Source organism: Rhinatrema bivittatum, chromosome 1 (genome assembly GCF_901001135.1).
Source record: "Rhinatrema bivittatum chromosome 1, aRhiBiv1.1, whole genome shotgun sequence".
In the NCBI taxonomy this organism is placed as follows: Eukaryota; Metazoa; Chordata; class Amphibia; order Gymnophiona; family Rhinatrematidae; genus Rhinatrema; species Rhinatrema bivittatum.
The window spans coordinates 353,182,281-353,254,369 of record NC_042615.1 but is presented as its reverse complement, the minus strand read 5'-3'; the positions used below and the strand labels follow the sequence as shown (position 1 = coordinate 353,254,369).

Here is a 72,089-nt window from a genome sequence, read left to right as displayed (position 1 = left end):
ACAATTATTATATTTGATGATTAAAGGTAGCCAATCACTGGGACAAAGCAGTAGGAAAAAGATAATAGTATACTCACATGTTTAAGGTGAGTTATCACTAATAGGAAGAAAGTGGTAGCATTATTGCCCTGTGCAGATTCCTAGTGAAACTCCAGCTTGTGTCCAGTTCCATTCAACATATCTAAGGAAGGACATTGAGAAGGTGAAGGTGATGTAAAGGAAAGCCACCAAAATGGCACCTGATCTGCACTGTAAGCCTTTAGTAAAGAGACTTAGGGGTTTATTTATCAAAGTGAATTGGTATTTATTTTATTTAAAAGGATTTATAAATCTCATTTTAATAACGAGCATGACAATTAAAAAAAAAAAATCAAACCAACATAATCATCCACTAATCAAATACTGACATAGATGAATAGACAACCAAAGACCTAAAACATAAATGTCTGCTCACAAATAGTGGTTTACATTTATAATGAGGAAGACGAGCATGGAAAAGATATGTAGCACTATTTTTCAATTTCAAACACCAGCCTGAACAAATACGTCTTTAGCTTTTCCCAGAAAGTCTGTGTGCATGTAAGAGAATGCACAGAATTAAAACCACGGGTTAATCCGCAATTTTAAGAACATAAGAACATAAGAAATTGCCATGCTGGGTCAGACCAAGGGTCCATCAAGCCCAGCATCCTGTTTCCAACAGAGGCCAAAACCAGGCCACAAGAACCTGGCAATTACCCAACACTAAGAAGATCCCATGCTACTGATGCAATTAATAGCAGTGGCTATTCCCTAAGTAAAATTGATTAATAGCCATTAATGGACTTCTCCTCCAAGAACTTATCCAAACCTTTTTTGAACCCAGCTACACTAACTGCACTAACCACATCCTCTGGCAACAAATTCCAGAGCTTTATTGTGCGTTGAGTGAAAAAGAATTTTCTCCGATTAGTCTTAAATGTGCTTCTCGCCAACTTCATGGAATGCCCCCTAGTCCTTCTATTATTCGAAAGTGAAAATAACCGAGTCACATCTACTCGTTCAAGACCTCTCATGATCTTAAAGACCTCTAACATATCCCCCCTCAGCCGTCTCTTCTCCAAGCTGAACAGCCCTAACCTCTTCAACCTTTCCTCATAGGGAAGCTGTTCCATCCCCTTTATCATTTTGGTTGCCCTTCTCTGTACCTTCTCCATCGCAACTATATCTTTTTAGAGATGCAGTGACCAGAATTGTACACAGTATTCAAGGTGTGGTCTCACCATGGAGCAATATAGAGGCATTATGACATTTTCCGTTCTATTAACCATTCCCTTCTTAATAATTCCTAACATTCTATTTGCTTTTTGACTGCTGCAGCACACTGAGCCGACGATTTTAAAGTATTATCCACTATGATGCCTAGATCTTTTTCCTGGGTGGTAGCTCCTAATATGGAACCTAACATCGTATAACTACAGCAATGGTTATTTTTCCCTATATGCAACACCTTGCACTTGTCCACATTAAATTTCATCTGCCATTTGGATCCAATCTTCAAGTCTTGCAAGGTCCTCCTGTAATGTATCACAGTCTGCTTGTGATTTAACTACTCTGAATAATTTTGTATCATCTGCAAATTTGATAACCTCACTCGTTATATTCATTTCCAGATCATTTATATATATATTGAAAAGCACCGGTCCAAGTACAGATCCCTGAGGCACTCCACTGTTTACCCTTTTCCACTGAGAAAATTGACCATTTAATCCTACTCTCTGTTTCCTGTCTTTTAACCAGCTTGTAATCCACGAAAGGACATCGCCTCCTATCCCATGACTTTTTAGTTTTCGTAGAAGCCTCTCATGAGGGACTTTGTCAAACGTCTTCTGAAAATCCAAATACACTACATCTACCGGTTCACCTTTATCCACATGTTTATCAACCCCTTCAAAAAAATGAAGCAGATTTGTTAGGCAAGACTTCCCTTGGGTAAATCCATGTTGACTGTGTTCCATTAAACCATGTCTTTCTATATGCTCTATGATTTTGATCTTGAGAATAGTTTCCACTATTTTCCCGGCACTGAAGTCAGACTCACTGGTCTATAGTTACCGAAATCGCCCCTGGAGCCTTTTTTAAATATTGGGGTTACATTGGCCACCCTCCAGTCTTCAGGTACAATGGATGATTTTAATGATAGATTACAAATTTTAACTAATAGATCAGAAATTTCATTTTTGAGTTCCTTCAGAACCCTAGGATGCATACCATCCGGTCCAGGTGATTTGCTACTCTTTAGTTTGTCAATCTGGCCTACTACATCTTCCAGGTTCACAGTGATTTTGTTCAGTCCGTTTGACTCATCACCCCTGAAAACCATCTCCGGAACTGGTATCTCCCCAACATCCTCATTAGTAAACACGGAGGCAAAGAATTAATTTAGTCTTTCTGCAATGGCCTTATCTTCCCTAAGAGCCCCTTTAAACCCTCTATCATCTAATGTTCCAACCAACTCCCTCACAGGTTTCTTGCTTTGGATATATTTAAAAAAGTTTTTATTATGAGTTTTTGCCTCTATGGCTAATTTCATTTCAAATTCTCTCTTCGCCTGTCTTATCATTTCAAATTCTCTCTTCGCCTGTCTTATCAAAGGTGCGTGATGGCAACAATTCTAACGCACAATATTCTAGAGAGCATAAAGCTTTTAGTGAATTGTGCTTTGAAAGTGGCACTTCGCATTGACTAATGTGTCTGTGTTAATGCACTTGTCTTAACCCAAACACTTAACTATACCTCCAGCACTATAAAGATTTTGCATTAACATGGTGTTAATGTGAATGCATTAGTTAACAAAAGCAAAGCATGCTACATTTAAATGAGCTGATTTGCATACTTTTAGATTTTTGCAGCTCCTTTAAATTCCTAATATGATAATCCATCTTAATGTTTATAAAAACAAGTGGGAGGGAAGGGGGAATGGATGTTCAGGTTGGTTATATACTGTTTTATGAGGTTTGAACATGTATACTGTTTATACAAAGCTCTGGATATAATTCATGTTCTCTACCATGTTGGAAGCAAATTGATGTATATGTTCATGTTTTATTAACATATATCATAACACACACTGTCTATATGCTCGCCGAGCTAAGATGACCTTGTTCTGTATGTATCACACTATTTGCTTTAATAAAAACAGATTAAAAAAAAACAAAAAACAACACATTACCATTAATGTAAGTGAGCGAACGGCAATTTAATGCACATCAAACACATTCAATGTGCCATAAGCAAGTCAACAATTGCTTTAGTGTTAACATAGGGGGTCATTTTCTATGCCATGGTACTTTTCCACTGAGGGGGAAAAAATACCATGGGCTGCAGAAAAATATCACGGGAGCCTCCTTGTAGTGTTTTTTCCACAGCCTGCAGTATTTTCCCCCCTCTACGGAAAAATACAGCGAGAAAAAATATCAGGGGAAATGGGGAAAAGAAATCATGCCATGGCAGCCCCCTTTGCCCAGGGCCTGTATTGGGGGTAGCTGAGAAGAACAGCCTAGTGAGGCCCAAGCACAGCTCTAGTTTCTCGTCACCTTGCACATCACCACGGACCAGAATTCCCTCCACATGCTATGAGTTCCACCAGAAACCTGCAGGCCTCTTTAATTCAATTGGCAGCAGCAGTCTGGATTTGGTTCCAGAGCTGAATCTGAAGTACCTATTCAGTGGTTCTGAAGTGTTCTCCAAAAGGTTGTTGGAAATCTATGGTGCTGGACAGAATGAATTGCTACATTATGAGGACTGAAATTTAGCTTCCCAGGTTTTCTCTCTCATCTACATTTGGAATATGTCCTGATAGTGATAAATGATGTGTCATGGAATGATGTCATTGACTAGGCATCCCCGCAGCTGCAGAATCTTAAGATGCTCCTGCTATGCTAGACAATATTGAATACATTTTCAAAGGGTTCTATGTGGAAAAATAGCACATATGCCTGTAAGTAGCTTGTATTTGTATATATGCTATTTTATAAACATCAAAAGTATGCGCATATTTTCAATTTCACGCACACATTTTACAGATGCAAAAAAGGGACATTCTGTGGCAGGGTCAAGAAATGCGTGTGGTGGTTGCTATTTTATAAGAGATATACACATATACATTATCATATTTAGCAATTTTTCGCCTGCTAATTAACTCAGGCAAATGAAATTGACCGCAGTTTTTGGATGGTAGGCCTGGGTGAAGTGGTGGGGGTTCAGGGTAAAGTGCTGGAGGGTGTAGATGGACTGGATGAACTGGTGGAGGTATTGCCAAACTGGTGATTCCAAATTCGCACACAAGTATTTCTAAAACAATAGACGCATACACTTTAAAATATACCTGTCTACGGGGGAGGAGTCAAGATGGCGGCTTGATCCTTGCACAGCTCAGCCCGTTCACTGATTACCTTTGAAATTTCCTTGGCTTTTCTTTCTAACAATGTCTGTGAAGAGGAAGGGGAGAGTTAGATCGTACCCCTCACTCCCCTCAGCCCTATCTGGGCAGAAAACGATCTTGCAATGCACAGGTACGACATTGCAAACTGGGGCCAGCATTCTGGCTGCCGTGCCGGGTGGAGGAGAGCCCGCCCCGGCTTCGGAGGAGGCGTTGCTTAGCCCCTTGGATGAACGACCACCGCCGGTAACAAGGGTAGTCATGTCGCCGTGCTCTGCCTGGAACTCAGAAGAGGGATTCCAAGCAGCGGAGGATGAGGGAGCAGCGTCGTGTTTAGTTCCTCTAGAATTAATGGGGACGATGCTGGTATCTTTGAGCCGGCTGGAGTGACCATCCAGAAGGCAAATTGAGGTGAGAAGTTTGCCGCTGAACCCCCTTTTACTAGCGGTTTACTAGTTGCATCTCAGAAACCTGCGGTGGTTACCCTCGAGTCTTTATGGGACCTAACGTCTTCGTTGGCTAAAGTGTTTTCTTACTGTTCGCTAAAAATTAATTCACTTTCTCAGCAAATGGACACTATTTGTAAGAATAATGATCTTCACCGACAGGAAACCCTGGAAAAGTTAAAAAATGTGGAAGTGGAATTAAAACATGTTAAAGGAGCCCAGTCTATGATCATTCAAGACTGTGAAGTTCTAAATAGGAAGGTGGAATTTGTAGAGAATGCTTTAAGGCACCTAAATCTGCGAGTTTTACATTTTCCCAGGGTTGTGGGAGAAATTCCTCGAATTACCTTGAGAAGATATTTCCTTGAAGTTTTGGAGTTTACAACAGAATCTGCTCCCCCCCTGGATAAAGTGTATTTTTTGCCTACTCCCTCTAATGTTCAATCTCAGGCCCTCCCTGTTGATTTAGATAATCTTAACTGCTTTGTTAGAGTCATCTAATAACGAAGTATCTGAAAGAGCTACCTTGTTGATATCTTTTTTTTACTGAAAAAGATCTGAGTAATGTAATGAAAAGTTATTTCAAGAAATCTAGCGCTCTTTTTATGGGCCAAAAAATCAGGATTTTTCCAGACCTGACAAAGTCCACCCAGGAGAGAAGGAAGGGATTTTTTGGCATTACGTCAAGAAACCTTAGCTATTGGTGCAACCTTTTTTCTACGGTTTCCTTGTAAGTGCATTGTTAAGTACAACAGAGATAATTATGTCTTTTTTTTCACCGGAACAGCTTAAGAGCTTTATAGATTCCAAGAAGATTATGCTACAAGTTAGCAATATCCAGGTTAATTCATCTTTTGGAATTAATGCATGCCGTATCGAGCTATGTCATTTCATTTTTTTTTGTGATTGCTTACTGTTTTTCTCCTTTTTTTGCTGTGCCTCTCCCCTAAGTATTGTGGTCTAACGGATATTGAATTGAATATTTTCTATATATAATTTCTTCCTTTTGTTTTCTGTATTTCCTTCTGTGAATACCATATTTCTGTTCAAAGTGGATGCTTTCTTTGAAAATTGTAAAATCAATAAATAATAAAATATAAATAAAATAAAATAAAATATACCTGCCTCTGTATAAATCGGGGTTATTATGCATATATGTCATATTTTTTTTCATCCCTAAATTATACTCATGTATGTTTATAAAATAGGTAGAGAAAGTGAGCACTTTCTTGCATTGAAAATATTCACGTGTACTGAAACATATGCACATGCTTTCAGAGCATAACTATTTGGTGTCTTATAAACTGTGCAGGATAAACGTCCACATGTCCACTTATGAGTGCAAATGAAGTATCGAGAACAGATTTGAAAGTTAGGCTCCTTGAGCCTGAAGAAGCTGTCCCTTTTATGTGTATAGTCCCATAGCAGGTGAGCTCAGGCGCTGTGTGTAAGATAAAAAAAGACAGGTTCGATTAAGGAGTCAAGTATGTGGGGCTGTGCTATGTGGGGTGAGACGGAAAGCAAACTTTTGTGTGATAGATTCCTTAGAAAAGGATGGAGGTGACCCTAGAAAGCAGAATGCAGAAACTTATCAGGAATGTTTCGCTGCCTTCTGATTCTCTTTGTAAAAAGTAGGCTTGAATGCCTATGTCAGAGAACATCCGCGGAGTGTCATTAGCATTCAGGGCTACCTTTCCTTAAAAAAAAATAAATAAAAAGAAAGGGCTGTGTATGAGAGAGAGAAGCATTAGAATTTTGAACTCTCTGTAGTCACTCCAACGTTTTGACAGAAATTTAGCGGTAACACTAAAAAACCCCCCAAAAAACCCTGGAACCTCAGCTAGTAGCTTGGATAGTGGTATAGGTCATACTTACCCTAAGGATATGTCTAGAGATTTAGTTAGTGCCTCAGCTACTGGCAAGGGTGGTACTTTAAAAGGTGTGTGTTTTGACTCAGTTGGCCTGAGGTGCATTGCCAACTTAACTAGCAATTTAGTTAGCTGTGCTAAGGGTTGGGCTGTTTGGGCTCAGCTTTCATCAAGTGACAGCTTGTATTCTTTCTGAAGCTGGGCTGCAGAAGGGAAGTGGTGATTGCTTCAGCCTCTGGCTTTGCTGAGTTGGGGGGGAGTGGTGTGATTAGGGAACTGTCATCCTATGAGCTAACAAGGGTCTGGAGACTGTAGGAAGGAATTTCAAATGGAATTGTTTTGACCTTCTCTATGGAGAAAAAGTGTTCTAAGTGATTTTATGCAATACTGGTTTTGGGGATTAACTGCTCTTTGGGGGTCAGGGAAGGACTGACTTTTTGATAGGGCTGTAATTGTCCTTTATCTCACATTGCTGTTTTGTCCTGTAAAGCTGCATACTGTAGCAGCTCTATGACAAGGATATTGTGTTTTATGTTTAGCAGTCTATTCGGAACACGAGCCCACATCGACATTCAGCACCTTATACCATGACTGATGCCCTTTGCTCCACATACTGTAGATGCTGAGCACCATCCGCTGTGTAATTTTCAGTCTGTGTCTTGCAGGCCCGTCTTTGAACTTTGTCCTATTTATTTTGCACATTCCTGTTTTCCGTGTTCCTCCTCTTGCTCAATGCTCCCTTACTGCTGATTGCATTGTGACTACACTGCTTTCTGAAATATCAAATGGAGCGTGTTGCAATTGGAAATGTAAATTTCTCATGTTCAAACTCCTCATTGTGAATGTTTACATAAGAGCATAAGATATGCCATACTGGGTCAGACCAAGGGTCCATCAACCCCAATATCCTGTTTCCAACAGTGGCCAATCCAAGTCACAAGTACCTGGCAAGTACCCAAACATTAAATAAATCTCAAGCTACTATAGATTATTAATGAACAGCAATTTATGGAACTTATCCAAACCTTTTTTAAACCCAGTTACAATAACTGTTGTAACCACATCCTCTGCAATGAATTCCAGAGCTTAACTATGTTCTGAGTGAAAAATAATTTTATTCAATTTGTTTTAAATGAGCTACTTGATAACATCATGGAGTGCCCTCTAGTCCTCTATCATATCCCTCTTCATTCTTCTGCTCTCCAAACTGAACAGCCTTAACTTTCTTAGCCTTTCCTCATAGGTCAGCCATTTCATGCCCCTTATCAATTTGATCACCCTTCTCTGCACTTTCTCCAGTGCAGCTATACTGTATCTTTTTTGAGTTGCGTTGACCAGAATTGCACACAGTATTCAAGATGCGGTCTATCCATGGAGTGATACAGAGGCATTATGACATCCATCATTTTATTAGCCATTCCCTTCATAATTATTCCTAACATTCTGTTTGCTTTTTTGATGACCACATCACACTGTGGTGATAATTTCAATGTATTATCCACTATGACACCTAGATCTCTTTCCTGGGTGGTTCTTCATAAGATAAAAACTAACATTATGTAACAACAAGGGTTATTTTTCCCTATATGCATCACTTTGCACTTGTCCATGCTAAATTTCATCTGCCATTTGGAAGCCTACTCTTCCAGTCCGCAACGTCCTCCTGAAATTTATCACAATCTACTTGAGATTTAACTACTCTGCATAATTTTGTGTCATCTGCAAATTTGAATACTTCACTTGTTGTACCCCTTTTCAGATCATTTATAAATATATTAAAAAGCACCAAAAAGGTCCAAGTATAGATCCCTGAGGCACTCCACTATTTACCTTTTTCCACTGTGAAAACACACCATTTAATCCTACTCTCTGTTTCCTGTCTTTTAACCAGTTTGCAATCCACAAAAGGACATCGCCTCCTATCCCATGACTTTTTAGTTTTCTTAGAAGCCTCTTATGCAGGACTTTGTCAAACGCCTTCTGAAAATCCAAATACACCACATCTTCTGGTTCAGCTTTGTCCACATGTTTATTGAACCCTGCAAAAAAATGAAGGAGATTTATGAGGCAAGACTTCCCTTGGGTAAATCCATCTGGCTATGTCCCATTAAACCATGTCTATCTAAATGTTTTGTGATTTTATTCTTTATAACAGTTTCCACAATTTTTCCTGGCACTGAAATCGAGCTCACCGGTCTATAGTTTCCCGGATCACACCTGGAGCCCTTTTTAAACATCGGGGTTACATTGGCCATCTTCCAATCTTCAGGTACAACGGATGATTTTAATGATAGGTTACAAATTAATTTAAATAGGCCTGAAATTTCATTGTTTAGTTCTTTCAGAGCCCTGGGGTTACTCCTGGGGGAATTCTGCGCTACTGCGGAATGCAGAATTTCTGCAGAATTCCCTCTCTGCACAAAATTGCCAAATTCTACGCAGAAAATAGCAGAGGAGACCCTGGCATGCTGCGAATGGAGCATATCCTGCAGCACACGCTCCGTTTGTGGCGAAGATGAAGGCCAGGTGCGCCATTCACGGCGAAAAGGGAAGACCCCCATGTGCCGCAGGACGGGCTCCGTTCGTGGCGAAGATGAAGGCCCGGCACGCTGTTTGCGGCAATGGGGGTGCTCCGTTTGCAGCGAAGATGAAGGCCCGGCGCGCCATTCGCGGCACACGGGGGTCTTCCCTTTATAAAACAAAATATTACCTAGGAAAGTAAACAGCATTTATATACACATTTTCCCAATTCAAGTAATAAACTAGAAGGAGGGACTGATTACAGGGAGATAAAGGTAAACTTAAACAAGAAAACAGGCATTTAACGTGATCACTGCTTGACCTACTTAAAGATCTTCTGACCTAGTTGTTATCTAGAGACAAGATAGTTATGTTCCTAGAATTAATAAATGACTTCAGCTGTTCAGGTAAAAAAATAAAAATAAAGGAATCATTCTGTGAACGGATAACACATTTGCATGGGTATCTTAAATAAAAGGAGAAACCGAGAGATGTTATCTGAGATTTTAACAAAAGAAATTCCTGTCTCCTTTCCTGAGTTGCACGCGCAAAGTCCGGGTATATACAGACTTCTTGGGTATAGAAGCAAGCAGAGATGTTCTTAAAATATCTCCACATTACTTCACTAAGTTCTTGCTCAGTTAGGAATGTAACCAGGAGAGTAGCTCGGTCATACACCTCTGCAGAAGAATTTTCCAAAAATTGGGTTAGATTTTCTAATGCCTCAGGATGATTTTGAGGACACCTCTCTTTACTCGAAGCAGGCAAAAAGAAAAATTTGCTTACAGAAGTTCATTTCCCATCTTCAAACTCAAGCATATCCTTAAAATAACTTTTTAAAGTGTAATAAGGTTCTTCCCCCAACACTTTAGGAAAATTTAAGAAACGTAAGTTTAGGTGCCTATTATAATTCTCCAAATATTCCAATCTACGTGAGGTATTATTAAAGTCCTTAATCAACTTAATAATACAATCTTGGATTTTTGAAGTAAAGGATTCAACCTTCTCTAATTGAGATGTAACATTAGTAATCTGACCATCCACTTTATCTTCCAAAGAATCTATTCTTTTGTTAAGATCCTCCAGCCTTTTCCCTTGGTCTCTTAATGAGCAGCCAAACCCGGCCACTAGGTCCCAGAGCGCATCAAGCTTTACCACCGCTGGTTTCGTTGCTATTCAAGAAGACTCACCCTCTCTTCCAAGAGGGGAAACATCTGCCTCCACTGCTAGTCTCCTTAATGCAGTCTCAGTCCCTCCACAGGCTCCAAGGCTCCCACTCGGCATCCAAGTCGAGACAAAATCCCCAGCACCGGCACCAGCAACCTCTGGCAGCTGGGGAGAGGAGAAGGACTGCACAAGTAAACCTCCTCTCTGGCCCCACCTTCCGCAGCTTCCACAGCGATGTCATCGCCCGGCGCTGCAGGCAACAGAGGAGCTCCAGTACTCATCTGGGCTGACGGTGGATGAAGTTTGGCTTCCGGTTGAATTTAGAATTAAACATAAAATGCTATGTATCATCCATAAAATTTTATATGATGAAAGGACTGACTGGTTGAATTCCATGATCAGACTTCACGTGCCCCAAAGGGAATTGAGATCTGCGAACAAAGGTCTGCTTACAGTCCCTACAGTGAAATCCGCCCACTTAAGTGAGGTGAGAGACCGAGCCATCTCATTCGCAGGTCCTAAACTCTGGAGCACCCTGCCTCAAAATCTGAGATTACAACCTGATTTGAAAAAATTTAGGAAAGAGTTAAAAACATGGTGTTTCCAGCAGGCGTTTAAGGCTGATCCATAAGACACTGACTGAGAGTTGTTGAGTTTTTACTTAATATGAATATTATCTTTAATGTTTTATCTTATTTTTACTGATTCTTTTAGTAATGATCGTAGCTTTCTTTTAGTTTTATTTATTTTTATTATGATGGTTTATGTAATTTTATTCAATTTATTTTCTTATGTTTTTATTTGTTTTTTAGTGATTATGTACACCGTAGTGATAGAAACTTGTTTCTGTACAATGGTATAGAAAAATTGTTCAAATAAATAAATAAGTAAATAAACAAACAAACAAATAAATAAATAAATAAATAAGATCGGGGGGGGGGGGGAAGGGGGGCTCAGGCTGACCTCCCCAAACAGCTCCGCCGCTCCCTTGGCAGGAACCGCAGTGAGAAAATTGCCCCCCATTTCTGAAGCAGGACCAGGTTTGAATGAAGTTATTAAGCGCGGGTCCTTATGGGAGAGTTGCTTCGGTGGGGTAAGTGTGAACTTTCCCCTTCCTTTTAGCCGGCATCTTTGCAGAAATCAGTCTTTCATGAAGGGAGCGCTTTAACAAACCTGGCTCTCGCCGCCATCTTGTCCCTCCCCACCTTTTCAATGCTCCATGTTTATGACCTAGTTTAAAATTTACTTCTGATGATAAAAGTTTCTTTATATTAAAAGCTGGCAAATATCAACTGGTGGCTTGCACTAGTGGACGTAGTAACATGGAGAAATTAATTCTTCCCTGATAATTTCCTTTCCTTGTGTCCAGCCAGACCAATCCAAATGCATGGGTTATGCCCACCAATCAGTAGATGGATGCAGAGATTAACAGGCTTTCTGATGTCACCATTCATAGGCTCCCATGCTGCCCCCAATCTGCCAGTATCCTGTAATAAGCTAAGAATAACATACTAAAAACAAACTTCCCCCTCCCCAAACCAGGAGATTTCCAAGGGAGAACGACAAACAAGCATACCAATCAAACAACACAATTAGGATAAACCTTATCCACTGAAGCTTTGATTAAAATTACATATACACATTCTGAAAGAAAATAGCCATAGAATACCACATGTTTTGTAGATAAGGGAGGGTCCTGGACTGGTCTGGCTGTACTTAAGGAAAGAAAATTATCAGGTAAAAACCAATTTCTCTCTCCACTTTATCCAGCCAAACCAGTCCAAATGCAAGCAATGTACCTAAGCTATACCTCAAGCGGGCAGGACACTGCCAAATCCGTTCTCAAGACCTCTGAACCAAAGGATGCTTCCTCCCTTGTTCGAATATTGAGATGATAAAGTAGCAGAAAAGACTGTAAGAAAGACCAGGTCATCACTTTGTAACTCTTCAGTGATGAAACCAACCAAAGCCTGACCTAAGAAACTGCTTGCATCCTGTTTGGGAGTGGTAGTCCTCTAACTACATAAACTGCACTTATGACTTCTTTAAATCAGCAGGCCAATGAAGCTTTTATAGCCACATCCCTATTAAATAACCCTGCATGATCCAATCCTCTAGAAACATTTATGACCATAACTGGACACATCCAAGGAATGGCACAGCAAATACCCTTCCCCACACAAGTCTCTCTGGAAGGAAAGAAGACGCACTACCCAACTAAGGTGAAAAAGCAAATCACCATTGCAAGGAATGCAAATTTTTGTTTCCATTTAGACTTTATTTACACATTTTCACAATATGGTTCCAGCAGAAACATATCATAAAGATGCACAATTACCATACATTACCTACAGAAACGATTGTTTATCTAATGAAGCAAAATAAACATCAAATATATATCATAAACCCTCCAGTGTGTGTGTTATTAATACTTTATCTTCCCTCCTCCTCCCCTCCCCACCCTCTCCCTAACCCACCCCCTTTTCCCTCATGCTGCACAATATTGGAAGAAATATCATATGGCCAACAAATACCTGGAAGCCTATGCCCAGTTCCTTATGCTTGATTTCCCAGCCGTTCGATTATAGGGACCCCACATTTTTTCAAATTTGAATACCAAACCCAACCGATTGGCTGTTAATCTTTCCAAAATGAACACTCAGTGTAGTCTTTGTTGTATGGCTCCTAAACTAGGTACTTTCGATGAGCGCCTTTGATACGCAATTTCACCTTTGATAACAAGTAACACTTGCATGAACAGTTTATATTCCAATGTACTCTGGGGCTCCCCCGGTATACCTAGTAAAAATAACTTCGGCTCTCATGATACCAGACTCCCCCTTCCTATTCTTGAATAGCAAAATCATAGCCTCCCACAATTATCGTAGTCTTAAGCATTCCCACCACATATGGAAAAAAAATTCCTGCTTTCCCGCATCCCTGCCAACAACCTTCAGGGACCTTGGAGAACATTTAATGACGTTTTGCTGAGGTAAGATACCATCTAAAAAGAGTTTTATACCCTAACTCTTGTAGGGCCACAGGAACGGAGCCCTTCTTCGTAGCTATAAAGCACTGCTCCCACTCCACATCATTGAATGGAGGGCCCAAATCCCTCTCTCATGCACAAGTACGAGCAGGCTTTTCCTTCAGGTCCCCATTCAGCAACCCACAGAATTTAGAAATATGTTTATCCAATTGGTCTGCACGCTCACGAAACCCCTCAAAAAGCATTCTCCCCTTACTGAGGTCCCAAGAGATACATTTTTGATGCATGAAATATAATGGGCCAGATTTTAGTAGCTACGTGCGGGCATAGATTTGTGCGCGCAACCCGGCGAGCAGAAATCTACGCTTGATTTTATAACATGTGCGTGGAGCCGCGCCCATGTTATAAAATCCGGGGTCGGCGCGCGCAAGGGGGTGCACACTTGTGCACCATGAACGCGCCAAGACCTAGGGGAGCCCCAATGGCTTGGAGGGAACTTTCCTTCCGCCCCCCCCCCCCACCTTCCCCTCCCTTCCCCTACCTAACTTGCCCCCCAGCCCTATCTAAACCCCCCCTGACCTTTGTTTAATAAGTTGTGCCTGCCTCTGGACAGGCATAGGTTGCGCGTGCTGGCCAAGTGCTGGCGCGATCCCCCGGCACAGCCTCTGTGTCGGAGGTCTAGGTCTCACCCCGCCCCACCCCAGGACCACCCCTCCCACTCCCCGCCCCTTTTTTTCAAGCCCGGGGGACATACACATGTTCTGGGGCTTGCATGCGTCGCCAGGCCAATGCAAAATAGGCTCGGCACACACAGGAGCGGGTTTTCACGGATTTTAAAAGGGTTACGCGCCTATATTACGCGTGTAACCCTTTTAAAATCCGCCCCAATATCTGTAACAGAGCAAATCTGTCCCTACTTTACGGAGCATATTTTTCCATAAGAATTGCTGAGAGCAGAGTTTGCCCTCTTTCCCCCATTTGCCCCAGCCACGTCACCCCCCAAGGCCGCCCATCTGTTGCAAAATGCTGCCTTGTTACCCGGGGGGAATTCCTTCAAATATAAAAATGAAGTAGAGTAGAAGAATTCCCTATTACTACCAGAGCTACTCTCTATCTTTGCCAGATCTGCAGAGTGGTGCACGAATAGGGCAGAGAGATCTTGTATCTGAGGGGTTCCCCTATACCACGTTCACATTGCTAGGGTGAAGCTCCTCACCCAGTGCCCCTCAGTTGTAACCCAAGGCTTTATGTCCCGCACTCTATGCCACTCAAGAAGTGCCCTAAACTGGGAAGCTACAAAATACCATCTCAGGTTTGGGACCCCTAGCCCCCTCTTACTTTTGTAAGATAAACTACTTTTTTTTTACACCCTTGGGGGGCTCCTTTACCATAAAAAGCTAAAAATATTTTTCTGCCAGGTCCGCAATAAATGATTTGGTATCTCTAACAGGAGCATTTGAAAGTAATAGCTGAACCTCGGCAGGATATTCATTTTAACTGTGTTAATCCTGCCCATCCAAGATAGACCCAGGTGATCCCACTTTTCCATATCTTTAAAGATATTTTGGGCTAATTCATCATAATTAATATGAAATAAACTATCCCCTTCTGGCCCTATATAGACCCCCAGATATTTAACCTAGGCTGCCACAATCTTAAAGGGGAAGCGCGAACCCAATGCTTGCATGTAATCTGCCAGCGCAGAAATATTCAGAATCTCTGATTTGCCTTCCTTCACCTTAAAGCCAGCAACTTTTCCAAATCCCCGCATCTCCCGTAACATGCCACTTAAAGCGTCTACAGGGCTTGCCAAAGTAAATAGAACATCATTGGTGAAAAGGGGCATTTTATAATCTGTCCCCCTTATGTGTATCCCCTTAATTTGGTCCCCCCCTTCTAATATGTTCTGCTAGGGGTTCTAACGAGAGAGCAAAAAGTAAAGACGACAGGGGGCAACCTTGGCGAGTACCACACCGGACTTCAAAGTTTTTTTGTATACCCTCCATTAATTTTAATATAGGCCTGGGGCCTAGAATATAAAGCCTGAAGCCATGAGATAAACTTAGTTCCCATCTGACATTTTTCTAAGACCTGGAATAAATAGGACCAATTAAGACGGTGGAAAGCTTTTCTGCGTCCACGGTTAATAATATTGCCTGAATCTCTTTTTTCCTTGTTAAAATTGAGGAAGTGGCAAAAAGGAGATATCCCCAAGAGAAATTTTTTGTGTTGCCCTTGGACTACCATAAAATCTGAAAAAAGCTTACACCAGTTCAGCCAGAGAAAGTGCACAGGTTCAGATGCCTTTTGTCTGCCAGCACTGCAGTAGCTCCTGCGAAGGAAATGCCTTGCAAATGTAAATGTTTGACAAGTGTGCAAGTTACCCTTTTGCTTGTGTTTAGATAGGGATCCTGAACTGTTATTTTTTCTTTTGATAGCTAGATCGCTAATATCCCTGGGACTGCATAGAGAGACAGTTGGAGCCCCATTAAACTTGAAGACTGGAGGTGGTACAGAGATTTTGTTCCCTTTTATTTTATTAGGTTAGTAGGTACCCGGTGAGAGTCAAGAGCCCTACAGAGAGTTACAACATGGGCGCAATGCCCCCGGCTGGCTCAACACTAACAGCAACCACTAGAGAAAAATGTGAGCTCACCCACTTACACCACATATTAGACACTGATACTTTAAAGAGCTCTTAATCATTAGGGGTGAACAGAGTCAAAAAATGTGTTTCAGCTCGTTCATTCGTTTCATAGGTCATAGTCATTTGTCAGGTTTGTCTCAAACAAAAAAAAATGTTTGCCTCATTTGTTTTACACTGAAGTCAATGGAGAAGCAATCAATAGGCCCCATTGACTTCACTGTAAAAGAAAAAACAAGCCTAGGCCTAATGCTGGGCCCAGCCTGAGGCTGGGTCTTGTCACCAAGGCCAAGGCTTAGGCCTAGCCTTGATGCCAGGGCCTGGCCCAACGCTGGGTCCTGTCATTGACGGCCCGAGAATAGGCCTAGGCCTGAGGCAAGGTTCCATCATCAAGCCAAGACTTAGGCTCAAGCCTGAAGCTGGGGCCCAGTACCATCACTGAGGTCTGGGCCTAGGCCTAGACTCACACCAAACTGAAAATAGTCTTATTTGTCCCACTTTGCACATTGGTTTGAAATAAATGCACATCCCTCTGAGTCATTTTGAGAAGCCTCCAAAGTTGAAACTCCAGTAACCGAGTTATAGTTGTACTTATTTGGTGAAATACTTTCCTTCCAGGAAAGTCTGCAAAATTCAAATAGGTAAAAGATTTTAAGAAAAGAATTGTGATTCTTCAAAACTTTAAGAAGTACCAAGTGTTAGAGCCAAACCCAGAGACTGATGTGATAGTGAAGCTTGTTGTTGAAATTTGTTAAAAAAAAATGGGAAATTTAGATTCATACCAGTAATTGTAACAGAATGGGTTCATACATTGTACAACTGAATTCAGTACTCCTATTACTATAAAGGAATAGAAGTTCTTTACTGGTTGAGTATTATTTGTTTAGAAAACTGTTACATTACTTGTTATCTTGATTTGACTTGTATCTAAATACCATTCTCCAACTTGTTGGAAGGAGAAAAATAAATTTATTTCAATTATTCCTCTGGGTCTATGTCTTGAACAGGTACCAAAATCCATGTAACCTTTTCTTTTCTGTCTTAGTCCCTTTTCCCTGCCTCCAAAAGATGCCATAACACGGTGGGATTACCTATCATGTAAGTAACCGTAGAGGGGTAGGATTGTGGGGAAGAGTGGTAGGTCTTTCGCATGAGTTTATGTGCACTCCAGGTGCCATGGGAACAACTTGGAACATCTAAGCCCCAACTAATACCTTTGGGACTGTGCAGTGAGAGCTTCCTACATCCTTGGGGTGTTACATTAGTTAGTTTGCAAGGAACGGGAAAACATTTTTAACTGCCAAGCTCTACCAGTTGGGCCTCAGAAGCACATTTCATATATCAAGAATCAGAAGAGGACACCATAATAGAGCTGGGCTACCAAGCTTAAGGAGGTTTTTTTTTTTTTATAATTTTAACTTTCCTTTGGTGTCTTTATTAGGGGAAGTTAAAATTGTTACGTGGGTGTGGAGAAAACCCCACCCCCCAATTCATTTTTCTTGAATTATTTTTAACCGGCTGGGAGGGCTAGCAGGGGGTGGCATCTTTTACTTTCTACAGCAGTACGGTCTTCATTTTAATTTTCTCCACAAAGAATTTGAAAGCAATGTCGACACTGTATACAGCGGCCTTCAAATGGAATAAAGTCAGTTTATTTAGTAGTTTTAAGCATAGTGACAAGATGCATGCTGTGGTAGGATATTAGTGCTTTTGCAGGTAGTAGAAGATACCAGATCTGCAGCTTCCTTTCTCACAGGTCAGAATCCCACAGCACCATTCGTTCCTGTCATGCCTTATTTGATTTATCTCTACGAACTATTATACAAATTTTGTCTTAACAAGAGACTGCTGTGCAGGGTATGCATATCATACATTGATGACTAGTGGGAGGGAGAGAAGTAAGAGAATGATGGGAAGATAGGGAAGAGAATTGTGTGGAGAGGGTGAGCGAGTCAGGGAGAAGGAGAGGGCAAAAACTGGAGGAAAAGGAGGGCACCTGTCGTAGGCTCAATGTAAATATTAGAGCGACCTCAGCCCTGGCTGATACAATGCACTACCTCTCTCTGGACAACAGATGTCATTGAATAACAGCAATTCCTTTTAATTATGCAATCTGCAGAATTCCATATAAAATCTTGTTTTGCTGTATAAGGAAGACCGTGGGCCTGAAGTACTAATCACTTCTCCCAGAGACAAGAAATAAGAAAAACCCTTTAGTACGTAGGCCCCATATGAATGTATAATTTTTTTTATTCATTCTAGGAAGACTGCAGCTGGTGATAACCTTAAACTGAAAGAAGTATTAATATAGGAAGCAATGACACCAGGCACTGTACCACACCCCTTGGGAGCAGATAAATCATTCCTGCTCTCACAGCTCATGAAGTTTGAAAAGTGCATGCACTATAAAATCTCTGCCCAATTTTTATGTTCTTAAAATAAAAGGTATCAGAACATGTAAAGAATCCAGCTTTCTCCAGGATCTATAAAGCAGCTCGTATTCTGCATGCATAAAAAGGGGCCAGTGTAATGAAGCGTGCTAAACTTAGCACACTTGTTGAATAAAGCTTTTAGTCACAAGAATGTGGCAGTAAAAAAACGTATACTAATAATAGCGCACTTTCCATGCACATAACATGATAGTGTAGAACTTAAGCATTACTTTCCAATGCAGAGAATTACCTTAAAAATTCAGCATTAAATAACTATCGATGTTAATGCTGCATTTTTAATTCAATCTGAGATTAAGTAGAGTTTTATCTTCCATTCACTTACCTATTGGAAGTAAATTGAGTTTTAAATATCACCCACCCACAGACCTGGGATCTCCAAGTTGGGCACCCCTTTGAGTTTAGGAACCCCTGGCCCAAGAGTCCAGTCAGGGCCCCCAGGGCCTGAAATCTTTGGGTCCTGGATCCCCTGAGTAAGGAACCCCAGGCTTGGAGATACTGGTTACAGGCATGCAAAGTCTGGATATCTTAGTTACACGTTCTCTGGCCTGGGAGTATTTGTTCCAGTGTTTCCTAACTCTAGAAACTTTAGAACTCTGTAAGCAGGTCACCCAGGCCTGGGAGCTCGGGAACCGGTCCTCCAGGTCTGGAGGTGTTGGCTCCAGGGCTGATTGTCCTTGTTACAGAATTTCCAGGGATGGGATGTTGGTTCTGCAACTCCCAGGCCTGAGAAATCTGCAACCAAGGACATTCAAACCTAGGAGCTTTGTAACCAACACCGCCAGACTGGAAAGCCTCTCTCCTAGGATCTTTGAGTCAGAGAGTATCTGACCCAAGACCCCAAGCCACAGAACCTCTAACCTGGGACTCCTGAGCTAGAGAGACTCTTCCCCAAAACCCAGAGGCCACAAACCCTTGAGCCAAAGACTGTTTAACTTTGGGCCCACTGATTGACTCTGAACTGTCTGAGACCCATGGGTCAAAGATATTGCAGCCTGGGTCACCTGACTCAGGGACCCTTTGATCTGCTTCCCCCTCCCCCCCCCCACAAGACCTGAGCTAATCTAATATTATGCTATACATTTCATAGTATTGGGTTAGCTTAGTTGAACCAGCCTTTCTGGTGCAGGTTTATCTGAGCTCATTGACCTCAGCTGTTTGGGTGACCATTTAACACTGGTGCTGGTACATCAATATTCAGTGAACGCAGATGCACTGCTGACATTTTTAAAAGACCAGTTCTGTGGGGCTAACCCAGTACTATGAAATGTATAGTACAGTATCAGGTTAGCTCATGCTCAGGCGTTCCAGACCGAGGATCTCTTTGACCTAGGGGTTCTAGGTCAGAGTCTTTCTTGTCAGGGGTCTTGGAGGGGGGAGGTCCCATGGCAGAAGGTCCCAATCCCAGTGGTGCCAGGTTGGAGGCTGTCTAGCCCAGGTCAGAGGGTCTCTAGCCTGGGGATCCTGTCACATGGTAGGTGCACTGGATGGCCCGTGCCATTTTTAAAAATGGCGCGGGCTCTCCATTACTTCTACCATGTGACAGGGGCCGGCCAATGGCACGGATACCCTGTCACATGGTAAAGGCAAAGGCTCCCGCGACCTCCAAGGGACCACTAGGTACTTTTAAAAAGTTTTGGGGGGGAGTTGGGAGGGTGGGGGAAGCTAAGGGATCTGTTTTAAAGGGTCGGGGTGGGTTTTTTGTTTATCGGCTCGGGCGCAGCCGATAAAAAAAAACCGGATCGGACCGCACGAAAAAAATTTCACATCTCTAGTGTGCACCACCTTGTGCGCTCCGACCCTGGATTTTATAACATGCGTGCGGCAGCGTGCTCATGTTATAAAATCGGGTGTAGATTTGTTCGCGCTGGGTTGCGCGAACAAATCTACGCCCGCACATAAGTTTTAAAATCTGGCCCATAGTGAACACCTCCCGCAGCTCCAATATCCATAATAATGCTGATCAGAAGGAGCTGGTAACATAATCTATAATGATCCTTCCTTTAGTGAAGGCAATAATAGGTATTTCTTGAAAGACAGAGTGTAATTGCAACATTGACCAGTATTTAAAAATTAGAGACACCACAAGCTGGTGCTTTTGTAGTTTTTGTGTGCCGTTTTTCCCGCCCTCCCCCAAAACGATAAGAGAACCCCACGAACAATTTTGTGGGGTTTTCCTATCGGTTTCGGGGAGCCCCCGATTTCTGACGACTTTGAAAATATCGTATGATATTTTCAGTTGTCAGAAAAACGATTCACATCCCTAGTGCACACATGTGCACCTTGCGTGCGCCGAGCCCGAGGGGAGCCTCGATGGCTTTCCCCGTTCCCTCCAAGGCCGCTCCGAAATCGGAGCGGCCTTGGAAGGAACTTTTTTTTCGGTCTCCCCCACCTTCCCCTCCCTTCCCCTATCTAACCCACCCCCCAGCCCTAACTAAATCCCCCCCTCCCACCTTATTTTATTTTTTACGCCTGCCCAAAGCAGGCATATCTTGTGTGAGCCGGCTGGCTGCCGGTGCGCGAACCTCTGGCACGGCTGCACAAAGGAGGCCTCGGGACCACCCCGGACCCACCCCCGGACCCGCCCCGGACAGCCCCCTGACCCCCGGATCCACCCCAGACCACTGCCATGCCCCCAGACCCCTATCCTTCCCGCCCCTTTTTCGAAGCCCCGGGACATACGCGTGTCCCGGGGCTTTCATGCGCCGCCGAGCCTATGCAAAATAAGCTCAGCGTGCGCAGGGGCAGATTTTCTCAGGTTATGCGCATATGTTACGCGCGTAGCCTTTGAAAATCTGCCCCCTATGTGTTCATGCAATCACTGGCATATATTGGTTTGAGGTGAACCATGGGAGAAGTTATGCATCCAAGTCGATCTGCTTTTGTTGTTTACATGATAATGTGTCCTTGTGAAAAGATTTACATAGGAAGAACATGATGAAAAATTCATATTCGTTTAATTGAACATCGCAGTTTTCTAAATACGAATAAATTATAGGGACCAACTATACAGCCTTGTACAGAATTTTCTCATATTTCTTCACAACTCAGGTGGAGGATTTTGGAGTGGGTTAAAGAAGCACCATGCAAAGAAGATCGTGAAGGATGATTAAATTTGTGTGAGCGACATTGCATTTATAGTTTGAACACTATCTCCCCACATGGTCTAAACAAGGAAATTGATTGGTACTCCTTGATTTTATTATTTGTGTATATATATAGAGGCAAAATAGATAATGTGATATAAAGATGAAATCACTTCCTGCCATCGCCATTTTGAAATTGTGAGAGACGTAGCCAACAACACAATGAGTAAGACTTGTTTTTTGTTAGCTCAGTGTGGTAGATTATATATTGATTGTGTATTGTACGACTGTCGCTGCCCGATGTCTCCACTCCGCCCACCTTACCTTTTTTGCGACTCCTCCCGCGGTTGATGGACGCCTGGCTGCTGCGGCGTCTGCCTGCCATCCTCTCCAGTGTCCCCGGTCTGGCTTGGGCATTGCATCCCGCCATGTTGTCCAGGTACCATAAGGCGCACACGCCGCACGGCCCTGCTTCTTATTCTCTGTTTGGCGTGAACCTCAGGGGTGTCCCCCTGTGATGACATCACGCATCCCGGATACAAAAGCCTACACGTTTTGCTAGCTAATTGAGTTAGCAAGGGACTCCTTACGGATGGGATTCACTCTCCGTACCTAGCTACTCTGCCTCTCCAACTCTTGGACTTTATCCTAACGGGGTACCCGCTTCTCGGGGGCCTCTCTCATTTCTTGCAGGATGCTATCAGGAACCGGTACTCGCTCCTCGAGGGCCCATGTTCCCTGACTCGCTGCCTGAACCTATCTCTTCTGCTTGGAAGAAACTGCTGCCTACATCATCAGTGAGTTACCAAATTTATTTCCTCAGAGCTGTTCCCTGGAACCAGGTACTCGCTCCTCGAGGGCCTGCCTCTATTCCAGCTTCTGTGTCACCTTACGGGAGAAATCGCTGTGTGAGTAACTTTACCAACAAGGCTCTATAGCAGAACTCTGTGTATGCTCCACTGTACTCACTATCTCACATCGTCACTCTTTGTACAATATTTATTTATTTTATTTAGCACTTTTTTCTATACCGACATTCATGACTGGACATATCACATCAGTTTACATCGAACCATAGTTAAACAAATTATTATTATTACATCGAACAAGGGGTACATCGAACAAGGATAACTTTAACAAGGATAACATCGAACAAGGGTAAAAACAACATTGATAAGGGGGCGAGTAGGATCACTAGAGTACGAGATTAGCTGCAATCAGTAAAGGCATAATTATGAGAGTAAGGTTAGCAATACATAAATTAAGAGAATGATTCTGGGAAAAAGGTTAGCAACACTAGAATATGAGGTTAGCCGACTGTTTCTTTAGGGGAACGCTTGTTTGAATAACCAAGTCTTTAGCTTTTTTCTGAAGGTCCGTGGGCAGGGTTCCTGTCGGATGTCTGACAGAATGGCGTTCCATTGGGAGGGACCGGCTGAGGAGAAGGCACGTTTCTTTAGTGAGGACTTGGCAGGCGGAGCATACAGAGTGCCTTTGTAAGCTGATCTGATGGGTCTAGAGGAGGTGTGGTGGCGTAGGGGGATATTGAGCTGGAGAGAGGACTGGTTGTGAATGTTCTTGTGTATCATGGTAAGGACTTTGTGGAGGATTCTAAATTTAATGGGGAGCCAGTGTAGCGACTTAAGAGTGGGCGTGATGTGCTCTCCTCTGCTAGTGTTGGTTAGGATCCTTGCAGCGGAGTTCTGAAGCATCTGTAAAGGTCTAGTGGTGACAGCAGAGAGTCCTAGGAGGAGTGAGTTGCAGTAATCCATTTTGGAGAAAATGGTGGCTTGGAGCACCGTCCGGTGGTCATGTAGGTGTAGTAGGGGTTTCAACTTTTTTAGGACTTGAAGTTTATAGAAACATTCTTTTGTGGTGGTGTTGACAAATTTTTTTAGGTTCAGTCGGTTGTCTAGAATTACGCCAAGGTCTCTCGCGTGGGTAATGGGGGTCATTGAGATTGCAGGGAGGTGGTGGATAGCAAGGTCTTTGTCATCCTGTGTGATGAGAAGGAGCTTGGTTTTAGAAGTGTTGAGAATTAAGCTGAGACTGGCAAGAAGGAGGTTGATGGATTTGAGACAATAGTTCCAGAAAGTGAGGGTTTTGGAGATCGATTCTGTGATTGGAATGAGAATCTGCACATCGTCAGCATAGATGAAATGGGTAACCTTTAGATTTATGAGGAGTTGGCAGAGAGGGAGGAGATAAATGTTGAATAGTGTAGGGGAGAGAGATGATCCTTGCGGGACGCGGCATGATGATCTGAAAGGGTGAGATTCTTTATTGTTAATTTTTACCTTGGAGTTCCTGTTGTTTAGGAAAGACTTGAACCAACTGAGGGCGATTCCAGAGATGCCGATGTCAGATAACCGGTTGATTAGAATATCATGATTGACGGTGTCAAACGCTGCTGAGATATCCAGGAGAGCCAGAAGATATGATCAATATCAACATCAATATGAACAATATCAACATACACTGGTTTTTCTGAATTACCCACTAAAGTATATATTTATAAATGATCTGGAAAGGAATACAAGAGTGAGGTTATCAAATTTGCAGATGATTCAAAATTATTCAGAGTAGTTAAATTGATTGTGTTAAATTGCAGGAGAACTTTGCGAGACTGGAAGATTGGGCATCCAAATGGCAGATGAAATTTAATGTGGACAAGTGCAAATTGTTGCATATAGGGAAAAATAACCCATGCAGGTGTTACATGATGTTAAAGTTCCATAATTAGGAACTACCACCCAGGAAAAAGATCTAGGCATCATAGTGGATAATACATTGAAATCATCAGCTCAGTGTCCTGCAGCAGTCAAAAAAGTATATAGAATTTTAGGAATTATTAGTAAGGGAATGGTGAATAAAACAGAAAATGTCATAATGCCTCTGTATCACTCCATGGTGAGACCATATCTTGAGTATGGTGTACAGTTCTGGTCACTGCATCTCAAAAAAGATATAGTTGCACTGGAGAAGGTACAGAGAAGGGCGACCAAAATGACAAAGGGGATGGAATAGCTCCCCTATGAGGAAAGGCTAGAGGTTAGGGCTATTCAGCTTGGAGAAGAGATGGCTGAGGGGGGATTTGATAGAGGTCTTTAAAATCCCAAGAGGTCTAGAACAGGTAGATGTGACTCGGTTATTTACACTTTCAGATAACAGAAGGACTAGAGGGCAATCCATGAAGTTAGCAAGTAGCACATTTAAAACTAATCAGAGAAAATTCTTTTTCACTCAATGCACAATTAAGCTCTGGTATTTGTTGCCAGAGAATGTGGTTAGTGCAGTTAGTGTAGCTGGGTTTAAAAAAGGTTTGGATAAATTCTTGGAGAAGTCCATTAACTGCTATTAATCAAGTTGACTTAGGGAATGGCCTCTGCTACTACTGGCATCAGTAGCATGGGATCTTCTTTGTGTTTGGGTACTTGCCAGGTTCTTGTAGCCTGGTTTGGCCACTGTTGGAAACAGGATACTGGCTTGATGGACTCTTGGTCTGACCGAGTATAGCAATTTCTTATGTTGCTGTGTTTTCCTAATTAATGTTTTGATCATGCAGATAACTTGCCAACTTGTCCCTGATGCCTTGGTGATGATGTCCTCATGGACTCCGCAAGGAAAACAACAACACCTGGACTCATGGTTTGAGCAAGGGGTTGTCCCAGTGATTTCAGGCAATGGGGACAGATCTAGCCACTCCCCCACCCTCCTAAGAAATGTACAGATATTGGCAGAATTTTCTCAGATACCCTTGTTGATCTCTTGATAGCAGTGATTGATGTTTATAATGGTTCTGTAGGTTGCCCTGAGGCTGCTGACTTTAAAGGCTATTATTTGCATAATGTGTTCTTTGGATGTTAGACATTTCTGAAATAGCACAGTAGAGTTTTGATGTATCAGCTTTAGAATTCTGTTTTTCTTTTGCTGCATGAAGTGAAATATCCAATGGTGTGGTCATGATTCAGGCTTTGGCTCTGATTTCTTTGTCATCTTATTATCAGTTTCCTCATGCTCCTTCTCTGTTACTCGCTCCTTCTCCAGCTGTGGAGACATCTGAAGCATATATATTTGATCTGATTTTTTTCTTCTGTGCTCTCTTTTCACCTTCAGTCCTGAAGTCAAGATGCTCTCCTGCTTTTTTACACACAAGCCGTTAAGCCCGTAACAATGGGCTACATTAAAAATTTTGTTTTCGGTTCGGTTTTCGGAAACGGCACTCTTCTATACTTCTTCTCCCTCACTCCCTCTTCCTCTCGCTCATTCTCCTCGGTCACTCATCCTCTTCCCCCCTTGGTCACTCACCCCCTTCCTCCACTCTCCTCCCTTCCCTCCCCTGCCCCCACTCAAACTCCCTTCCCTCAGTCTTACTCACCCTCTTTCTCCCACTGCCTCCCTGCCCTCTCACTGAAACCCCCTTCCCTCACTCTCACCTCCCCCCCTCATTCTCACTCCCACTCCCTCCTCAGTCATTGCTATGTGACTCAAGAATGTCAGTCTTCTACACTTCTTCTCCCTCACTCCCCCTCATCCTTTTCCCCCTCAGTCACTCACACCCCTGCCCTCACTCAAACTCCCTTCCCTCAGTCTTACTCACCCTCTTTCTCCCACTGCCTCCCTCCCCTCTCACTGAAACCCCCTTCCCCTCACTCTCACCTCCCCCACTCATTCTCACTCCCACTCCCTCCTCTTCCCTCCTCAGTCACTCCCCACCCTCTCCCAATCCCATCCCTCACTCTCATTCCCTCCCATCCCCTCTCAGTCACTCTGCTATGTGACTTACTCCTTCCCCTACGGCACAGAATGTCTGAGTTCTCGACGTTCCTGCCGTCCCAACTCCCTCCCCCCTTCCCCCGATACTCCTTGTCCGCAAGCTGAACTCGCGCCGGTTCTCGTTTCTCTGTCCGCGCATGCGCGGTAGAGTTGCTCTCTTCTGCGCATTTGCGGGCCATCGGTCAGAGCCCATTTATATTGTAGATAATTAACACCAACCCCATGAGCCAGACTTACTTCTATACAGTTTTGAAAGAAAGAAGCAGAGCCGTGAGGAAATGTGAACTGAACATGTTCAGTTTAGCACATATACACTATTTTGTCAAGTAGGTGACAAGCAAGTTATTTAGTGTGCATGTGCAATTTAATGCATCCATGTTCTACTTTAAATGTTGATGTGCAAGATAAAAGCCTATGCATACTATTAAGGTCACATTTTAGTGCATGAGCTAAAATAGTAAGGGGTATCATCATCATCAAATATTTTTCTCATGCTTTTCCAGCAAAAAGTTAAAAGTGTGGTACAACAGAGTTTTAGGTTTTACAATAGGAACCAAGACCAAGAGTAGTAGAGTTATAAGCAAATAATGAAACAGTAGGGTTATAATAATAAAGTTACAGTACAAAAATGTTGTAGGAAATTCAATGCAAATAAAACTGTAAAAAAGTAATAAATATAGCAGAGCAAGTATAGAGTACATTGTGAGATGTTTTGCTTCAATAGTCCAAGCTGTTAATGATTCTGGCTGTGGGCCAAAGGTTGCTAAAAATTAGGGGTGGGAATGGAGGCAAATTTTGTTTTGTATTGGAGGCTTTTTTTCCACAAATTTCATTTTGTATAATGTTTACTTTGTTTCTTTAGTTTTAAAAAAATGAAATAAACATTGAACACTCCCCCCCACCAAAAAAAAAGGAAAGGGGCCTCCCATGCCCCACACTTATCCCTTCCATCTAGAAAAATGCCAGGACCAGGATCCTCCCCAGTCCCCACTTACCCAGTCTGGGGGGATCCGCAGATGGGGCCTTGCATGGGGCTTAGAGTGAGGTCGTAGTGACCCACTGCAGCCTAGGCCTACACAATGTACCAGCTGGTCCCGATGCGTAGGCTGAGATTGAAGCCTCGGCCTTGCATAGTCCTAGGCCGTGGTAGGTATCCACGACCTTGGCCTATTCCCTACGCAAGGCCCAGGCTTAGAGACATGGACCTGATGTCTGGGCCTTGGTCTAGGCCAGGTTCTTGGCTCAGGCCCAATACTAGGGCCTGTCCCAAAGGTCAGATCCTAAAGCTGGGGCCTTGGCCCGAACCTAGGTCTGATACCTGGGCCTGGCCCAGAGGCCAGGACACTATGCCTTGGCTTTGACCTAGCACTAGTGCCCAGACCTGACACCAAGACCCAACCTGGAGGCCAGGTCCCGATGGCTAAGCCTTGGTCTAGGCCAGGGCTTAGATCCAGTCCCGACACGATGTCCTGGCCCAGAGGCTGGGTCCAGATGCCTGAGCCTTAGCCCAGGGTCAGAGCCAGGCCTGAAGCCCAGGCCTCAGAGCTCCTCTTTGGTGTCTTATTCTTCAGCTATTCTTTGCCAAATAATGCCTTCTGTGGGGTCGCACTGGAATTAATTAACACCAATGCATCTTCCTCAGTGGAGAGTGCCTTTTTGAAGTACAGTATGCAATTCAGCTACTGTACATCAATTAACTCCAGTGCAACAACCCCAGCAGATGGCATCAGTTGGTGAAGAAGGGCCAAAGAAAGAAGATGCCGAAGAAGAGCTCCGAGGCCTAGGCTCTGGGCCTGGGCTTGACCCTGGGCTGAGGCCCATGCATTGAGACTTGGCCTCTGGGCCTGGCCCTAGCATCGGGTCTGAGTCCAGGTTGAGGCACCAGTGTTAGGACCCAGCCTGTGGGCTGCGCTACGGCATCAGGCCTGGGCTTGGGCCCTGGCCTAGGCTGAGAACAAGGCGTCAGGACCCGGCCTCCGGGCTAGGCCCCAGTGTTGGGTTTGTGTCTGGGCTGAGGTTCTGGATTGGGAATGGGCCCGGACTTGGTGTTGGATTTGGTAAGTAAGGGGGATGAGTTGTTGATAAATTTTCTGGGCCTGGGCCTATGCCTTGCATCAGACAAGGGCCTAGGCTGAGACCCTAACGACTCTCCTGAGTGTAGGTTGCGGCCCCTTTGTCAGGCTGCGGCCTATGCCTAGGCAAGACCCAGGCTTTGGGTCTATATCTAGGCTGAGGCACCAGTGCCATGCTCAGGTGCAGGCCAGGATCCCTGCTTTGGTTCTCAGCCTACTCCCTAATTGAGTCCTCAGCTTCAAGCCTAGTGCCTTTTTTTAAAAAATAGGTTTTCAAATCGAAATGAGATTCCAACAAAATTTCATCAGAATTTAACTCGTTAGTTTTTAAAACAATCCAAAATGAAATAGGAAATTTTGTCTCATTTCCTAAAAATAGCCAGAAAGTGCACATTTATTTATTTATGGGCATTTGATATGCCGCCTTTTTCCAAACTTGCTCTCAAAGAAGGTTACAATAAATGTAATTAAACAGAGGCATTTGAACAGCTTATGATCAATCTGAATCTGCAATTACAATAGCATTTGGATCCAGCACAAGTAAAAAGGTAATAAACATAGTGGAGCAAGTATAGAGTACATTGTAAAGCCATTGTTTTGGCAGATTAAGCCGAGCATTTAAGATGCTGGCTGTGGGCCAAATAGTCAAAGTTTTAGTTTCTCCCTAATAATGGGGAGATCTTGGGTTAGCCCAATGTCTGGAAGTAGGGGAATCCAGAAACTGGGGACTGATCCTGAGAAGGTCCTCTCCCTAGTGGTGGTATATCACTTGTCTTTCGGGGCTAGTATTATTAGGTGGGCTAGAGACAGTGGCGCATAGCTCATGGGCGAGTATGTGTATATGAGGAGTCGGTTACTGAGATAGGATGGTGCTAGGCTATCTCAGTAACCGACTCCTCGGTCAGTGACTTCCTCGGTCAGTGAAGGATTTGTGAGAGTGGAGCGAGTCACTCAAACTGACAGACATTCAGCATAGTTTGTAGATAATCAAACTGTTCACAGTCTGACACTCCCCACGGGTAATTTTTTAACCTGAAAGGTTTGCTGTGATAATGAAAGCAACACTATATGAGAGGAGTTTTGCTTTTGTTATTGCCTAAGGAACAACTCCCTGCAGAAATCTCTGTCTGTTTCCTGTGCAAGTAAACTTTCTGTTGGAAATAACGTGCATAGTTTTGTCTAATCAAAATGATGTGTGTCCTCTCTTTGCCCATGGGGGCTACCTCTTCAATCTGTGCGTAAAAGTAGGCATGCGGTTAATAAATAACCACGCCTATTTCTACCCACGGACGGCTTGGATGATCATCAATGCCCCAAGTTCCACAGGTAAAACGCTATTTTAGCAACAGAGAGATTGCCTTCATCATTGCCCTCCCAAAGCATTGCCCAGTAATGTCTGTTAATTCACTCTGGCTCCCAGGACTGCAAAAAACAATACAAATAAATATGAAATTATTATTATTATTATTTCAGGCTTTGCAGGCAGTGGCTATGGAAGCAATATCCTTTGCTTCTCAGGGTTCTGTTGCGAGATAGTTGCCTGTGGTGAGAGCTGTGTGTCCTGGACTGAAGATACCCACGGCTAATGCAGGTGACAGGGCAAGTAAAGCTCTTGAGCGAAAGAAGTGACTTGCTGTTAAAGATGAACAAATAAGTAGGAAGCGGATACTTTTCTTCAACTATAACCCGCACGGAGGTCTGGGCCAGCTTTGCACGATGCCACGAAATCACACCAACAGCATGTACCCAAGAGGGTGAGGGTCGGGGCCTCCACTGCCCGGGAAGATTGCCCTGAGATAGCTGCCCACCCTGACTGCCTCCTGACAGATCGATTGCTCACCGTGTGCTAAGGCAGCACAGACCTTGCTGGTTAATATTTAGTCATGCTTTTGTCTCTTGATAAAACAAAACTGGAAGGTGGCATCCAATCAGGCATTTACGAGTTCCAGCAGGCTGTGGTGTAATTCATGCAAGAAAGCCCACTAGAACAGTCAGCGTCACTTCCGTAGCTTTTATAGCAGTTGATTTCCAAGGAGACCAAATAAAAAAACATACAACAAATGCACCTTTTTATTAAAAAAAAAAAAAAAAAAAAGAGCTAGTTGACTAGCTGCCTTTAAACCAGGGCTTTCCAAACCTGTTCTGGGGGACCCCACAGCCAGTCGGGTTTTCAGGATATCCACAACGAATATACATAAGATAAATTTGATACATGGAAACTCGGATTATGCAGATTTATCTCATGCATAGACATTATGGATATCCTGAAAACCTGACTGGCTGTGAGCGTCCCCAGGACAGGTTTGGGAAGCCCCTGCTTTAAACTCTCCAGAAGACCTAAACTGAACTCCTGTCATTGCCACTTACCGCAGGCTCCAGGATTTCGGTGGGAAATGTTCCTTTGCAAACCCCATAGGACTCTGACCCTTAACAACCTCCTAATGAAATTAACTTTAACATCTAGTGGATTAACACATCTGTGCTATGCATGAAGAGCTCTCTTAAGATGGTACAATCAGTGTCCCGGTGCATACAGTAATTAATTGCTACTGCCTAACATGTATTTGCCCTTGGATGACTACACTTCAGTTCTTCTCTCTGCCCTTCAGGCCTGAGGCATTAAATTTTTCCCCATACACACAGGGGGAAGGGGAAGCCTTAGTAAATCAGGGTCTATTTATGTGTGTGCACAAGTTTTTTTTTGTTTTGTTTTTTTTTTTTTTGCGAGGAGGGGCATATGAGCTAACAACAGACCTATATGCAGCAAAGCCAAACTCTTTTTATAAATAAGGATTATGAAGTATTTCGAGTTAGCTGAGTGGCTTCTCAGTTCTCATATTCTAAAAGTGGAGCAGAATGGAAATTAAATCCATAAGCATTATAGCACACAACCATAGCAAATAAGCATAGGGGGAACGTCTACTCAAGAAGACCATGTGTCAGTACAGAGCCTAATGTTCTTAATTATTCATATCAAAGATTTGAAAGTATCCATTTATTTTTTTTATATTTTAATTATAATTTTTTTTTCAATTTTACAAAATAAATTACAATCTTACCGTCACTCACTGTTATAATGCATATTCAAAATTTTAAATGAAAGATGAAATCACGAAAATCTTAAACATGTTGTACATTTTTAAGCTCCACCTCAGTCCAGTAGGCATCTACCTTAGCTACAATACCTATAGCTCCCATCTGAGACAGACAGACAGACAGGAAGAGGTGACCATCTACCTGTCTGCTAAGAGCCAGATACTTTTAATATCCCAGTAATTGCTAATTAAGGGACTCTGTTTATGTTATCCTGTGTGGCTTACGGACTGTCATTCAAGCTCTGGTGTTAAGTCATGACTGTTGCAACTCTTTATTTATGGGGCTACCGGCAAAAGCATTACAAGACGTGCAGCACTCGGCCGACTGTATCATTTCTGGTTCGAGTTTATGGGACCGTATCACGCCGGTCCCTTCGCTCGCTCCACGTACGGGGAGGATTTAATACAAAGTAGCCACGCTGATTCACAAACTCTCGGGCAGTGCAACCTTTCCCTTGATTTGTGCAATATTACCTATTTATATATAATCCTCCATGGGTACTAATGTCTGCCCACCTCGTCTTACTCGCCTTTCAGAAACTAGGGGAAAGAAGAAGCTTTTTCGGTTCTGGGGCCGGCCTAGATTTTGGAATTCTCTGCCTGAAGTTACACCTTACTTTATTGACATAGACTTCCAAGAACCAATTGAAAACCTTCAGAAAATTATTTGATGTGTCTACTTCGCTGACTGCCATGCTGAATGTTAATGATGAGCGATGCTGGCAGCTAGGGAAACGCGATAGTTGTTTTTAATGTATATTGTGGGTGGCTAGTTTTGGAGGTAGCTCATCTGTTTTTATGAATTGATTTTATGAATGTAATATATTGTATCTCGCTCTGAACCATGGACTAATGCGACTTATAACAACATAATTAAATAAAAAAAAGCACACTCTTCTGTAGTCCTGTGTCAGTTTTTCATATGGAACAGCAGCAGGAGAAAGGTAGAAAACTCTTTGATTGCAGATTTTGTCGGGCTGCAAAATTACAAGGAAAGCCTGTAAACTTTATTTATTTTACAGGCCGTTTTAAAGTAGGAAATTCATTGATTTTTCCCCGAATATTTCCGTTGCAGCATCAATGGGGGAGGATTCTGCGGGATTTTACTCCCAGGGTCTGACCCTAGCTGCTGTTTCCTTCTGACGTTTTATTGCTTGGAGCCATTCACGGTGCAGAGAGAAAGGGCTGAATAACACAGCTAAAGCACAACTTCCGATTCTGCTTAGTTATTCATTTTGCCGGAGGCAGACGAGAAAGAAACCCTTTCCCTAATACGATCCCCTTAAAAAAAAAAAAAAAAAGCAACCGTAAAACCAAGCAACAATAATCCCCACAAGGATTTCTGACCTGGGGGATCAAGGTTCCGGGACTCCTCCTCCCTCAGGTGCGGCTCCCCACCTCCCTGGGGGCGGGCGCAGGGGCTCTGGCTCCGCCCCCTGCCTGCCGGCCGGCCAGCGGGAATATAAGGCAGCGGCTGCCTGCTGGCAGCGCCAGAGCAGAGCAGAGCCTGCGTGCGGATAGGCTGAGAGCTCTGCTTCCTTGCACCGATCCGCCGCCGATACCGATGGAGCCCAGGCTGTTGCTGCTGCTACTGCTCGCCTTCCTAGGTAAACGAGAGCCTTCCCTCGCCGTCTTTCTCTGTGCATGTGCATGCCGGGGCTCTTCAGTAGCCCGCAGTGCCCCTTGATGCCGTCTGCAGCCCATCCTCCATCTCTGTATAATTTTTGCTCTGGCGGAGAAAGCAAAAGTCTCCACTCCTTTAAGGAAACGACTTGTCTGGTATCCAGAGCTTTTTCTCTGTTAGGAAAATGACAAGCAGCCTCTCAGGGATGCCTGAAGAGGAACAGCATTAGAAAGGAATAGACCATTTCCTGTACCACACGGTCAGCCTGTAGTGTCGCTGTCCAGTAGGACAGTAACTTGGCATTGTAGGTTTTTGTTGTTACTTTTAGTCAATGGAACGACTGCCCCATAAATACATTCAGTTTTTGCTTGAATTGATTTGTATTTAATTAAACTGTTAGTCCACTGATTTGTTTGCAGGCCAATATTTCTTTGCTTATTGCAAGTTGGATGAAGCACTGAAAGCAACTGGTGGCTTGGACTGATGCATTTCCAAAATCAAGTTCATTTTTTTAAATTCCTGTATGAGGTCTTAAAAGATTATATAGAATGTTTGCTATCTCACTTAGGCCTGCATGGATTCCCTCCCCTTCCCCACACCACTGTCAGTGTAATGTCCAAATGACATCACCTCACCAGAACCATCAACTTTCATGCTGTCTTTTTGTTGTATTGATTTGAAAATATTTGCTAGTGATATGACCCACTGTGTTTACTGCTTAAGTCACTTTTAACTGGAATGAAATTATGATAGGTAATGAAAACATTCTGTGAGAATGTCGGTTTACTTTTATATGCATTTTTGTCTAAAAGAAAATTCAATTTTTCTTGTGTGTGTTTTTTTTCCAGTACTATTGTTAGTCAGCAGCTGAATAAAATATCAGATAAATAATCAATATTGGGTTGCCATCTTAGCCTGAGTGTGTAAGTAATATGTATTCTAAAACATATATTTTTTTTTAATTTGTAGGGTCCCATCGGAGAGTTTTTGGGTCTGCAGTCGGTGTGACAGCAAGTGAAAGAAATGTGTCGCTCTCTGAGGACCACAGTCTCCAGGGGACAGAGGTGACAGTAACAAGGGAAGATGAGGAGAGTGAGGATGAAGAGAACGAGGATGAATTACCTGTATCAGGGTTCACTGAAGAAGAGACAGAGGATGAATTACCCGTATCAGGGTTGACTGAAGAAGATCTCTTTCGAGGTAAGAAACACCAAGGAGAAAATAGTCTTTAGTAACAAAATAAGAAACTGCATTCTAAATTATTTTATATTAGTATTACATGTTATGAATTGTATAAGGGCTACCAAAATGATAAGGGGAATGGAACAGCTCCCCTATGAGGAAAGACTAAAGAGGTTAGGACTTTTCAGCTTGGAGAAGAGACGGCTGAGGGGGGATATGATAGAGATGTTTAAAATCATGAGAGGTCTAGAATGGGTAGATGTGAATCGGTTATTTACTCTTTTGGATAATAGAAAGACTAGGGGGCACTGCATGAAGTTAGCATGCGGCACATTTAAAACGAATCGGAGAAAGTTCTTTTTTACTTAACGCACAATTAAGCTCTGGAATTTGTTGCCAGAGGATGTGGTTAGTGCAGTTAGTGTAGCTGTGTTTAAAAAAGGATTGGATAAGGATTGGATAAGTTCTTGCTATTAAGTTCACTTAGAGAATAGCCACTGCCATTAGCAATGGTAACATGGGATAGACTTAGTTTTTGGGTACTTGCCAGGTTCTTATGGCCTGGATTGGCCACTGTTGGAAACAGGATGCTGGGCTTGATGGTCCCTTGGTCTGACCCAGTATGGCATGTTCTTATTATATTATTTTGTGTTGCCTTTACACAAATTATGTTGATGGTAGATATATACCTTGTTGATGACTACTTGAGGGGTTCATTTTGGTAAAGATTTATGCCACAGTTTGGTGAAATTGGTTTGTGTGCAAAGAATAATGAACAGGATTAAAATCTCCCTGGGACAGAGACATATCTAACTTTTTCTGCAACATGAGAAAAATGTGGCATGACTAGCTGCAGATGCACTGGCCATTTATGCAACTCAAGAATTTAGCGGCTAGAGGACCTGCTGACTAGGATTCTTAGCTGCCACCAAGGAGCCCTTTTTTCCCTCCATTTTTAAGGAACAATGACTAAAAAATCAAAGTATACTTTGTGTAATGGCTTTTCACAAATTTTCAGGGAATCATCTGGTTCCGCTTCTTTCCACTTGCTGCTTGCCCAGGATACACACATTCCCTTTAGTTTAATCAACCTGCTCTTCACACTAGGATTTGCACAGTTTAAAAAAAAATGACACCGACTAGTTTTTTTGCTATATGATAGCTGGCAAAATATTGACTGGTGGTCACTCAAGTTCTAATGCTACAAGTACTTCAGTGGTCCACTTGTCGGATGTACCAAAAACAGATGGGGCAAAGAATCTCAGCTCTGCTTATGAGATGTTTTGAGGACAATTTACACCTTGCTGTCATTGCACAGAGACTACTGATTGTACGTAGGGCAAAGAAATTTTATTTATGAGCACACAGTGGAATTCAAGTCCTTGTGAACTCCCATCTTGTAGTGTTATCTCTCTTTAGGTGCTGAAAATACACTGACAAACGAGCCAATGCATGTTGATGAGCCTATTAGTTATTAGTCCCGTGCGATCCAGAAAGTAAAATGTGCAGCCAAGCCGCACATTTTACTCTCAGAAATTAACTCCTGCCGGTACCGGGAAAGTGTACAGAAAAGCAGAAAAAACTGCTTTTCTGTACACCCTCCGACTTAATATCATAGCGATATTAAGTTGGAGGCCCTCCCCAAAGAAAAAAAAAATCTACCCAAGGGTTGGAAAACGGATGCTCAATTTTGCTGGCATTCGTTTTCTGAACCCATGGCTGTCAGCGGGTTCGACAACCGATGCCAGTAAAATTAAGCGTCAGCTGTCAAACCCGCTGACAGCTGCTGCCTCCTTATTACCGCGGGCTCTAATTTGCATACTTTTGCTTAGTGAATCGCGGGCCCAGGAGAGTGGCCTGGACGCACGTCAGGAGAGCGGGCGCTTGCTGGCTCTCCCGCGAGGCCTGGTGCACAGTGAATGAAGTGGTGCAATCCTCTCCATATTTTACAGTTCTTTGACCCACCTGTAAGCCACATATCTAATTTATGGACTTTTATAAACATCTTATTTTACTGATCATTTTGTCCAGCATTTTTTAAATTATTGTATTGATAGGCTGAAAGAAAAAATATAGACACAGTATGTTATAAAGGTGAAAAATGAAAGTTTCACAGGAAAGAACATATAATGTAACATACTACAAATGTCCTAAGTGTATTTAAATCAATGATTTTGTTGGTTTTAACATATGCCATACTGGGTCAGACCAAAGATCCATCAAACCCAGTATCCTGTTTCCTAACAGTGGCCAGCCCAAGTCACAAATACCTGGCAGGATCCCAAAAGGTCGATAGATTCCTTGCTACTTATCCCAGGGATAACAGTGGCTTTCCCCAAGTCTAACAATCATGGTGAATGGACAGTTGGATCCCTTGCCTTTTGAAGGTGCATTACTTTCTCTGATTAGCTTGCTTTAATAGCGTTCAGGCACAGGAATGTGGCAGTCAGATCCTTGCCCCCAGGCTTATTCTGTTTGGCTCTTGGCTCCATGGTGATGACTAAGTGACTGAATCAGCCACTCTTTAGCGCTCTGGATGTTTAGGAGGGTGACACATTCTCAGCACTAATCATTGGCAGTCAACAAGGGTATGAGTTTAAACTTCACCGAGATACACCAGACTGTAAAATGTGGAAATGTCTTTATCATAGGCTATTTGTTCCCACCTGGAAAGCTAATATGCTTAATGTCCTTGCGGATTGCGGTTTATTGCAGCACTTCCACATGCTGAGTAAACATCTGTTAATGACCTCAGTCCCGTTTGCATTCTCTATCGGTTTGATAATTTGTCATAATTCTGTTGATTTTACATTTACATTAACAAAAAAACCCCCAAAGGCTTATGTAATATCTCTATCCCACTTGCTCCCCAGGATAGATGTATATTGTTTGATTACAAATATTGGTTTCCTGTAATTAGGCAGTCAATTCCTAACCTGATGTTTTTCATTCATCCCTATGAAGAATGCAAATTGAGGCTAATTGCTGAGAATAAGAAAATAAAATATCTATTTGCATTATGCGACCTCTGACCAGATCTTTCACTTCAGAGGTACTTGCACTTTATTGAGCCCTGTTTTGTTTAGTCACTCTTAAAAATGGGGAATTTGGAAATTTTGTTAAAAATAATCCATAGTTTTTACAGAGTAGTCAGAGACTTGTCAGCTGATCCTTTTTGTCAGTGGTTAATGCAGAGCAATTACAGAAAAATAGTGGGATACTATCATTTATTTTGTTCCGCTAGCATGTGCCTTGCTGCGTAGGATTACACACACGACTGTAATGTAAATTGAAACACAGGGAGGTTAAGTGCCTTGCTCAAGGTCACACAGTGATCAAAACCGTGTTCAGTTCATAAATTGCACTAAAAAACTTGTCTGGTCCAGTGTCTCATGTTGATTGGTTGTCATTTACGACTGCTTTGTAAATAGTCACATATTAGCACAACTGTCCTCCTGTTTAGCAGCCAAACATCTACAATGCTCTGTGAGTAGAATTTGCCCCGTGCTGCATGGCAATAATGGGCTGATGATCTAACCCATCCCAGTTAAATTTACATTCATGGGAAAGCTCGGTGGCAGGATCCCACTCCAATTGAGCTGGAGGCCTAAAAAGAGCAGGAAGAAACTGCCAGATTAAAAGGTGATGGCCGATCCTGTTAATGTCCAACCTCAAGTCATAAATCCTTGACCTGGTAGGCCTAAGAGTATAGTATCGTATAAAGATACCGTATAGACACGTTTCATGGAATGGCATACTCTTGGTTCTTTCTTTGATGAAATCATGGTGGCTTCCCTCCTGTGAATCTGTTGGTCCTGTGCATTTGTACCCCCCCCCCCCCCATGCATCCTAATTCCCAACTCATTCCCCCTCTAGCAGGAGAAGGGAAGGAATTCGCAGTGCAGTCATGTTGAAAATGTAGGATACCTGCAGATTACAGCACTGGCATATTATCCCTTTTTGGAAAATTATTGGTAACGCTGCTTGGGCCTCTCTTACAGTTTCTGGACAGACTGTCTTTTGCAAGTGGGATTCACTTTCTTTTATTTCTTTTTTGCTTTTTCAGTTGAACCTGTGGTAAAACCCAAAAACACCGAGAAAGACGGCGAAAAGAAAAATACCGAGAAAAAGAAGAACCGGGCAGGAAAAGGAAAGGGGAACAAGAAAAACAAGAAGAAGGAGAATCCATGTGAAACTACACACAAGGGCTTCTGTTTTCACGGCGAATGCAGATATTTGGAAGACCTCCAAAAGGTGGCATGCATGTAAGTTCGGATGCAAATACAACTTTTCTGAGCTCTGATGTCATCAGTATTTGAAGGAGCAACTTAAAAGAGAGAGTCTTCTGTAGAGACAGCAACAAGATGCCCTTTTTATTAACATGGTAGTTGTCGGACGGACACCAATTGGCGCACCCCAGTTGTACAGTCATTTTGCTCTACACTGATAAAGGATTCATCCTCGTGGGCCAGCTGTAAAAGCTTGACTGCTTGTGGGATATCACTCCTGATCAAAGTCAGTTCATCTTGTCTTCCCATGCCAGGTGGATGAGCTTACAAGCCTCCATACTTAATTTACCACCCAGGGCCTCCCACCTCCCGTGCCTTACTGCCAAGCTTTGTAACGCTCTAGTCAGCTACCAAAGCTACTGAGACTATTGCCTGAACATCTGGCCACCTAGGTTCCTATGGCCATGCTGGACAATAATTGGCCACCACCAGCCTGCCGGTATTGACCCATTTGGTTTCTGGGGAGCTGTGGCCAGCCGGTTTCCCCCGGGCTACCCCATGGCCTGTACTCATTAGCTTGTGTTCCCTTTATCTGTGCTGTGCTTTTTCCCCTATCACCTGTACTCTACACTTGAGGTAATGACGGGTGGGTTGTTTGCAATACTGCAGCTTTTTAATCTTGTCCCTACACTGTGCTCTACATCTGTCCCAAACATGCTGAAATTCTGTCACAGTACTGGTTTCTACCGCCTCTAGCTGGTAGGCTGCACCGGGCATGTTACCACGCTCTCAGTACAGCAGTATTCACTCATGCATCCTTTGAACCTTCCCCTCTGCAGCATCAGGTCATGACCCCGTCGAGCATGAATTTCCTTTTCTATGGAAAATAAATGCTTGATTCGTACCAGCTTTTCACCTCCCTTCCCATTTACCAAGTAGAACCCTGAACTGGCAGCGCTGCTTCTCCTGAGCTCTGGGTGCACAGCCTTGTGAAGGCTGAAGAACGAGGACATTACACTGAAAGAGGACATGCATGTGTGTTTAGATAATTTTCAGTTGCAGGAATGAAGTGACCGGGCTGGAGTTAATGAAACATTATGCATTACATTTAAAATTGCAAACCTTTCCATCCTGGAGTTAATTGCTAAGCTGCACAATGACCCCCACAGAACTGGCCGCTGGTTATTAGTTAACAGAGCAGAGAATAGAAAGTAGAGATGTGAATCGTGTCCTCGATCGTCTTAACGATCGATTTCGGCTGGGAGGGGGAGGGAATCGTATCGTTGCCGTTTGGGTGTTTAGAATATCGTGAAAATCGTTAAAATTGTGAACCGGCACACTAAAACCCACCCCCGACCCTTTAAATTAAATCCCCCACCCCCAAATGCCTTAAATTACCCTGGGATCCAGCGGCGGTCCATAGCTAAATCGGGGGAAGGGGGAGGGCAGGAAAACCGGCACACTAAATCCCCCTAAAACCCACCCCCGACCCTTTAAATTAAATCCCCCCCTCCCGAACCCCCCCCAAATGCCTTAAAGTACCCTGGGGTCCAGCGGCGGTCCGAAACGGGCTCCTGCTGTTGAAGCGTGTTGTCTTCAGCCGGCGCCATTTTGCAAAATGGCCGCCGCAAAATGGCGGCGGCCATAGACCAACACGATTCGACCGCAGGAGGTCGCTTCCGGACCCCCGCTGGACTTTTGGCAAGTCTTGTGGGGGTCAGGAGGCCCCCCCAAGCTGGCCAAAAGTCTCTGGGGGTCCAGCGGGCGTCCGGGAGCGATCTCCTGCCGCGAATCATTTTCCGTACGGATAATGGCGCCGGCAGGAGGTCGTTCAGCGAGGGTTCCGGACCTCCGCTGAACGACCTCCTGCAGTTGATCTCCTGCCGGCGCCATTATCCATACGGAAAACGATTCGCGGCAGGAGATCGCTCCCGGACGCCCGCTGGACCCCCAGAGACTTTTGGCCAGCTTGGGGGGGCCTCCTGACCCCCACAAGACTTGCCAAAAGTCCAGCGGGGGTCCGGAAGCGACCTCCTGCGGTCGAATCGTGTTGGTCTATGGCCACCGCCATTTTGCGGCGGCCATTTAGCAAAATGGCGCCGGCTGAAGACAACACGCTTCAACAGCAGGAGCCCGTTTCGGACCACCGTTGGACCCCAGGGTACTTTAAGGCATTTGGGGGGATTTAATTTAAAGGGTCGGGGTGGGTTTTAGGGGGATTTAGTGTGCCGGTTTTCCTGCCCTCCCCCTTCCCCCGATTTCATTTAAAGGGTCGGGGGTGGGTTTTAGGGGGATTTAGTGTGCCGGTTTTCCTGCCCTCCCCCTTCCCCCGATTTAGCTATGGACCGCCGCTGGACCCCAGGGTAATTTAAGGCATTTGGGGGGGGGGGGTTCGGGAGGGTGGGGGATTTAATTTAAAGGGTCGGGGGTGCGTTTTAGGGGGTTTTAGTGTGCCGGTTTTCCTGCCCTCCCCCTTCCCCCGATTTACGATTTTTTGACGATAAATCGGGGGAATTGGTATTGTATCGTGGCCCTAACGATTTCTGACGATTTAAAATATATCGGACGATATTTTAAATTGTCAAAAAACGATTCACATCCCTAAAGGCATGTATTAGTCTGGGGTGTGATGAGGCCAGTAAACTCAGGAGGGTTTTAACCACTGAGAAGTCTCGTGCTAGAAGGATGGTTGTAATTAATGAAACTCTTTTTCATACCAGTAACATATTGAGATGTGTACGGTAAAGTATACACTGTACTTGAACAGAAATACACAGCATTCTAATTCCCAAGAAAATGTTAGCACAAAGCAAACTTTTCATGTTTCTAACCACACCTAATGAACACAAGAAAATGTGGGATCTGTGTGTGTGTGTATGGGATGTCTATCTCTTGACAGTGCAATGCCTTCAGCACTTGCTCCAGTTAAGTTAAGACATTACCACAGTTTTGGTTTTTTTTTCACCTCGCAGATGCCAGCTGCATTATTTTGGGGAGCGTTGCAGCGAGATGTCGATGAAGACTCAGACAAAGGGGGACTTGAGTGACACCTCGATGACGGCGCTAGTGGTGGTGGCTGTTCTGTTGTCAGCCATCAGCTTCATTGCGATCATCATCATTATTGTAATCCAGTAAGTCTGGCATTTACCATATTGCAAAACAAAAAACAAACAAAAAACCCCCCCAAAACAAACAAACCCCCACCCCCCCAGGAAGCTGGAATGCTGGGCCTTGCTTTTAAAAGAGGGATACTTTTTCATTCTTTGCCTGCACAACAACAACAAAAAAAAGATTTGAAAACAGGATCTTTAGTAATAGTGCATTGTGTATGTACAATATGAGCCTTGAATCTTATCGGCTTTGTAGAGGGTATATGCTATGCATATACCATAAGAAGAACATAAGAACATGCCATGCTGGGTCAGACCAAGGGTCTATCAAGCCCAGCATCCTGTCTCCAACAGTGGCCAACCAAGTTGCAAGTACCCAAACATTAAGACGGTAACTTTCAAACCTCAGGTGCGCATGTTATAAAATACGCTACCCCTGCATGCGAGTGCCGAATCGCGTGTGTAAAGGGGGGAGGAATTCACAACCTGTGTGCGGCGACGCAATAGGCCTTTTCCCCAGTTCCCTCTCTGTTTCTGTTCCCTCCCAGTAAAGGAGCGGACTGGGGGGGAACTTTCTAAACCCCCTACCTAAGCTGACTCCCTTTTACCCTATCTGCCCCGACCCCTAGAATCCACTAACTACCCTTCTTTTTTTTTGCTTTTGCACTTACTCCATCTCTGGAGCAGCAGCAGCTTCTGCAGGCCAGTTGGTTGCCAGCTTGTGCTTCAGCGAGACAGTGCCTAATGGCGCTGTCCCGGCCCGCCCAGACTCCAACTTGGCCCGCCCCTTTTTCTGAAAGCCTTTATTGTGTGCATATGGGCAGATACGCACGTGGCTGTGAGCGTTTTAAAATCCAAATGGCACGCGCTTCCCATCCATGCGTGTATCTGCCCGTTTCGGTGCATGCTGCCCTTTTAAAATTCAGCCTTAAATGAATAGATCCCAAACTACTAATCCTTATTGATTAATAGCAGTTTATGGACTTTTGCTCTAGGAAGTTATCCAAACCTTTTTTAAACCCAGCTACACTAACTGCTCTAACCACATCCTCTGGCAGTGATTTGCAGAGCTTAACTATGTGATGAGTGAAAGAATTTTCTCTGATTTGTTTTAAATGAGCTACTTGCTAATTCATGTATTATCCCTAAGTGTAAATAACCAATTCACATTTACCTGTTCAAGTCCTTTCATGATTTTGTAGACCTCAGTCATATCCTCCCTCAGCCTTCTCTTCTCCAAGGTGAAAAGTCCTAACCACTTTAGTCTTTCCTCATAGGGGAGCTGTTCCATCCCCTTTATCATTTTGGTCACCCTTCTCTGTAGTTTGTCCAGATCTGTACTCAAGACCTCTTTATGTTGCTACATAGAGTTTGAGGAGAGGAGTGTCCACAAATCTCTTTTCTTGAGACAATGGCACTAGTATTTTAATATGCAATATTTAGCAGCTTTTTTTTTTCTTAATGTACATGCTACACTGAAAAGAGGAATAATATGACAAATTAACATTATAGTAGATCTTGGCAAGGCATGCATTGCCCAATGATGGGATTAGGCCCATATGATACGATTCTGTCAGGTCAAATAATACATATTTTAAAATCACCCTGACAGCATTGATATTTGTTTTTATAGTTCACAGTAGTCCAATAACTTATAACCTTATGTTTTTAAGAATGCTACCATTTTTTATGGTTCAACATGTTTTATTAAATTTGGTGCATGGATGTATTATAGTGCATATACAGATATATCTATATATAGATAGATAAACCAAATTTTATGTCTTAGTAAGCTAAATTTGTCATTGCTAAAGTTTTATTCACATTTAGTCATATACTTGTGAATATGATACATATGTGGTACTTATAAAATTTAAGCTTTAGAAAGAATAGATTGGCGTGAAGGCTAGAGTTTTTTAAAATAACTAAATGGACTACACTAATTTAAATGGAATTATTTTGCTATCCTACAGCACTCATAAAAAGTATTCCAGAGGATATGAAGGAGAAGTTGAGGAAAAAAAGAGACTCGGTCAAGAAAATGGAAGTGGAGACCTGGATGTGTGACAAAGGGATAAAACTGCAGGTGCGTATTTGCCTTGAAGTGTAAGAATTATTGCGTTTTTTGTTTTTTTTTGTGTGTGTGTGTGTTTGCATGTGTAATATAGTTTTGGTCATGGGATCATGCTTGTATTTCTTAAGCCCACAGAATGGGAAGGCCGAGTTTTTGGACTAAGAGGCATCGGGTTTTGCATTTTTACTCTTTCCGTGAGGTCCTTGGATTCCTAATCAAGGTCTTAAAGGGCAAAGTGAAGGGTTTGGCACGTGCGTGTTCCATGTTCTTCATCTGATATTCAGGTCCTCCACAATCTTGAATCCAGCTTTCCTAAACATGGTCCTCAGCCTCCTTTATAGATGAAGAGACTTTCATTGACATTTTAAACTTACTTTTATTTGGTTCTCATGTTGTTGTGAGCTGATCCATCAGTGAAACTCCGCTGTGATATCGGCTCATTCTCCTCTGGAGTATGTGTTAAAAGTCGGATGCACAAAGGGGCTTGATTTATTCAAGGTTTTCCCCCACTTGCATAAAATTTGGTGGGGGAGCCTTGACGAAGCAGATTTCATGTGTTTGCAATGTAAGTTCACTGCACAGGAGCTTACTGCATTACTCATTTTTAAGAAAAAATTTCCTCAAGCCTAGAGAATCTGAGTAAGTTATACTCGTTGAAAGGGGCCAGGCTGCAGTCTGAGAAGGGAACCTTATCACCTGTGTACGATTTTTTTTGTTTTTCCACTATTCAATAACAGTCTTACAAGTTTAATTTAATAGCAAGGGCCATTTGTTGTTTTTTTTTAAACTGCTATGTTTCCTTGACTTAGAGAGCTGTTATGGCCCTTTATAAATGGGCACTTCCCTAATTGAGCAAAGGAGATCCCATAACCGGTTGGTAAAATGCCACTTACTGCCCAGTCATCGAAAACCTCTGATCCCATATTTATTTAAAGGGTTTTATATTCTGCTTATATAAGATTAACCTTTCTGATTCTTCCTTTCCCCACACAGTAAAACCGCTATGAGCATAGGAAGCCCCTTATAGGTGTACAATTAAACAGATTGCAGCTACTTCTTATTTCTAAAGCAGTCCGAGACACAGTAGCACTTTCTGTGTGGGCGCACGGCACTAGGCTTTACCTCATGCCTTACGCACATATATACCTCATGCTCACATGATGATTGTTGCTAGTCTAATTCAAAAAGTTGTGCTCAAGTTTATTTATCATTTCTAAAAATATCCTTAGCCTTAATCATTTTTTTTCCCCTTACAGAATGTTCAGCTGATGGAGAATTTCACTGCCGGGGTGATAATGAGGAAGATGGGCCTTCTCATCAGAACACATCTACTTGAAGATAGGATCTGGTTACTAACAGGGAGACACTGTCAGGGGTGCCACAGTGGGAATCCCTGGCCTCTGTTTTCTGCAGTGGTGATGCTGCTGCAGCAGACACAAACTGAAGGGGGACCCAAGACTTGGCAGTGGCTTATCAGAAGTTAGTTGGGCAGGATGGGCCAATTCTGTTGTGTCAATTTTCAGATCACCGATGCTCCACCAAAGAGGAAAAAGATCAACCAGAAGCAAAAGAAAGTTCTTTTGGTTTTCTCTGAAAACAGAGAGGAATGTAACTTAATTAGCCCAGAATATGTAATGGGCAAGTCACTTTACCCTCTGTTGCCTCAGGTGCAAACTTAGATTGTGAGCCCTCTGGGGACAGGGAAATATCTACAGTACCTGCATGTAACCCCCTTTTGAAGTTCCGAAAAGTGGAATATAAATAATAAATTTAAGGGAGGGCTGGATGGATCAAAGAAGCTGGCACGAAGTGACAGGGTCTTTCACTTTTAAGTTCATCGCTTTGAATCCGAAAGTCACTTCCGTTGGGAAGCAGTTTGATGGCCTGTCTGAAATAAGGCTGGGTCCTCAGTCCAATCCTGATGAGTGGCCACACCACAAAGTCACCGTCACAGTACCGGAGATTGCACAGGCAAGGAGACCAAATTACCCTCCTATTCCTCAAAGTAGGCTTTAGGTAATGTTGGCAGGGCATTGGGAGGGAATCTTGTTCTGCCACTGCTTGCTCAGTCTGCTACGTTCTACCAACATGCACAAAAAATATGTAGCTTCACTCATAACTAAAAGATTGGATCACAGTTTGACAGCTTTTACTCTTATCTTCCTCCCTTGTATAGCTACAAGGACATGCAGATTGGAACAACAGGACTGGCTGATCCTTAGTTCAACTAATTATTGACAGTGGGAGCCATCAAGTTTCTAATATTTTCAAATTTTTTCCATAGCAATAACGTACAAAGCTCAAAACTATTACTAAAATGATAGTAAAAAATGTCTGTTTTGCTATGGCAGCCCTGACAGTGTTCCTTTAAAGAACATGGATTCTAAAGATCATATTTTTTGCTAATTTATAATTGCTACAAAATATTTTTATAATGTAAATATTTATTTTATTTAATATTTAATGACATTTGACTTGTTCTAGTTTATTTTTCTTATTTTGCAATTGTTACAATATTTATTTTAGGATGTTATCGATAAACATTTTTTTAATGAAAATACAGCAAGAGTTGGTGTTTTCTTTGAGATTTTAAGATACCAAGGATTGGGTAGTTCGGTGTGGGTCTATATTTGCTCAACTTTTTCCTGAAAAAGTGGAGTGGAACCTAGTGATTAGAGCAGGGGACTAAGGGTCATCGCATGGAATTGGATGGAGGCAGGTTCAGAGAGAAAACATGAAGAAATGCTGCTTTGCTGAAAAGATGGTGGATGGCTGAAGAGCCTAGCAGCAGAGGTGATAGCAACTGTGATAGAAACCAAGTGTGCTTGACAGAGATATAGAGGGTGGTAAGAGCAGGAGAGGGTGTGGGAAGGGGGAAAAAGCGGAGGCTGGGTATTGGTTTAGGAATAATACATATGCCCAACCACCCAGAGCAGTCTGGATCAAAAGGGCAGATGACAAAGCTGATTTGCAAGCAGCAGCCTTGTGCCCACACAATCCTCTGTTGCACATTTGACCCATCTGCTCATGTACTGCCACTATGGAGTGGTGGAAGGACTCTGATGCACTCAGGTGTTTAGTCTATAGAGTTGAAAGCTGGGAATAATCCTTTGGTTCACAGGGTATTGGGAAGGGTGATTAAATCTAAAGCAGCATAGCAGGGGCAGCTGGGAAGATGAGGTGAGCCAAATGGTCCTTATCCCCTGATATCTGCTATGTCACCATGTAACCACACTCCTCTTATTTATAGACAAATGATATTCTGCTTTCTACCAAATGGTTACAAAGCAGAATACAAACCAAGGGTCCACTGCAAAAAGCTGAGCATTAAAACTGTGCACTGAAATTCAGCTCACAATTTTTTAATGCACATGCTACTACTTTTTTTTTTTTTTGTAACTCCTGATGCAGTAAGGTAATGGTATGTTAATGCAGCAAGAGTTAAAATCCACACAAACCAGAAAATTTGTGCAAAGAAAAGGCTTAATGCACAGCTAACCCTGATTTAGGCATAGATAGTATGACTTATGTGCACACAAATTGGTTTCTGCCTTTTGTGTGCATAGATCATTTTGTGTGTGGGGAAAATAAGATTTATGCACATAAACCCATGTGTTTTGTGCATAAAATATTTATTTGCAGACTTTATATCCTGATCTATCAGCATTTTTAGACGGTTTCTAGTGAAAACATTCATAATTAGTTGTACAAAAATAGTAAAACACAAGCAATAAAATACATATAAATACATACAATACTCAAAAATATATCTCCAACACACAGACTCAATAAAACATCTTCCCAACCACAGCATACTATATAATTAAGTTTGTGTATACAGACATTCAATGGTTGTATGTGCATCTCTATGATTTATGACAAAATATGAATTATGCACACAAAACACATTTTCAGAGAAAAAAGCATTTTTTTGCATATATATTTTATGCATGGAAAACATTTTGTGCACATAAACCATGTTTTTTTTGTGCATCAAAAACCGATTACAGATCCCAGCACTGGAACTCCAGTTTCCATCCATAAACTTACATTATTAGCCCTGGAAAGGTTACTTCACCTGGGACTAGGAGTTAAGTTTCCAGTGCTATGAACACACCAGGTTAGCTATCGCACATTTCTGCATTGGGAGGCAATAGCTATTAGCTAATGCCCTCATTAGCATGGGATGTTCATGCTAGGGCACTAACTTAAATGCAAAATGTGCACAGAATTCCTTGCTGCATCAGCTGTAGAGTTTGCGCACAAGTGAGGGTTAAACTGTGTGCTGCGCTGAGTGCACCTTATTGCATCAGCCTGAATGTTAATTACAATTGCATTTAGATCTTAGTTTACAATAATCACGGAATTCATAATCATAAGGGCAGAGTCAGAATGGGCATTACACAATATTTCAGAGCACATGGCATGCATTAAGTAAGAATACCTATTAAATATGCAATATATAAAAGATTTATTTACAGAAAAAAATGCAAAATTCTTGGCCACTTCATTGGGTTGTGGGATGTATCTGATCTCAAGCCAGGTCAGGCTACTCCCCTATGGGATGAGTTGCCCTATTCCCCTAACTTTGGGCTGTAAAAAAGAGGCTACGGGGTCCCTAGCATTTCTGACTACAGAGGGAAACCAGCGGAGGAGCAAGCTGCTGCAGCAGCATGTAAGTGCTGCTCACTGACTCCCCTGCCATCTGGAGGAGAAAGTGCAAGCTAGGGGGGGTAACTTTACCATGATTGGTGATGATGGGTCTGGCTCAACCCAACTGTTCTGGCTGCTGGGGTCTATGTTTTAGCCATAGAAAAATGTGCTTCTGGGAGACTCTGCATTATGGATTGAGTCTCTTGGGGATTCACTGAATCCCTAAACAGGCCTGACTGCATGCCACTGCATCCAACTGATGCACGTGAGAGGTTAATGATGTCCCCATATTATTGCCTGAGGGCAAAATGTGGCCCTTGGTTGTATTTCATCTGGTTCCTGGCAACAATGGCAGAAGGAGCTTGATCTAGCCTTCGGTGGCAATGGTGGGAGTGCATTCCGCCACCAGCTCAGATACTTAAAGACACAAGTGCAAGTGGCAGCATGTCAGAGAGGCATAGGCAGGGCAGGCCGGTGCATTATGCATTGCTGGTGTTAGTGTTGCTTGTGTAGTTGGAACCACTTAGGCCAAAGACAGGGAGAGAGACTACAGTACAGCCATAAGGAGCTTCCAGCTGCTGTGGAATGCAGTGCAGGCCATGAGGAAGAAGACACTGGCAGTACTGAACCATGGGTTCTGTGGTGCTGCCAGGGAAAGCCAGGTAAACATGGTGACTCCCTGGAGTTCCCAGTCCTGCTGCAAACTTTTCAGAGCTGTGGGGCAAGGAGGCATAGGATCTGGAAAAGGCAAAAAAGAGAGGGCCTGCCTAGATTTTGCCATTCCTATCAGAACACTTGTGTTGATGCCTCCTATATGGAGCATATTGACAACTTGGTTGTAAATCTGAAAGGGCTGCTGCTCTGCATGATCTATTGATTTCTTAGAGGATGATAGGACAAACTACTGATATCAGTCTGTCCTCTGTGTCCTGTCTCTAGATGTTTCTAATCTTGATGTAGCTCCACTCCCATGTCCTCGCAGCTGATGGGGGGAGGGGGTGGGATCAAACTAGGGGCTGCTGATACTTCTTATGTAAACCCTGGGGTTTGTTTTAAAAAGCCTTTGGGGGGGGGGGGAGGAGTTGATATGCACTATATAGTCTTTAGATATATTTTATCATCATAGATTATAACAAATCACACAAGATTCTCAGTTGGTATTCCAAAAATAAATGTTTACTTAATACTCAGCTTCTTTAGTGAAAATTTGACATAAAATATTCTTCTAGGAGATGAATATGAGTCTTCCACTTTGCATGCACTATCCTCACACTCTCAGGATCCCCTTTTCCTTATTGGCAGGAATCCCTCTGGAATGGGCTATAGGGTTTCCCATTCTTTTAAAGATAATCCTCATTACTTGGTATTAAGAATGTGTTTGGAAACAATCCCAAGGGTTGGAGAGAGAGTTCCTAGTGGGGCTGGGATCTGGGGCAGAGAAAGGTCCAAATCTATATTGAGAAATCGAAAGGTGACAAGGAGACAAAAAAATATCGGAAATATTAATCAAATACTTCAGTTCAGTGTTCACTAAACAGACCCTGGAGAAGGACCATTGCTAGTTAACAAGACTGTGGGTGGGGGTGGAGTAGACGATACTCTGTTTACAGAAGAGAATGTATGGGGAGAACTAGGAAAACTGAAAGTGGACAAAGCCATGGGGCCTGATTAGGTTCATCCCAGGATACTGAGGGAGCTCAGAGATGTGTTGGCGGGTCCACTGCATGACCTGTTCAATAGATCCCTGGAAATGGGAGTGGTGCTGAGTGATTGGAAAAGAGCGCTGGTGGTTCCGCTTCACAAGAGTGGGAGCAAGAGGAGGTTGGAAACTACAGGCCAGTTAGCCTCATCTCGGTGGTGAGAACAGTAATGGAGACACTGCTGAAGGAAAGGATAGTGAACTATCTACAATCTAGTGGGTTGCTTGATCAGAGGCAACATGGATTCACCAGGAGAAGGTCCTGTCAGATGTATCTGATTGATTTTTTTTGATTGGGTGACTAGAGAATTGGATCAGGGAAGAGCACTTGATATAATTTACTTGGATTTTAGTAAAGCTTTTGATACGGTCCCACATAGAAGACTCATGAATAAAATGAGAAGCTTGGGAGTGAGCGCCAAGGTGGTGGCATGGATTACAAACTGGTTGACAGACAGAAGACAATGTGTAAAGGTAAATGGAACCTACTCTGAAGAGAGAACGGTGTTAAACAGAATGCCACAAGTATCGGTGTTGGGACCAGTTCTGTTCAATATTTTGTGAGCGACATTGCAGAAGGGATAGAAGGTAAAGTTTGTCTATTTGTGGATGATACTAAGATCTGCAACAGAGTGGACACGCTGGAAGGAGTAGAATGAATGAGCGGTGATTTAAGGAAGCTTGAATAGTGGTCGATGATATGGCAGCTGGGATTCAATGCCAAGAAGTGTAGAGTCATGCATCTGGGGTGCAGCAATACAAAAGAGCTGTATGTGATGGGGGGTGAAGGGCTGTTTTGCATAGAGCAAGAGAGAGACCTTGGGGTGATAATGTCTAGCGATCTGAAGATGGGAAGCAATGTGACAAGGCGATAGCTAAAGCCAGAAGAATACTGGGCTGCATAGGAATAACCAGTAAGAAAAAGGAGGTGATAATACCATTGTACAGGTCCTAGGTGAGGCCTCACCTGGAGTATGGTGTTCAGTTCTTGACACCGTATCTCAAAATGGACAGAGACAGGATAGAGGCGGTTCAGAGAAGAGTGTCCAAAATGGTAGGTGGTCTCCATCAAATGACTTATGAGACGAGGTTGAAGGACCTAAATATGTATGTCCTGGAGGAGAGGAGGGGCAGGGGAGATGTGATACAGACCTTCAGATACCTGAAAGGTTTTAATGATGCACAATCAACAACAAATCTTTTCCAGTAGAAAGAAATCAGTAGAACTAGGGGTCACGAAATGAAACTCCAGGGAGGACGACTCAGAATCAATGTCAGGAAATATGTCTTCATGGAGAGGGTGGTAGATGCCTGGCATTCCCTTTTGGAATAGGTGGTGAAGACAAAAATATTAAAAGATTTCAAAGGGGCATGGGATAAACAGTGTGGATCCCTAAAGGCTAGAGGATAGGAATAAGAAAAGCGTGCATGGGGGTAATTTGCAGGTGTGGCAAATACTACCCTTAACCAATAAGCCTTCATAGTATTGATGCAACTCCATCATTGCTCTCTGCTTCAATGGCAGGGGGGAAAAGAGGGAAAGGGGACGTAGTTTCAGGCAGCAGCCAACAAGGACATTGAATTGTACAGTCTGGGAAAATAAATAAGCATGGGGGTAACTTGCTGATGTGGCTGTTATTACCCTTAACTAATAAGCCTGATAATTTTGATGGAACTCCTACATTGCTCTTTCCTTCAACGGCAAGAGGTAATGGGGAATTGGACTCAAACAGCAACCAACAAAGGGCCCTGACTTTGATGGCCTGGGAAACTGATAAGTATAGGGGTGACTTGTATGGCACAGTAGATACTACCATAAGCTTGCTGGTCAGACTGGATGAACCATTTGTCCTTTTCTGCCATCATTTCTATGTTTGTATGTTTCCTGTAGCAATAGTTTGAACTTTTGGTAGTAAGAAGTCCCACAGATGTTCAAAAATGTCTATTTTGTTTCCATTCATTTTTAAAAAAACAAACAGAATTTTGTTTTTCATATCATTTTGTTTAAAAAAAGTGCACCCTCAACCCTGTTGTGACTCAAAAATGTAAGCCAGCTGACACACCTCTTGACTTAAAAAAATGTCTCCCAGGCCGTCCTCCTATTCCTGCACTCTGTGGACCACCCACTTCCTTCTGACCCCATCGCTGGTATCGGAAGGGTGCAGGAGTAATCAATAGTCGCTCCAGCTGACCTGAGACCAGTGCCATTTTGGATCATGGCACTCTGGGGGGGGGGGGGGGGCAGGAACAACCAGGGATCACTCTTGCCCTATTTCAACCCCATGTATTGGGTAAGATGCTGAGGGGGGGGGGGGGGGGGGGTGTCTAGTAGGGTCTAAGGAATAGGGGCTTTGGTCGCAGATGCAGGTAGATAGGTCCCAGACCCGACATTTTTTAAATTTTGTTATGTTTTTTTTTTTTTTTATTTTGTTTTAATGAAATGAAACAAAGAGCAAATTAAGCATAAATAAAATAAGCAAACGAAAAGAGATTAAAGACAAAACAAACAAATCCATTCAGCATGCATGCCCCTATCTGGCATCCCTGGTTCCATTTCAGATCATCCCCCTTCTTCCTCTCCTGTGGGTTTTGTACCAGATGGCACGCTTTCTTTTTTCAGCGGCTGGGCAAGCTAACGAAACACCGTCTCCCATCACCCAAACGTGCGGTGGGTTGCTGCAGGTTCCCAAGTCCTTTCTGGAGAACCAAGAATAAGTGTAACCCCCTTCTTCAGGGACCTCCCAGAATGCAGGGGAACACTGTAGTCCCTGGGGTCAGTCTTACCCCCAGTTCTCCTTCTCTTCGCACCAAACACAGTCCACTCCACCCCGGGGAGTTGGGGTTCATTCCTGCCGGGAGGATGAAAAACCTCCAGGGCCCCAGGCTCATGGGGGCGGGGACCTCCACACACGGTCTATCTCCCTGGTTGCTCTCACAGATGCACTTACTATTCCGATATTTTTGCTTTAAGGCTCTGCTGACTCTGAAGAAAAATGCTGGACATTCTGGTGGGGTCTTGAAGAAAGATTTCCTGCAACCAAAAGTACTTAAAAGTCCAATTTGCAACAAAATTCTCCAATTTTTCTTGTCACAAAAATAAAGAGCCCAAAGGTGCCTCTTTCTCAGTTCTGTTGGCTGAGTCTGTGTCCCTTAGGGTAGCTCTAGGAAAAGATGCTAGGCCTGGAAAGTAGGCTGGGATCTCCTATTTCTTTTTCTGATGGCAAAAATGTTCAAAAATCCCAAATCTCTCCTACTTCTCAGCAGACAGAAATTGTTAGCAAAAATTCCTCCCAAAACAGGAACAAAATTCTGAATGAAAAAAATCCTTCTCTCTTCTTCTCTGTCAGGTCACTGCTGTCCCTCCTTAGCTGGAACCAAAGGAATCACAGTGCCTTATCTTGATCTCCCTAGGCAAGGACAACCTTTGTCTTGAGGCAGGAACAAGCTCCCAAAACAACAAAATTTTCACAAATCAACTCTTTAAAAAAAAACAAAACCCTCTTCTTCCACTCTCACAAGACAATCTCTTCCAGACCACGGGGTGCTGGCCAGGACAGAGTCTCTCCCCATGGATCAGGCTATGAAGTCTAAAAACAGGGATCCACCACCACATCACTCCTCCTAGAAATGCCACTTCCCCTGTATCAGGTTGTGAGGCCCCTAAATGGGGAGCTCTCAAGCAGGCTCAAAACTGCTATTCAAAGTAACAAAGCCAAAGCCCAAGCTTCATTGCTCCTCGAGTACGTCCTGCTTGTATAGGGCCAGATTTTCAAAGGGTTACGCGCGAAACCACTCCTGCGCTTGCCGAACCTATTTTGCATAGGCCCGGTGACGCGCGCTAGCCCATGTGAAAGGGGCAGGGCGAGACCGAGGCCTCCGGCACAGCGGCCGTGCCGGGGGATCGCGTACCGGCACTTGGTCGTCGCGCACAACCTACGCCTGCCCACAGGCAGGCGCAACTTATTAAACAAAGGTTGGGGGGGGGTTAGATAGGGCTGGGGGGTGGGTTAGGTAGGGGAAGGGAAGGGAAGGTGGGAAGAAGAAGCAGAAGGAAAGTTCCTTCCGAGGTTGCTCCAATTTCAGAGCGGCCTCGGAGGGAAGGGGGAAAGCCATCGGGGCTCCCCTAGGGCTTGGCGCGCGCATGTTATAAAATCGGGCGTACATTTGTGCGCGCCAGGTAGCGCGTACAAATGTACCCCGCGCACGAAGGTTTTAAAATCCGGCCCTTAGTGCACTGCTGACCAATTGAGACAACTTCTGTGGAGGTGCCTGCAGGAATGGTCTGCAAACTACAAAAATCCTAACCTAAGAATTAAGCTCGAGATCAGCTGGATAGTGGAGACCTAGGGGTGTCTACATAAAAAACCCAGGATTTTCTCCACACTGGAGGTAAACCCTAGGAGTGCAAGTTATCCTCCCAGTCAGTGGGGGAACTCACCATTTTTTACTGGTCCAAGACCTCCACACTCCCACTTCTCCCACTGATGATTCTTGTGATCTTTTGCATGTCCCTTCACCCTCCATTTCTTAAGGTACAAACCTAGGGCCCTATTTACTAAGCATTTCCCCCATACTCACAAAATGGAAAAAAAACCTTTAGTAAATAACCCCCTTAGATTATAAGATGTGTCGGAAAGGGAACTGTCTATTGTAACTGGTTGTGACTCACTTTGAGCTCAGGTTGGGAAAGGCGAGTAACCAAATCTAGATCCAAATCCAAGAATCACAGAAATTCAGGGGAGGAGCTCACAATCCATTTTTTTTTTAGCAAGTGGCTGCTTCCAGAACACATGCAGACCAAAGACTGCTAGTACGGCTTTCTGCAAGGATGAGGACAACAAAACTGATTCCTCTCTTACCTTTGACCACTAATCTTAAACTTTGCAAATCGACAGCTCACTAGGGGGTCACCATGGAGGCGTGCTTTGTGAAGATGGTTCAGACTAACTACCTGCTCTCACTATCAATATGTGCTTGTCACAAGAGACACATTGCACAATAAAGAATCCATTAGGTCCTTACGCAGCTATAAATAAACAGGCCAGGCATTCCCAAGCAAAGGCCAAAATGTTTGACCCCTAAATGGAATCTTCCTCAGAGATACCTAAACTGCATAACACTACCAGGATGTCAGTTCCTAAAAACCAATACACCTCCTATTGAAAACAGAACAAGACGGACTGCTATAGACCCCCCCAGAAACTATAAATTAGCAGAATCCCTCACCTCGATCACACATACAGTACACAGACTGACCCATACCAAAGGCAAAATAAGAGACCAGCAAACAACAAAATAAAAAATATAAAACATCAATCATAAAAGTAAAACAATACTAATAAGAAGAATAAATATTTAAAAACTGAAGAATAGAACATCCAGTAATTAGCAATTTAATAATTTGTTAATCACATTTAGTTATGTGCGTTTGGCCATGCAGTTGTGATAGGTAGATAGGTATAGGAGAGATTTATGAATATATTATTATTATTATATACATATGTCTGGTCTGCTCTCACATTTTTTAGATTTTCTGTTTTATTTACATTTTTATGTTATACCATGTGAACTGTACTTCCCCTGTTGTTTTTTGTTGGGGCAATACTTCTTGTCCTTCTTGTGCTAGATTGCTTGTTCCAGTGCAGTCCTGAGTTGTCAAGGCATCCTGCTAATAGAGAGGCCTAGAGCAGAATAAAATCTCAGAGTAATAAAATGCAGTCATTTGCTGCTGATAAGGCAATGAGCACAAGGCAAAATATGGAAACAAGCTGAGGCATTTTATTAACCTTTTTTCTCCATATATGTAAGCCTTCTCTAACTCTTGTATTTCATTATCTTTACATTTCCTCTAAATGGTGTATGTGTGTGTGTGTGTGTTGGGGGGGGGGGGGGGTGGTCCCACTAAGATTTATAGATTTCAATTTTTATTTTAATTTTCCTGTGTTCCCCATGATTCATATACCTCTGTGGTATTTACTGGCTACTGAAATCTGGCAGTGCCTGACTGATGGGTGTGAGTAAGCTTTTTGAGTTTCATGCCCTTAGGTTGAGCTGACAACAGAAGCCTGCTCATATGGCTTCCCCTGCTCAATCCATTTGTAATGGATAATGAGGTTCATGCACATTGTAAAGATAATGATTTGCTCAATTTGGAGCAGAGGCTGGTCTAAAAAAAACACACACATGGGTTTTAAGAGACTTTATAGAGAGACACAGGACCTTTGAGGCAGGTGTTTTGGTTTTTTTTTTAAATGCAGGATTTGAATATTTTATTTGTCAAACTCTGCAAATAACTTGTGCCATTCATTTTTATTAGATCCAGTTTTGGGTGAATAAAGCTTAATCTAATTCACTTAAAAACAATGATGTGGTGTGCCATTAGTGTATAGCTTTTACCTATGGAATTTACAATCTGAATTAAATGTGTTTGCTTGTATTATTTAGGCTGTTTTCAGAATGCGGATATATATGCACAGTAAGTTTGTGTAAAATGCTGAGCAGAGAGATTTTACTGAGAGCTTTATTGAAAGTAACTAGATGTACCAAAGGGAGACGCAAGACTCTGAAACTCAACAGAAGTTAAAATCAGAATCAGGCACACCTGCTTTCCAGGGGGTTTGCAGCATTCACATGAATAATACTGGATAATTAGTTTGATGCTTTTTTAATACTGGGTACCAACTCTAATTCCAATTATGCCATCTTCAAAGAGGACTTGGAAATAATAATTGACTCTGTGAAAGCTAAATAGCAAAGTTTATAGGTACCATCAATAAGACATTTCTTAGATTACTGTTGTGAGGTGTAGAGAGTCTGGAATACAGTGCAGCACTGCCAAGTTTATAATAAATCTCGTACATAAAACATGATGGACCAGCTAAATGTGTCTATATAGGAAACATGCTTGCTATTTCTGACCAAAATGCTTGGTGTTTCTGGGCAAATATAGGGCTGTGCTATGCAAATTATAAAACCTAAGATGTGCAAAGAACATTTCCGGCAGCAAGAGGTAGTAATGTTTTAATTCACTTTTTAAGAGCTTGCCAAGAAGTCTCAGTTTATATCATTTTATCTATCTCCATTTAGTGTTTTTAAATACATGCTAATAGAGACTTCTGCCTGCTCTCTTGTGTTTGCATTTTTAAATGTTATCAACATTGCTTTTCTATCTTTTTCTTGGTCTGCAAAAAAATCCCAAACATAATTGCATATTTATTTAATTTCGTAGACAACTTGCTTAATTCTAGACTGCTAAAAATCAACCTGAGTGACAAAACAATACCACGACAATCAACCACTGAGACATCAGGTTACAGTGAAATACAGATTTTAATCTGTAATCTCATTGGTCCATTTAGCTCAGCTCACCCTGAACTGCAATATGCAATACCAGCATCTGCTCACTTGGGGAACTATACTTTTTACATTAGTGAGGAGTAGCTTTTATAAATCTACACGCACGTACTTTTGTTAGTGCACCAGGCGCAAACAAAAGTATGCCTGATTTCGATAGATATGTGCGTAGCCGCGCATATCTTTTGAAATCCGGGGTCGGCGCGCGCAAGGGGGGTGCACATTTGTGCACCTTGCGCGCGCCGAGCCCTGCACACGCTGCCCGTTCCCTCCGAGGCCGCTCCGAAATCGGAGTGGCCTCGGAGGGAACTTTCCTTCCGCCTCCCCCCACCTTCCCCTCCTTTCCCCTATCTAACTCACCCCCCAGCCCTACCTAAATCCTCCTACTAACCTTTATCCGGGAAGTTAAGCCTGCCTCCGGGCAGTCGTAACTTATGCGCGCCGGTTGTCTGCTGGCGCGGCAGACCCCGACACAGGCCGCTGTGTCAGGGCACTCGGCCAAGCCCCCAGACCGCCCCCATGCCCCCGAACACGCCCCCGAGCTGACACCACGCCCCATGGCCACACCCCCGACCGCCCCTTTTTGCAAGCCCTGGGACTTATGCGCGACCCGGGGCTTGCGCGTGCCACCGAGCCTATGCAAAATAGGCTCGGCGCGCACAGGGGGCGTTTTTAAGGGTTACGCGCATAACTTATGCATGTAACCCTTTTAAAATCCGGCCCTTAGTTTGTTCCGCTATTTAAAAGGTTGAAAATTCAAATAAAGTTACCAGTTGGTTCAAAACATCAGGAGCATCTGATCTTGATCCAGGTGTTTTTATTTTCTCTATATTTATTTATTTATTTATTTGATATTCTGTCTTTTCTGAAAGGTAGACACATAGAGTTATAAGCATTGTGTAGCCTAGCATCCTACTGCCACTCTTGGTGACCTTAGGCAAGTAACTTTGCCTTTCAGTGCCCCAGGTACAAACTTGAGAATTGATTTTCTAAGGCTTTTCTCCCATTCTGTCTATGAGAAAAATGGTGTAAATAAGGCGCCTTAGATTGTAAGCCTTCTGGGGATAACTACAGTTCCTGAAAGTAATGAGGTCTGAAGTGCCAAAAGGTGGAATCAAAATCAAATAAATAAATATGTACTTGCAAAGCAAAAGAGCTCCAAATTCTTAGTCCAGCTTCTGAGGAATAAATCCATATGTTGTCACTGGGGATTGGACAGATGTGGTTCCTATTCATAAAAGTAGAAGTAAGGAGGAGGCTGGGAACTACAGACCAGTTAGTCTGACCTCTAGTGAGAAAATTAATGAAATTGCTGCTAAAACAGAGGATAGTTCAGTTTTTAGAATCCAATGGATTGCAAGATCCAAGGCAGCATGGTTTTACCAGGAGGTAGATCTTGTCAGATGAACCTGATCTATTTCTTTAACTATGTGACCAAACAGTTGGATCAAAAGAGAGTGCTAGAAGTAGTGTACTTGGATTTTAATAGTCGACTTATAAATAATTTGTGCACCCTTGGTATGGGCCCTAGAGTGAATGATTGGGTTAGAAAGTGGTTGAGCTGGAGGTGACAAAGAGTAGTGGAAAACAGAGTTCATTCTAAGAAGGGAAGGGGAGGCGTTATTAGTAGTGTGCCTCAGGGATTGATACTTGGACTGGCTTAGGGATGTGAATCGTTTTTTGACGATTTAAAACAATCGTCAGATATATTTTAAATCGTCAAAAATCGTTAGAGCCGCGATACAATAACAATTCCCCCGATTTATCATCAAAAAATCATAAATCGGGGGAGGGGAAGGGTGGGAAAACCAGCACACCAAAACAACCCTAAAACCCACCCCGACCCTTTAAAACAAATCCCCCACCCTCCCGACCCCCCACCAAAAAATGTTTTAAATTACCTGGGGTCCAGTGGGGGGGTCCCGGCGCGATCTCCCGCGATCTCCCACTCTCAGGCCACGGCTGTGTTAATAGAAATGGCGCCGGTGGCCCTTTGCCCTTATCATATGACAGGGCAAAGGTAGCGCTGGCGCCATTTTGGTTCCTGTCACCCGACGTCACGAGTGCAGATCGCTCCCGGACCCCCGCTGGACCCCCAGGGACTTTTGGCCAGCTTGGGGGGGCCTCCTGACCCCCACAAGACTTGCCAAAAGTCCAGCGGGGGTCCGGGAGCGACCTCCTGCACTCGCGCCGTATTGCCAATATTCAAAATGGCGCCGGCACTACTTTTGCCCTCACTATGTCATACGGGTCGTCATTTCTATTAACGCAGCCGTGGCCCGAGAGCGGGAGATCGCGGTAGATCGCTCTGGGACCCCCCCACTGGACCCCAGATAATTTAAAACATTTTGGGGGGGTTCGGGAGGGTGGGGGATTTGTTTTAAAGGGTCGGGGTGGGTTTAGGGTTGTTTTGGTGTGCCGGTTTTCCTGCACTCCCCCGATTTACGATTTTTTACGATTTTTAAAAAAAACAAAACATGACGATCAGATTTCCCTCCCCCCAGCCAAAATCGATCGTTAAGACGATTGATCACACGATTCACATCCCTATTCAGTATTACATTTTGCATTTCTTTTATATTAAGATTTAATTTCACTATATTATTTTGTAACATTATTAAAGCTTGCCATAACATTTCATTTGTTACATTACTTGGGTTGCCTGACAAAACTTCAAGCATTGGAGGAGGAGATTCACATTTTATTTGTTCTTGTATTGGGTTGAGACCAATTGAGGGAGTAAGTACCACTCCTGATGGTAAAAAAGATCTCCCAGCGGCTAAGCTCATGCCTTCACCGAATGAAAGCACCCTCTGGGGAGGGGGGGGGGGAGTCTCCTGGCCCCCCTCCCCTTCATGCAGCACCCTTACATCGCGATCCTCCTCGCTCGGACTCGAATGTAACAACGATGTACGTCTCACATTAGAGTCAGATACAGCGATGAATGAGCTGCTCTTAGGTGGTGCAGGTATAGTTGGAGCCCCGGGACTTAGACTAACTTCTCCCAACATTGATGAAGCTTGCTCCCCTTCAATCAAAGTAACTGGTCCCTCCGGGGTTGAACAGTCTGCTGGTGGGTAAAAGGTAGTTAAGATTGTTTGTATTGGGCTCGGCCCGACAGGGATCGAGGCTTCCTGTTGGACCTTACCCTTCTGCTTAGCGCGCGGCTTAGGCAGTGCGCCAACGGTGGCGGTGCGCCGTCTGCCATTCAGCTTTAAGGGCAGACGCTCTCCTCTGACGTCATCCAGCCCTCCTCTCACGTTCCCAAAATGGTCGGTCCGCCTCCAAGATGATACTCAAGGTGCAAGCTGTTCTGGGGAGGTTCCTTGCCAAATGCAGGTAGGAGCTGAGGCCCCACACTCTCCTTCTCTCTCAAGCTCCCAAGAGGAATCATCTGCCCTTCAGCTTTATGGGCAGACGCTCTCCTCTGACATCATCCGGCCCTCCTCTCACGTTCCCAAAATGGTCGATCCGTCTCCAAGATGATACTCAAGGTGCAAGCTGTTCTGGGGAGGTTCCTTGCCGAATGCAGGTAGGAGCTGAGGCCCCACACTCTCCTTGTCTCTCAAGCTCCCAAGAGGAATCATCTGCCCTTCAGCTTTATGGGCAGACGCTCTCCTCTGACATCATCCAGCCCTCCTCTCACGTTCCCAAAATGGTCGGTCCGCCTCCAAGATGATACTCAAGGTGCAAGCTGTTCCGGGGAGGTTCCTTGCCGAATGCAGGTAGGAGCTGAGGCCCCACACTCTCCTTCTCTCTCAAGCTCCCAAGAGGAATCATCTGCCCTTCATATTTATGGGCAGACGCTCTCCTCTGATGTCATCCGGCCCTCCTCTCACGTTCCCAAAATGGTTGGTCCGCCTCCAAGATGATACTCAAGGTGCAAGCTGTTCCGGGGAGGTTCCTTGCCGAATACAAGTAGGAGCTGAAGCCCCATACTCTCCTTCTCTCTCAAGCTCCCAAGAGGAATCGTCTGCCCTTCAGCTTTATGGGCAGACGCTCTCCTCTGATGTCATCCGGCCCTCCTCTCACGTTCCCAAAATGGTCGGTCCGCCTCCAAGATGATACTCAAGGTGCAAGCTGTTCCGGGGAGGTTCCTTGCCGAATGCAGGTAGGAGCTGAGGCCCCACACTCTCCTTCTCTCTCAAGCTCCCCCCTGGATCCTTTTTTAAATATTGGTGTTACAATAGCAACCCTCTAGCCTTCAGGTACCATAGATGATTTTAATGATAGTTTACACATTACCAAAAGCAGTTCTACTATTTCATTCTTCAGTTCTTTCAGCACTCTGTTCAGATGAATTGCTGTTCTTTAGTTTGTCAGTTTGCCCTAATACATCCTTTAGGTTCCCTGAGATTTGTTTCAGTTCCTCTGAATATCACTTCTGTCATCATATCTGCCTTACATCTTCCTTGGTGAAGAACGAAGCAACAAATTCATTTATTCTCTTTGCTATGGTCTTGTCATCCCTAAGTATCCCTTTTACCCTTTGATCATCTAATGGCTCAACTGACTCCCTCACAGGCCTTTTGCTTCAAATGTACCTGAAAACGTTTTTATTAAGAGTTTTTGCTTCCATGGCAAGCTTCTTTTCAAATTATATCTTTGCCTTCCTTATCAATGTTTTGCATCTAACTTGCCAGTGCTTACGCTTTTTCCTGTTTTCTTCATTTGGATCCAGTTCTTGAAAGATGTTCTTTTAGCTATTTAGCTTCTCACCTCACCTTTTAACCATGCCGATAGTCATTTAGCCTTCCTTCCGCCTTTTCTAATGTGTGGAATACTTTTAGTCTGGGCATCCTAAATGGTATTTTTAAACAGGGTCCATGCGCATGTAAATTCTTAACCTTTACAGCTGGTTTTCCTAACCATTTTCTTCCCTTTTCCTTCATATCCTTAGATACAATTTCATATGCATACAGGGACATGTTGATGTGAAATCATAAAGTGTAAAAGAGTGAAGCAGCCGTAGACTAGAGCACCTCCCAACACTGCTGCTTTACTTTGCTGAATTAAACACTGCATACCTATCATTCTTTCACCAGTCACGCCTTTCCTTGATTGGTCACAGTCATTCAGTACAAGTCTAGCTTTGCCTATGACTTATCTTTGCACAGATTGCTCATTTTGTTTAACTGCAACTTTTGTTTGCTTTCTATTAGAAAATGATATTGTTCCAGGACACGTTTTAGTTCCTCCTGATATAGGGGGTCAGATTGGTGAAAATCTTTGATGTTTGCCCATAATGGAAAAAAACCCTATCCAGAGAGAACTCAACCTATATTTGTCTTTGTTCATTTTTTCTTGAACATATATAGATAGTCCTAAAAGGATGAAATAACTTTCTTAAAAAATAGGAATAATGGTAGAAATAGATAGATCATTGGACTTGGTAAAATGTTTTACAGTCAACTTATTGAAAATAAATGCTCAATTTTTCTTCATTCATAAAAATACAAATTTGATTTGCGATATTCTAAACATTTCTTTGAAAAAAGTAAGTGATGTGAGACCAATGATTACATTTTAATTGAGTGGTTAACAAATGTGTTAGGGTTGGAATATTGGTGGGGAAAATGTATACCACCTAGACAAATGAAAGTCTCCCCATGAGCATGTTGTCGAGTGTGGGTACACAGTGGTTTATTTATTAGTATGTTGACATCCATCATTGGTAATTCATATTGGTTCATTTTGTTTTGAGAGTCCTGTTTATTTATGAGTATTCTATGTAGGACAGTGTCAAAAAGTTTTGCTAAAATGCATATTATACTATATCCAATGCTCACCCCCATCATAGACTCTCTATGTAGGACACTGTCAACAAGTTTTGCTGAAAAGCACATATACTACATCCAGTGTTCACCCCATCATATATTCTTGTCAATCAAACAGAGCTGTAGTGATCCTATAGACAATATGGACTCAGCCATAGGTGCTACTCCCTGAAGGGCAGTGTGGCACAGTGCCTCCAGCCCTCTGTATGCAGTTTTCATCCTTGGTGGGGCTGGAGATACAGGAGGAACATGTGCCCAGCAGTAGCATGTGCAGAGTTGGGGGAGAAAAAGGAGGAGTCGCAGCCTGGGGACATTGCTAGCTTCGAGCACAAGGGACCAATGCCTAGAGTCCCTGCTTCTTTTGGGGCATCTTGCCTTTGGGCTCCCCAATTGGTGTCCTGGTTCTAGTAGTGTCTGTTTGTACTGCTAATCTGGCTGCCTCTCTTTTTCCATCTGCAGTTCAATCAGCTGATTATGCACCACACAAGTGGAAGAAGAAAAGCATCAGCAGCAAGGTTAGCAGCAGGAACATGGGGATATGGAGGGGTAGGTAAGAGAAAGAGAGAAACACATTTTAAGGTAAAGCTGTATGGGGAGGGTGGGAATTTACTGAGATTGTGGGGAAGAAAGTAGAGACTTATGGATTGGGGATAATGGGGGTGCTGGGACTGGAGGGAGTGAAGACTTGGGAATAGAAAGGGAGAAGGGAGATAGGAGGCTCTGGGATTCAAGGCAGAGGGAAATAGAGTGGGAAAAAGGGGGAGCATGGGGACTTGGGAAAAGGGAGGGAGAATAGGGGAAGACTTTGGGGTTTAAGGGAGACTGGGTCTTGGGAATAGGGTAGAAGAATGGGTGAAGGGAGACTGGAAATTAGGGACTGGTGAAACTGCGGACTAGAAAATACGGTGGAAAACTGGGGGAAGAGAAGGGACAGGATTGGGTGAAAGAGTGGCAACAGGAATTGGGTGGGAGAATGGGGGAAGGGAGAGTGGGAGCTCTGGAATTGGGGAGAAAGAGGACTTGAGAATTGGGAAAGGAAAACCTTTTTCCTTCCCAGCTTCCAAATATTCAGTTCTTAATACCAAAACATTTATTGAATGATAAATACTTTAATATTCACTGCGAATAGTATCAAGGATACTAAAAATCACATAAGGAGAATGCACACAAACTTTATATCTCTATCTATCTATCTATCTATATATATATGTATGCCATAAATTCAACAAAAAAGTATTTATTAAATGAATACAAAGCACATAATTAAAAAAAATTTCAAATTACAAAGAAAATATTTTAGTCAAATTTTCAATAAACCTCCCTATTCCTCCCAATATCCAAAAAATTAAACACAACCCCACACAACATTCAAACATTAAAAACAACCAAAAACTCTATATTCACGGTGATAACATACTGAGAACCAGAAGAGTGTAATATCTTCAATATATGCATATTATACTCTTAATAGAATACCGAAAGGCTCAATCATGCAATAGAACCTAAAGAGATGATTCCAGATGATGCTTGGATTTCAGGAAAACAAACTTTCTCAAAATGGGGGAGTACCTCAAGGAGTCATTAGCAGGATGGGAAAATCTAGGGGAAGTCAAAGGGCAGTGGGCAAAACTAAAAGGAGATATCATAATAAATACTTTATTTTAATACAAAGTTATACTTGGTTTTATATTCATTCAGTTATTATGTTTTATTGTAAAGCTCTATGCTGAATTAATGTTTGAATGTAAACCGAGGTGATGTTTCTTACGGACCCCGGTATATAAAAATCCTTAAATAAATAAATAAATAAATACATAAGGCAGGGGTGGGCAAGTCCGGTCCTCAAGGGCTGCAAACCAGTTGGGTTTTCAGGATACCCCTAATGAATATGCATGAAATAGATTTGCATACAACTGAGGCAGTGTGTATGCAGGTCTCTCTCATGCATATTCATTAAGGATATCCTGAAAACCCGACTGCTTTGCAGCCCTCGAGGACCAGAATTGCCCACCCCTGTTTAAGGGCAACTAATCTTTTTGTTAGAAACGTAAATAAAGGAAGAGGAAAAAAAAGACTTTTAAGGTTTTATAAAGAAGTAGCTGAAAAGGTAAGGGAGAAAAAGGTTAACATTCACGAACTACAAGAGATCACAGGAAGAGGAAGGAAGATGACAATATCTGGAAAAATTAAGAGAAGTTGGGAAAGCAGTCAGAAATGCAAAATTTCAAATTGAAGAAAAAAATAAAATATTTATTTAATGTTTTTATAGACCGACATTCGTTGGGAACATCACATCGGTTTCCAGATAACAAATATGGTAAAACAGGGGAAGAAGACTTTGTTCAGATATGTTAGTGATAGAAGGATGTGCAAAAGTGACATTGTGAGACTCAAAGGTGAAGGGGAAGAATAAGTAAAGGCTGATGAGGAAAAAGCAAAATTACTTAACAAAGATTTCTGTTCAGTGTTCACTATAGAAGGGTCTTGAGCAGGACCACATCAAACAATCACAAATAAGATTTGAAGTTAGGTAAACATCAATTGATTTTCAGAACAGTTGTGTGTTGCTAACTAAACTTAAAGTAGATAAGGCAATGGGGCCAATTGTGATCCATCCGAGGGTACTAAGAGAACTTACTGATGCCCTGGCAGCTCCGCTGGCTGACCTTTTCAATGCTTCCTTAGAGTCTAGAGTAGTTCTGGAGGACTGGAAAAGGGTGGATGTGGTTCCTAGTCATAAAAGTGGAAGTAAAGAGGAGGCTGAGAACTACAGGTCAGTTAGTCTGACCTCTGTAGTGAGAAAACTAATGGAATTGCTGCTAAAACAGAGGATACTGCAATTTTTGGAATCCAATGGATTGCAAGATCTGAGGCAGCATGGTTTTACCAAATATAAATTTTGTCAGATGAATCTGATCAATTTCTTTGATTGGGTGACCAGAGAGTTGGATCAAGGGAGAGTGCTTGGACTTTAGCAAGGCCTTTGACACAGTTCTGCGCAGAAGACTTATAAATAAATTGTGCGCCCTTGGTATGGATCCTAGAGTGATTGACTGGGTTAGAAACTGGCTGAGTGGGAAGTGACAAAGGGCGTGGGAAATGGAGCTTTCTTTGCGGAGGGGATTATTATGAGCAGTGGGCCTCAGGGATCGGTACATAGACTGGTTCTTTTCAATATTTTTGTGAGCAACATATTGGAAGGGTTGTCGGAAAAGCTTTGCCTTTTTGCCGATGATACAAAAATCTGTAGTAGGGTGGCCAGCCAGGAAGGAGTAGAAAACATGAGCAGGGATCTAGCGAAGCTCGAGGAATGGTCTAAGGTCTGGCAGCTAAGATTTAATAGCTTAAAAATGCAGAGTATTGCATATAGGATGCAAAAATCCAAGGGAAATGTACAGTATTGAAGGTAAAATTCTTCTTAGTGCAAAGAAAGAGAGAGATCTGGGGTAATTGCATCTGATGATCTTAAGGTGGCCAAATAGGTGGATAAAGCAATGGTAAATGTCAGAAAGATTCTTGGATGCACAGGGAGAAGAATGGTCAGCAGAAAAAGGGAGGTGATATTGCCCTTGTATAAGTCCCTGGTGAGATCTCACTTGGAATACTGTGTGTAATTCTGGAGACCGCACCTTCAAAAGGATATAAACAGGATGGAGTCAGTCCAGACGGTGGCTACTAAAATGGTCAGTGGCCTTCATTCTATGGGGTTAGACTTAAAGATCTAAACATGTATACCCTAGAGGAAAGGCAAGATAGGGGTCGATATGATAGAGACATTCAAATATCTCAAAGGTTTCCATGCATAAGAGGTGAGCCCTTTTCAATGGAAAGGAGACTCTGGAATGAGGAGTCATGACATGAGGGTGAAAGGGGATAGATTCATGAGTAATCTTATGAAACATTTCTTTACAAAGAAGATGGTAGATGCATGGAACAGCCTCCTGGTGGAGGTAGTGGAGACAAAACAGTATCTGAATTCAAGAAACCATGGGATAAATACAGGGAATCTCTAAGAAAGTGCTGTGAATTATAATGTTAAATTAATTGGACAGATGGGTAGATTGGATAGGCCATATGGTCTTTTTTTGCTGTCATATTTCTATGTTTTCATGTAGCAGAAACTGCAGTCTATGGGGTTGAATCAACCTTGCGAGACTGGAAAATTGGGTATCCAAATGGCAGATGAAATTTAATCTGGACAAGTGCAAGATGTTGCATATAGGGAAAAATAACCCATGCTGTAGTTACACGATGTCAAGTTCCATATTAGGAGTTTCCACCCAGGAAAAGGTTCTAGGTATCTTAGTGGATAAGACATTGAAATCATCAGCTCAGTGTGCTGCGGCATTCAAGAAAGCAAACAGAATGGTAGGAATTATTAGGAAGGGAATGATGAATAAAACGGAAAATGTCATAATGCCTCTGTATCGCTCCATGGTGAGACCGCACCTTTAATACTGCGTACAATTCTGATTGCTGCATCTCAACAAAGATATAGTTGCACTGGAGAAGGTACAGAGAAGAGCGACCAAAATGATAAAGCGGATGGAACTGCTCCCCTATGAGGAAAGGCTAAAGAGATTAGGGCTGTTCAGTTTGTAGAAGAGATGGATGAGGCCTTTAAAATCATAAGAGGTCTAGAATGGGTAAACGTGAATCAGTTATTTACTCTTTTGGATAATAGAAGGACTAGGGGGGCACTCCATGAAGTTAGCAAGTAGCACATTTAAAACTAATCGGAGAAAATGTTTTCATTCAATGCACAATTACGTCTGGAATTTGTTGCCTGAAGATGTGGTTAGTGCAGTTAGTGTAGCTGGGTTTAAAAAATGTTTGGATAAGGTCTTAGAGAAGTCCATTACCTGCTACTAATCAAGTTGACTTAGGGAATGGTCTCTGCTATTACTGACATCAGTAGAATGGGATCTACTTAGTGTTTGGGTACTTGCTGTGGGAACAATGGCAGTGGTGGTAGCTTTCTGTTCTTTTCTTCCAACTCAGCTTTCCAGTGTGCGGCTGCTGCTGTAGCAGCAGCAGTTGTGATGAATTCTTCCTCTTCAATTCTAGCTCTGGCTAGCTTTATAGCAGTCTCTTGTTTACTGTAGGAAGCATGTGCCCATGTAACTTCTGCTTTTGTGATCTTGAAGATTTATTTATTTATTTATTTATTTATTTCAGGTTTTTATATACCGGCATTCGAGAGCGCAGTCCCATCATGCTGGTTCACATAAAACAGGGGTGCATTGTAAACATAAACTAAAACAATGGTGCGGAAAAGGCAGTTACATATAACAGGGTGATTAGAACTTGGCGGAGAAAGAAGAGAAAGGACAGGTTAAAAAATAATTTAAACATGTAAACAATAGTGGAGGTGGTTAATCATGGTGTAGGTGGTGATAAGGATTGGCGTGGAAGAGATAGGTCAGTTTGAGTCCGGGAATGCTTGTATGAATATCCATGTCTTTAGTCTTTTTTTAAAAGTTGAGATGCATGTTTCCAGTCTGAGGTTTGAGGGGATGGAGTTCCATAACGGTGGAATGGCTGTAGAGAATGCCCGATCTCTTAGCGTGATGTGTCTGGTAGATTTGGGCGGTGGTACCTGTAGCGATCCTTTGTAAGCATCTCTTGTTGGTCTTGACGAATTATGAAGTTGGAGAGGGATCTGTAGGTCAATTGGAGCCAGTAAGTGGATATTTTTGTATGTGGTAAGAATGGCTTTGTATATTATTCTAAAGTGTATAGGTAACCAATGGAGGCTCTTTAGGATGGGGGTTATGTGATCCCTTCTCCTGGAATTTGTCAGTATTTGTGCAGCTGTATTTTGTACCATCTGAAGCGGTTTGGTGTAAGAGGCGGGAAGACCAAGTAGGATGGTGTTACAATAGTCTAATTTAGAGAAAATGATTGCTTGCAGGATGGTTCTGAAATCTTGTGCATGGAAAAGAGGTCTAATTCTTTTCAGCACCTGTAGTTGGTAGAAACAGTCTTTAGTTGTTTTGTTGATAGTAGCTTTGAAATTCAGGCGATTGTCAATTAGGACTCCTAGGTCTCTCACTTGTGTAATTGTTGGTGTGTCTTGCTGTGTCGGGGTGATGGTGCTGTTCTCAGAGGTGATGAGCAGGAGTTCAGTTTTGCCGGAATTTAGTACCAGGTTCAGTCTGGTGAGGAGTAGTTGAATTTTTTGAAGGCATGTATTCCAGTAAGTCAGCGTTTTTGCGAGGGAATCCTTAATGGGGATCAGGACCTGTATATCATCAGCGTACAGGAAATGTTTGAGGTTGAGGTCGGTGAGAAGTTGGCATAATGGTATGAGGTAAATATTAAATAAAGTAGGAGACAGGGAAGAGCCCTGTGGGACTCCTACTGATGAAGGGTGTTGTGAGGATTCTTTGTTCTGAAGCTTGACCTTATATCCTCTATTGCTGAGAAATGATATGAACCAGGAGAGTGCTGTGCCTGAGATGCCTAAAGAGGCTAGCTGGTTAATGAGTAGGGATCTTGAGGAGTGTCTGGAAAAATTGTAGCACCGGGAGGCAGTTTCTTTTAAACACTGATTTATTTGCCGTGCTTATGTAATAGTGCTTTGAACTAGACTGTTGTATTCTAGATCAATGTCCTTATGCAGATCTCTTTCTTCAATACTCTCTTCTGTATTCATTCTTATATAATCCTTTGCCGAGGGTTTGCTGTTTCCCCTAGGGCCAAAAAAGTAGTTTTTAGTCAGGGATACTTTCTCCATCTTACGCCTTCTCTCTGCAGATTCCTGGGAGGGTGTTCTTGCTGTGGGAGGAAAGGAAATCCTTCTTGGCCCAGGTGATGAACTGTTCCTCCTTAAGTGTGTGTATTTTTCTGGAATTGTATTCTCCCCAGGGACAAGCAGGCTGGACACAGACTGAGTGTTCAAATAAAGTTTACTGATAATTTCCAAAACATTGATCACTGTCCCACATACTTTCCACAAATGAAACTGTACATTTGAACTATTTATATAATCTCTCACTGGGGTGCTTGTATCCATTGCACTAGCTCCTGGGAGGGAGCTATCCACTGTTTCCTCATCATGATACAAAAAGCTCAGTCAGATGGAGAAATCCTAGGGGGGAAACCCCAAATCCAGAAAAGTTCCTACATTAGTCCAAAGTTCTGCTTTTGCCCAAAGCATGTGTCCTGGTCCCTTTCGGGTAGAGATCCGGTTGGGAGCCTCCATATCTCAATGTTTTGCTCCACTCTGTCTTTCAATTCTGTGTGTGACTTGTCTGGGGGTAAAAGTCTGTTGTTTCTAGTATTGAGCAAAGTTCTCACTCTCCTGATTCCAAGTTGTGAGGAGAGAGTGGGAAAAAAAACCCCTCTACACTCACAAAAAGGGAAACAATCCAAATTGTTCTGCTGGGTAGTGCTGTCACTGTTCTTGCTTCCTATAGGAAGTAGAGGGGTAGCTCACAGGTCTCTAGCCCCTGCTCTCTGGATTGGGGAGGGGTTACCCCTCTCTAAAGGTATAGGCATTTCCCCAGAACAAGAAAACTTATCAAAAACGTGAGCAAAATCTTCAAAAATCTCTCTCCTCAAAAATGAAGCAGACCCTCTCAGGCAGGGAGTGTAATGATGAGTAATCTCTTCAAAATACAGGAAAAATACCAAGTTGGGTTAGTAGGCCCAAACTCAGCAGGGTAAAGGAAAATAGCTCCTTACTCTTTAAGAACCAACTCAAATTGATTATGTTCTATACATTTAGCTCCACCTTATGCCTTAGTGATAATGAATCATGGTCAACATCACTGGAAAAATTGAAAAGGAATGGAAAATCCCGCTAAGCAGTTACTAGTCCTGATGGTAAGGGACCTAGGGCCATCTAGTGACTAACCGAAGGGTCAGTCACACTTGTAAGAAGTGCAAGGTATTTTTCTGACTGGAATCTTTAACATTTATGACTGTACTTAAATTGGACTATGGTTTGTTGAATTTCTTCTGTACTTGTGATAGCAAGCTTATACCTATGAGATTCTATTTCTCCCCATGCCTTGTTAACCTTCCTTAGCTAACTAGCTTTTTTGGATTCATAATTTTCCAAGGCTTTGGCTGTCAGCAAAGTTTTCTCTTACAGGCAACAGCTGTGACAACTGACAGGGCAGATTCATTTGCATTTTCACTGAACATGTTTTCTATTGGACCAGATCCTTTCATGCTTTTGAGATAATTGTAAACAATGGCAGTATCAGGTTACAATTCTCTGTAGTTGTGTAGCTCAACAAGTGACAATATTCAGGTCTATCCTGTAAAGTGCGGCCGCGTTTACCCTGCTCCTAAGCCGCGTTCTACTCACTTTCCGGCCGCGTTATCCCTTCCTGTGATCCCGAATCCCCTTTAACCTACTCCTACCGCGTCCTAAAATCCCCGGCCAACCCCTTCCGCACGCAGCATGTATATTGCATGCAAACGAGCGAATTAGCTATTCCCTAGCATCCTGTAACCCGCGCCATGAATATCGCTATCTTTCCCTGCAGTTTTGTCGCGCGTTTAACCTGCTAACATACCGCCTACCCTTACCCCTGCGGTAGAGGCAGGGGTAAGGGTAGGCGGCAAGCTTTCCCCCAGCCCCCGCTCACCTGCCCCGGCCGCGATCATGGGTGCCGGTCTCCGGGGCAGCCCCAGTCCTCTCCCCTCCTCCCGAAGCAAAAAAAATAAAAAAACGAAAAAAACGTTGCAGCCCCCTCCGATGTCCGGAGGGGGCTGCAAAAAGTAAGTCACTTCGCCGCTTCGTACTGCCAGCCCCTTCTTCCCTCCTCCCGGAGCAAGGCTGCTTTTCGCGCCCTGCTTCGGGAGGAGGGAAGAAGAGACACTGACAGTGTGAAGCGGCG

At 43.1% G+C, this 72,089-nt stretch overlaps 1 protein-coding gene across 1 annotated transcript; it reads left to right on the top strand.

Annotated features, from left to right (window-relative positions):
- Window positions 1-33,009: 33,009 nt before the first annotated feature.
- AREG (amphiregulin) lies at window positions 33,010-46,272 on the top strand. The gene is made up of 6 exons (XM_029599994.1): window positions 33,010-33,140; window positions 34,127-34,357; window positions 38,406-38,604; window positions 41,541-41,699; window positions 43,652-43,764; window positions 45,009-46,272. The coding sequence occupies exons 1-5, from the start codon at window positions 33,098-33,100 to the stop codon at window positions 43,743-43,745; spliced, it is 726 nt and encodes a 241-aa protein (XP_029455854.1). The 5' UTR covers window positions 33,010-33,097; the 3' UTR covers window positions 43,746-43,764; window positions 45,009-46,272.
- Window positions 46,273-72,089: the final 25,817 nt, after the last annotated feature.

Coding starts and splice junctions, on each gene's coding strand:
- AREG (XM_029599994.1), top strand. CDS start 33,098: ATGGAGCCCAGGCTGTTGCTGCTGCTACTGCTCGCCTTCCTAG. Junction 33,141..34,126: donor GCTACTGCTCGCCTTCCTAG/GTAAACGAGAGC, acceptor TTTAATTTGTAG/GGTCCCATCGGAGAGTTTTT. Junction 34,358..38,405: donor TGAAGAAGATCTCTTTCGAG/GTAAGAAACACC, acceptor TTGCTTTTTCAG/TTGAACCTGTGGTAAAACCC.